Below are 58,435 nucleotides of genomic sequence, written 5' to 3'. Positions count from 1 at the left end.
AGGAGGGTCTGGGGGAGTCTGGGGGTCCTTGGAGGGGTCTGGGGGCTCTCGGTGGCTTTGGGGGGGTCTGGGGGCGTCCGGGGAGGATCGGAGGGGTCCTTTGGGGGTCTGGGGGTCTTTGGGGGTATCCAGGTGGGTCTGGGGGTGTCTGGGGGTCTCTGGGGGAGATCCAGGGTGGGTCTGGGGGTGTGTTTGGGGGTCTGGGGGGGTCTGGGGGTCCTTGGGGGGATCCGGGGGGGTCCTGGGGGTGCTGGGAGGGGTCTGGGGGCTCTCGGTGGCTTTGGGGGGGTCCAGGGGGGTCTGGGGTGCCGGGGGGCTCCGGGGGGTCTTTGGGGAGGACCCAGGAGGGATCTGGGGGGGTCTGGGGGTCTTTGGGGGGATCCGGGGGACTCCGGGGGGATCTGGGGGGGTCTGAGGGGACCCAAGAGGGTCTGGGGGTCCTTGGAGGGGTCTAGGAGGGTCTGGGGGTCTTTGGGGGGATCCGGGGTGGGTCTGGGGGTGTGTCTGGGGGTCTGGGGGTCCTTGGGGGGGTCCGTGGAGATCTGGGGGTGCTGGGAGGGGTCTGGGGGGGTCCAGGAGGGTCTGGAGGGGTCTGGGTAGGACCGGGGGGGGTCTTTGGGGGTCTGAGGGTCTGTGGGGGGATCCGGGGGGGTTCTGGGGGGATCCGGTTGGGTCCAGGAGGGTCTGGGGGTGTCCGGGGGTCTCTGGGAGGGTCCGAGGGTGTCCGGGGGTCTCTGGGGGTCTCTGGGGGTGTCCGGGGGGCTCCGGGGGGATTCAGGAGGGTCTGGGGATGTTTGGGGGTCTCTGGGAGGGTCCGAGGGTGTCTGGGGGTCTCTGGGGGGCTCCGGGGGTCTCCAGGGGGGTTCAGGAGGGTCAGGGGGTGTCCAGGGGTCTCTGGGGGTGTCCGGGGGGGTCTTTGGGGGTCTGGGGGGGTCCGGGTGGAGTCCAGGAGGTTCTGGGGGTCTCTGGGGGTCTCTGGGGGGCTCCGGGGGTCTCTGGGGGTCTCTGGGGGGTCTCTGGGGGGCTCCGGGGGTCTCTGGGGGTGTCCGGGGGTCTCCAGGGGGGTTCAGGAGGGTCTGGGGGTGTCCGGGGGTCTCTGGGAGGCTCCGGGGGTCTCTGGGGGTGTCCGGGGGTCTCTGGGGGTGTCCAGGGGTCTCTGGGGGTGTCCGGGGGTCTCCGGGGGTCTCTGGGGGGCTCCGGGGGTCTCTGGGGGGCTCCGGGGGTCTCTGGGGGGCTCCGGGGGTCTCCGGGGGTGTCCGGGGGGGCGGGGGTCCCTCCCCGTGCGGCGGCCGAACCCCAATCAGAGCCCGAGTTATTTGTGCCCCGTTCCCATGGCAACGGAGCGGGGCTGAGCCGGCGGCAGCGCCGGGGGGCGGGGGGGGACAGGGGGGGGGGACAGGGGGGGGACAGGGGGGGGGGGACAGGGGGGGGGGGGACAGGGGGTGGCACCGGGGGGGGCTGGGAGGGGACACCGCGGGGGGGGGAGGGGTCACACCCCAGGGGTCGCGGGGGGGTCACAAAGTTGGGGGGGGGGGAGGGGAGGGGATGGGGGGGGGAGGGTCCGCGTCCCCCCCCCCTTCCCCCCCGGGGGGTCCTGGAGGAGTTTTTTGGGGGGGTGGGGGAGGGGAAAGGGGGGGTCAAGCCCCGCCCCCTCCCCCATGGAGTTGTTAATTAAGGTTAATGAAGGGGGCGGGGCGGGAACGCCGGGGGTCCCTTCCTGGATTTTGGGGGGGGGGGGGCGGTTCATGGCCCGGGGGGGGGGGGATGGGGGGGGAGGGGTGGGGTTTAGGGTGGGGGAGGGGCTGCCTTAACCCCGCCCCACCCCCCCCCCCGCCCCGCCCCGCCCCCCACCCCGCTTCGCCTCCTCCCTCCGAGCTCCGCGCCCGGATCGGGCCCCCCCGAGCCGCCCCCCCCCACCCCCCCCCGCCCCCGCCGCCCCCCGGCCGGGCCACCCCCCCCTCCCCCCCATCCCCCCCACCCTCACCCTCACCCTCGGGGCTACCGGAGCCCCCCCCCCAACATTTTAAGACCCCCCCCCCAACATTTTAAGACCCCCCCCACATTTTTAAACCCCCCCCAACATTTTTCATTTTTCATTTTTCAAACCCCCCCCCCCACATTTTTTACACCCCCCCCCCAAATTTTTAAACCCCCCCCTCCCCCATGCAGGACCCCCCTCCCTGACCCCCCCCCACCCCTCCCCCACCTCTCCCCTCCCCCACCCCGGGCCATGGAGGGTTCGGGGGGCGGCGGGGCCCCCCCGGGGGGTTCCGAGCCCCCCGACCGCGCTGTGGAGTACCTGCTGGAGCTGAACCGGATTATCGCGACTCAGCGACATCTCCTGGCCTCGCAGCGCCGCCGCATCGCGCAGCTCGAGGGGCAGCTGCAGCGCCTGGCCCGCGAGAACCGGCACCTGCGGCAGCGCGGGGCGGCGGGGGCGGCCCGGCACGCGGTACGGTGTGGGGGGTATAGGGGATATAGGGGGGTATGGGGGGTATGGGGGATATAGGGGTATGGGGGCTATGGGGGTCTGGGGGATATAGGGGATATAGGGGGGTCTGGGGGTATGGGGAGTATAGGGGGTGTAGGGGGGATATAGGGGATATAGGGGTATGGGGGCTATAGGGGTATGGGGGGTATAGGGGTCTCGGGGTTATAGGTGTCTGGGGGGTATGGGGGATATAGGGGATATAGGAGGGGTATGGGGGGTATAGCAGGGTATAGGGGTATGGGGGCCATAGGGGTATGGGGGATATAGGGGATATAGGGAGCTGGGGGGTATAGGGGTTTTAGGGGTGTATGGGGGCTATAGGGGTATGGGGATGTATGGAGGTTATAGGGGTATGGGGCAGGTATGAGGGTATGGGGGCTATAGGGGTTATAGGGGTGTATGGGGGCTATAGGAGTCTCAGGGCTATAGGGGGCTGGGGGCTATAGGGGTCTGTGGGGTGTGTGGGGGCTATAGGGGGCTGGGGGTGTATGGGAGCTATAGAGGTATGGGGGTGTATGGGGGCTATAGGGGTTATAGTGGTATCGGGGGTGTAGGGGGGCTATAAGGATTATAGGGGTGTATGGGGGCTATAGGGGTGTATAGGGACCATAGGGGTCTAGGGGGTGTAGGGAAGGTATGGGGGTATGGGGCACATATGGGGGCTATAGGGGCTATAGGTGTATGGGGGCTATAGAGGTATGGGGGATGTATGGGGGCTATAGGGGCTATAGGGGTCTGCGGGGTGTAGGAGTATGGGGCAGATATGGGGGTGGATGGGGGCTGTAGGGGTATGGGGTTATAGGGGCTATAGGGGTCTGGGGGTTATAGGGGGGTATGGGAGTGGGGGGGTATGGGGGGTGTAAGAGTTATAGGGGTATGGGGGCTATAGGGGTTATATATAGGGGTGTAGGGGTATGGGGCAGGTATAGGGTATAGAGGTGTGGGGTCTATAGGGGTATGAAGATATGGGGCAGGTATGGGGCTATAGGGCTATGGAGGCTGTGAGGGATGTATAGGAGCCATAGGGGTGTGGGGGTGTAGGAGTTATAGGGGTATGGGGGCTATAGGAGTATGGGGGATGTGTGGGGTCTGTAGGGGTATGGGGGGTGTAGGAGTGTGGGGCAGGTATGGGGGTGTGGGGGCTATAGGGGATATAGGGGATATGGAGGGTGTAGGGTACGGGGGGTGTAGGGGTGTGGGGGATGTATGGGGGCTGTAGGGGTATGGGGGTACGGGGGTGTAGGGGTAGGGGAGCTATAGGGGTGTGTGGTAGGTATGGAGGGTGTGGGAGTGTAGGGGTGTGGGGCATATGGGAGTATGGGGGATGTGGGGGGTATGGGGGTACAGGGGATATAGGGGATATGGGGCAGCTATGGGGGTACAGGAGATAGAGGGGATATGGGGCAGCTATGGGGGTACACGGGATATAGGGATATGGGGGCTATGGAGGTATAGGGGATGTGGGCAATATGGGGGATATGGGGTATAGGGGGTACAGAGCATATGGGGCACGGGGGTATGGGGGTCATGGGGGTGTGGGGAGTATGGAAGACATGGGATGGGTATGGGGGGTGTAGGGAGTATGGGGGCTATAGGGGGTATGGGGTGTATGGGGGATGTAGGGGATACAGGGGTATGGGGTTGTAGGGGCATGGGGGTTATGGGGGGTACAGGGGGGTATGGGGATTGTGAGGTGTATAGGGGTGTATAGGGGTGTGGGGGATATGGGGTGTGTGGGGGCTGTAGGGATGGAGAGGGTATGGGGGATATGTAGGGGAACAGGGATATAGGGGTGTGGGGGCCATAGGGTTTGTAGCAGATATGGGGTGTGGGATATGGGGTGTGGGGTGTGGGATGTGTGGGATGTGTGGGTTATGGGATATGAGATACAGGATATGGGGTGTGTGGGATATGGGATGTGGAATATGAGATCTGGGGTGTGGGATATGGGGTGTTATGGGATATTGAGGTGTGTGGGGTGTGGGATATGAGACATAAGATATAGGGGAGGGGGCACTGGGATGGGGGCAGAGCAGTTCTGGGGTGGGGGGCAATGTTTGGGGGCTGCAGAAGCTCGGGGTCACAGAGGGGTCACCGGGACTGGGTCATGGGTGAGGTCACGGGGGGGTCACTGGGGCAGGGACCCTGATTTTGGGGGTGCAGAAGGGGGGTCCGGAGCAGGGCAGACCTGGCTCCTTTGGGATTGGGTCAGCGGGTCCTGAATTCTGTGGGATTGGGTCGGGGGGTCCTGGATCCTTTGGGATTGGGTCGGGGGTCCCAGGACTGTCCAGCCGAGGGCAGGGAGTCCCAGATCCTTTGGGGTTGGGCTGGGGGATCCCATCCCAGACTCTATGGGATTGGATCAGGGGGTTCTGGATCCTTTGGGATTGGGTTGGGGGTCGTGGACTATTTGGGATTGGGTCAGGAGGTCCTGGATCCTTTGGGATTGGATCAGGGGGGTCTTGGAACCTGTGGGATTGGGTCAGGGGGTCCTGGATCCTTTGGGATCAGATCAGGGGGTCCCAGACTTTGTGGGATTGGGTTGGGGGGTCCTGGATCCTTTGGGATCAGATCAGGGGGTCTCAGACTCTGTGGGATTGGGTCGGGGGTCCCGGGACTGTCCAGCCCAAGGCAGGCGGTCCCAGATCCTTTGGGACTGAGTCAGGGGTCCTGAATCTTTTGGGATTGGGTCGGGGGGGTCCCAGACTCTGTGGGACTGGGGGATTGGGTCAGGAGTCCCAGATCCTTTGGGATTGGATCAGGGGGTCTTGGAACCTGTGGGATTGTGTCAGGGGGTCCTGGACTCTGTGGGATTGAGTCGGGGGTCCCAGGACTGTCCAGCCGAGGGCAGGGAGTCCCAGACCCTGTGGGATTGGGTCAGGGGGTCCTGGATCATTTGGGATTGGGTCAGGGGGTCCTGGATCCTTTGGGATCGGATCAGAGGGTCCTGGATCCTTTGGGATTGGGTCGGGGGTCCCAGACTCTTTGGGATCGGATCAGGGGGTCCCAGACCCTGTGGGATTGGATCAGGGGGTCCTGGACCCTTTGGGATTGGGTCAGGGGGTCCTGGACCCTGGATTGGGTCAGGGGGTCCCAGACCCTTTGAGATTGGATCAGGGGGTCCCAGACTCTGTGGGACTGGGTCGAGGGGTCCTGGATTCTGTGGGATTGGGTTGGGGGGTCCCAGGACTGTCCAGCCGAGGGCAGGGAGTCCCAGACCCTGTGGGATTGTGTCAGGGGGTCCTGGACTTTGTGGGATCGGATCAGGGGGTCCTGGATCATTTGGGATTGGATCAGGGGGTCCTGGACCCCTTGGGATTGGATCAGGGGGTCCTGGATCCTTTGGGATTGGGTCGGAGGTCCCAGACTTTGTGGGATTGGGTCGGGGGGTCTCCTGGACCCTGTGGGATTGCGTCAGGGGGTCCCAGACTCTTTGGGATTGAATCAGGGGGTCCTGGATCATTTGGGATTGGGTCAGGGGGTCCTGGATCCTTTGGGATCGGATCAGAGGGTCCTGGATCCTTTGGGATTGGGTCGGGGGTCCCAGACTCTTTGGGATCGGATCAGGGGGTCCCAGACCCTGTGGGATTGGATCAGGGGGTCCTGGACCCTTTGGGATTGGGTCAGGGGGTCCTGGACCCTTTGGGATTGGGTCGGGGGTCCCAGGACTCTCCAGCCCATGGCAGGGGGCTCAGGGATGTCCAGACGGCTCAGGGCCGGCTCAGGAGGGTCCCACACAGCCCCGACCCGCGGTGCCACCCCCGTGTCCCCCTCCCCATTCCCCCAGGGCCACGCGGACCCCGAGGGGCAGTACCAGAACCACCTGGAGGCCGAGGGGCTCTACGGGGACCCCGAGCTGCCCTACCCGCCCCGAACCGAGCGGGACCTGCCCTACCCGAGCCACGGCGACCCCGACGGGGCGTACCCGCCTCACCTGGAGCGCGACGGGACCTACCCCGAACACCTGGAGCACGACGGAGCTTACCCGGAACATCTGGAGCGGGAGCGGCCCTACCCCGCACATCTGGAGCGGGACGCGCCCTTCGAGGCTCTGACCGAGCGGGACGGGCCCTACTCCGGCCGGGCTGACCACGAGCGGCCCTACCCGAGCCGAAAGGACCGGGACAGACCCTACCTGAGCCGAGCCGAGCGGGACGGGCCCTACACGGGACAGGAGGGGCAGTTCCACGGTGTCCTGGAGCGGGACCTCCAGTACCAAGCACACCTGGAGCGGGACGGGCAGTACCCGGGCAGGATGGAGCAGGATGGACAATATTCCAGCAGGATGGAGCAGGATGGACAGTATTCCAGCAGGATGGAGCAGGATGGACAATATTCCAGCAGGATGGACCGAGAGGGGCCGTACCCGGGCCGGCTGGAGCGAGAGGGGCAGTACCCGGAGCGGGACGGGCAGTACCCGGGCAGGGATGGGCAGTACCCGGCCCGGCTGGAGCAGGAGGGGCCGTACCCGGCCCGGCTGGATCGGGAGGGGCCGTTCCGAGGTCGGGATGGGCACTACGGAACGTGCTGGGAGCGGGACTGGACGCGGGGGCCGCTGAGCCGAGGCCCCTCCCGCAGCTCCAGCCCCGGGGGGGGACACAGCACCAGCGCCAGCACCAGCCCGGCCACCACCCTGCAGCGCAAGTACGGGCTGGGAGGGGAAATGGGGCTGGGGTCCTGAAAAACGGGGAGTGGGGAGGGGGAGGGAACAAGAAATGGGGCTGGGGTCCTGAAAAACGGGGACTGGGGAGGGGGAGGGAACAGAAAATGGGGCTGGGGATGAGGGATGGAGCCAGAAATGGGGCTGGGGTCCTGAAAAACGGGGACTGGGGAGGAGGCAGGACCAAAAACAGGGACTGGGGCGGGGCAGGGAACCGAAAATGGGGCTGGGGTCTCTAAAAATAGGGATTGAGAAGGGGGAGGGAACAAGAAATGGGGCTGGGGATGGGGGATGGAGCCAGAAATGGGGCTGGGGTCCTGAAAAACGGGGATTGGGGAGGGGGAGGGAACCGAAAATGGGGCTGGGGTCCCGAAAAACGGGGACTGGGGAGGGGGAGGGAACTGAAAATGGGGCTGGGGTCTCTAAAAATAGGGACTGGCGAGGGGGAGGGAACCGAAAATGGGGCTGGGGATGAGGGATGGAGCCAGAAATGGGGCTGGGGTCCCGAGAAACAGGGACTGGGGAGGGGCAGGGAACCGAAAATGGGGCTGGGGTCTCTAAAAACAGGGACTGGGGAGGGGCAGGGAACCGAAAATGGGGCTGGGGTCTCTAAAAACAGGGACTGGGGAAGAGGAGGGATCCGAAAATGGGATTGGGGATGAGGAATGGAGCCAGAAATGGGGTTGGGGTCCCGTAAAACAGAGACTGGGGAGCGGGAAGGACCTAAAAACAGGGACTGGGGGCGGGGGAGGGACCCGAAAATGGGGCTGGGGTCCCTAAAAACAGGGATTCGGGAAGAGGAGGGAACCGAAAATGGGGCTGGGGATGGGGGATGGAGCCAGAAATGGGGCTGGGGTCCCCAAAAACAGGGATTGAGGAGGGGGAGGGAACAAGAAATGGGGCTGGGGTCCTGAAAAACAGGGACTGAGGAGGGGAAGCGATCCGAAAATGGGGCTGGGGTCCCGAAAAACGGGGACAAGGGAGGGGGAGGGAACCCAAAATGGGGCTGGGGATGGGGGATGGAGCCGGAAATGGGGCTGGGGTCCCTAAATACAGGGATTGGGGAGGGGGAGGGACCTGAAAATGGGGCTGGGGATGAGGGATGGAGCCAGAAATGGGGCTGGGGTCCCGAAAAACGGGGACTGGGGAGGGACCTAAAAACAGGGACTGGGGAGGGGAAGGGAACCGAAAATGGGGCTGGGGTCCCTAAAAACAGGGATTGAGAAGGGGGAGGGACCCGAAAATGGGATTGGGGATGGGGGATGGAGAGAGAAATGGGGCTGGGGTCTCTAAAAACAGGGACTGGGGAGGGGGAAAGGACCCAAAATCAGGGATTGGGGATGGAGAACGGCCCTAAAAACCAGGATTGGGTTGGGGGGATTCAGGAACATCCCCCTAAAATCCAGGATCGGGGTCGGGAATGGCCCCAAAATCCGGGATTGGGGTTTGGGGAGCTCCAAAATCGGGGATTTGGGATTTGGAAATCCGGGATCCCAGACCCCCTCCCCTCAAAATCGGGGTTTTGGGGAGCTGGACACCCCCCAAAATTTGGGATTTGGCCGTCAGGGACATCCCCAAAATGCAGGATCTGGGATTTGGGAATGAAGAATGCGGGATTCCCACCAAAATTTGGGATTTGGGGATTTCTGGGACACATTCCCGGCTCAAAATCTGGGATTTGGGATCGGGGACTCCTCCTTCCCACCCTCCAAAATCGGGGATTGGTGGGATTTGGGATTCCCAAAAATTTGGAATTTGGGGATTTGGAATTCGGGATTCCCCAAAAAGGGGGATTTGGGGAGCTGGGATTTCCCAAAATCGGGGATTTGGGGATCCAGGATTTCCCAAAAATCGGGGATTTGTGGGATTTGGGACTCCCCAAATTCGGGGATTTGGGGATCCAGGATTTCCCAGAATCTGGAATTTGGCGATTTGAAATTCGAGATTCTCAAAAATCTGGGATTTGGGGAACCGGGATTCCCCAAAATCGGGGATTTGGGGATCCTAGATTTCCCAAAATTGGGGATTTGTGGGATTTTGGATTTTCCAAAATCGGGGATTTGTGGGAATTCGGGATTCCCCAAAATCAGGGATTTGGGGATGTGGAATTCAGGATTCCCCAAAATTGGGGATTTGGGGATCCAGGATTTCCCAAAATTGGGGATTTGTGGGATTTGGGACTCCCCAAAATTGGGGATTTGGGGATCCAGGATTTCCCAAATTGGGGATTTGTGGGATTTGGGATTCCCAAAAATCGGGGATTTGGGGATCCAGGATTCCCCATAATCTGGAATTTGGGGATTAGGAATTCGGGACTCCCCAAAATCAGGGATTTGGACATCCAGGATTTTCCAAAATTGGGGATTTGTGGGATTTTGGATTTTCCAAAATCAGGGATTTGTGGGATTTGGGACTCCCCAAAATCGGGGATTTGGGAATATGGAATGTGGGATTTCCCTAAATCGGGGATTTGTGAGATTTGGGATTCCCAAAAATCTGGGATTTGGGGATCTGAAATTCGGGATTCCCCAAAATTGGGGATTTGGGGATCCAGGATTTCCCAAAATCGGGAATTTGTGAAGTTTGGGATTCCCAAAAATCGGGGATTTGGGGATCCAGGATTTCCCAAAACTCGAGATTTGTGGGATCTGGGATTCCCCAAAATCTGGATTTTGGGGATCTGTAATTCGGGGTTCCCCAAAATCAGGAATTTGAGGATCCAAGATTTCCCAAAATTGAGGATTTGTGGGATTTGGGATCCCCAAAATTTGGAATTTGGGGATCTGGAATTTGGGACTCCCCAAAATCGGAGATTTGGGGATCCAAGATTTCCCAGAATCGGGGATTTGTGGGATTTGGGATTCCCCAAAATCGGGGATTTGTGGGATTTGGGATTCCCAAAAATCTGGGATTTGGGGATCCAGGATTTCCCAAAACTCGAGATTTGTGGGATCTGGGATTCCCCAAAATCCAGATTTTGGGGATCTGTAATTCGGGATTCCCCAAAATCAGGAATTTGAGGATCCAAGATTTCCCAAAATTGGGGATTTGTGGGATTTGGGATCCCCAAAATTTGGGGATCTGGAATTTGAGAATTCCCCGAAATCGGGGATTTGGGGATCCAAGATTTCCCAAAATTGGGAATTCGTAGGATTTGGAATTTCCCAAAATCGGGGATTTGTGGGATCTGGGACTCTCCAAAATCGGGGATTTGGGGATCCAGGATTTCCCAAAATCGGGGATTTGTGGGATTTGAGATTCCTCAAAATCTGGAATTTAGGGAGCCGACATTCCAAAAATCGGGGATTTGTGGGATTTGGGATTCCCAAAAATCGGGGATTTGGGGAGCTGGGATTCCCCATAATCTAGAATTTGGGGATTAGGAATTCGGGACTCCCCGAAATCAGGGATTTGGACATCCAGGATTTCCCAAAATCGGGGATTTGTGGAATTTGGGACTCCCCAAATTTGGGGATTTGGGGATCCAGGATTTCTCAAAATCTGGGATTTGAGGATCTGGAATTCAGGATTCCCCAAAATCGGGGATTTGGGAATATGGAATGTGGGATTCCCCAAAATCAGGGATTTGTGGGATTTGGGATTCCCAAAAATCTGGGATTTGGGGATCTGAAATTCGGGATTCCCCAAAATTGGGGATTTGGGGATCCAGGATTTCCCAAAATCGGGGATTTGTGAAGTTTGGGATTCCCAAAACCGAGGATTTGGGGAGCCAAGATTCCCCAAAATTGGGGATTTGTGGGATCTGGGATTCCCCAAAATCTGGAATTTGGGGATCTGTAATTCGAGATTCCCCAAAATCAGGAATTTGAGGATCCAAGATTTCCCAAAATTGAGGATTTGTGGGATTTGAGATCCCCAAAATTTGGAATTTGGGGATCTGGAATTTGGGACTCCCCAAAAAGGGGGATTTGGGGAGCTGGGATTTCCCAAAATCGGGGATTTGTGAAGTTTGGGATTCCCAAAACTGGGGATTCGGGGAGCCAAGATTCCCCAAAATTGAGGATTTGTGGAATTTGGGATCCCCAAAATCTGGATTTTGGGGATCTGGAAATCGGGGATTTGGGACTATGGAATGTGGGATTTCCCTAAATTGGGGAATTGGGATTCCCCAAAATCCAGGATTTGGGGATCCAGGATTTCCCAAAAATCTGAGATTTGGGGATCTGGAATTTTAGATTCCCCAAAATCGGGGATTTGTGGGATTTGGGATTCTCAAAAATCGGGGATTTGGGATTTCCAAAAATCGGGGATTTGTGAAGGTTGGGATTCCCCATAATCTGGAATTTGGGGATGTGGAATTCGGGATTTTTTTTGGACGGGGGGTGGGGGAGGGGAGGGGGGGGAGCAGGTGCGGGGTCTGGGGGGGGTCGTGACGTCACCGCCCCTCCCCCCCCCGGTCACCGTCTGTCGGTCCGGGGGCACCTGGGGACAGCGGGGACATTGGGGGGGGAGGGGCACTGGGAGGATTTTGGGGAGTGGGGGAGGGGCACTGGGGGGGTCTCTGCCCCTCACTGACCCCTCCCCCTCCCCCTCCCCTCCCCCCCCAGGTCGGATCGCGACAGCTCCAGGACAGTGAGGTCAGTGCTGCCCCTCCCCCCCTCCGCCCCTCCCCCACCCTTCCCCTCCCCCCCCCCCACCCCCCCACGGACGCCTGGGTCCCCTCCCCGGGGTGGGGGAGGGTGTCACGAGAGTCGCGACAGGGCGGTTCTGTCACGATAGGGCCGTTGTGTCCCCCCCAACACCCCCCCCCATATCGCGATAGGTCCCACGCGTCGCGATGGAGCCGGCGCCTCGCGGTAGGGCTGATATATCGCGACAGGGGGTGATATATCACGATATAGCAGGGCAGCACCCGGCGTGTCGCGACAGGGCCGGCCCGTTGTGTGACGCGTCAGTCACGGGCTCCGGGCGTGTCGCGACGGCCCCGTCATGTCGCGACAGGCGGGGCCGCGCGGTTGCCGGGGTGGCGTTGCCGGGCGACGGCGCGGGCGGTGACAGCGGTGACAGCGGTGACAGCGCCGGGGAGGCGACAAAGGGGGGGGGCGTTGTCATGGAAACGGGACCCGCCCCCGGCGCCGGCTCCAACCCCCCCAAAAAAACCAAAATGTCCCCAAAATGTCCCCAAAATGTCCCCAAATGGCGCCGGGGTGCGGGAGGGGCCGTGGGGGGGGGGTGACACCGGCAGGGCAGGTGACAGTGACGGGGGTGACACCGCGGGTGACACCGGCGTGAGAGGGCAGGGCCGGGGTGTGCACGAGGGACACGGGGGTGGCACTGGGTGACACTGGGTGTGACACCGGGTGTGACACCGGGTGTGGCACTGGGTGACAGCATGTGACACTGGGTGTGACACTGGGTGACACTGGGTGACACTGGGTGTGACACTGGGTGTGGCACTGGGTGACACCGAGTCTGGCGTTGGGTGACACTGGGTGTGACACTGTGTGACACTGGGTGACAACGGGTGTGACACCGGGTGTGGCACTGGGTGACACTGGGTGTGACACTGGGCGTGGCACTGGGTGACACCGAGTCTGGCGTTGGGTGACACTGGGTGTGACACTGTGTGACACTGGGTGACAACGGGTGTGACACCGGGTGTGGCACTGGGTGACACTGGGTGTGACACTGGGCGTGGCACTGGGTGACACCGAGTCTGGCGTTGGGTGACACCAGGTGTGACACTGAGTGTGACATTGTGCGTGCCATTGTGTGTGACACTGGGTGTGACATTATGTGACAGTGTGTGTGACACTGGGTGACACTGGGTGTGGCACTGGGTGACAGCGTGTGACACTGGGTGACACTGGGTGACACTGGGTGTGACACTGGGTGTGGCACTGGGTGACACCGAGTCTGGCGTTGGGTGACACCAGGTGTGACACTGAGTGTGACATTGTGCGTGCCATTGTGTGTGACACTGGGTGTGACATTATGTGACAGTGTGTGTGACACTGGGTGACACTGGGTGTGGCACTGGGTGACAGCGTGTGACACTGAGTGTGACACTGGGTGACACTGGGTGACACTGGGTGACACTGGGTGATACTGGGTGTGGCACTGGGTGACACCGGGTGTGACGTTGGGTGACACCGGGTGTGGCACTGGGTGACACCGGGTGTGACACTGGGTGTGACATTGTGCGTGCCATTGTGTGTGACACTGGGTGTGACATTATGTGACATCGTGTGACACTGGGTGACACTGGGTGTGGCACTGGGTGACACTGAGTGTGACATCGTGCGTGCCATTGTGTGTGACACCGGGTGTGACACTATGTGACAGTGTGTGTGACATTGAGTGTGACACTGTGTGACATGTATGTGACACCATGGCACTGTGTGTGACATCGTGTGACACTGGGTGTGACACTGTGACACTGTGACAGACACCATGTGGGACACTGGGTGCGACACTGTGTGACATTGTGTGTGACATCGTGTGACACTGTGTGTGACACTGTGACACCGTGTGTGACATCATGTGACACTGGGTGTGACATCATGTGACACTGGGTATGACATTGGGTGTGACGTTGTGTGTGACACTGTGTGACATCGTGAGACACTGTGTGACACCGTGTGTGACATCATGTGACACTGTGTGACACTGTCTGACACTGGGTGAGACACTGGGTGTGACACAGTGTGACAGTGTGACACTGTGTATGATGCCATGACACCATGTGTAACACCATGTGACATCATGTGACACTGTGTGACACTGGCACCATGTGGCACCGTGCATGACACTGTATGTGACACCGTGTGTGACACCGTGTGACACTGACACCTTGTGACACCGTGTGTGACACTGACATTGTGTGTGACACTGTGACGCCATGTGACACTGGGTGTGACACTGTGACAACATGTGACATCATGTGACACTGTGCGTGACACCATGTGTGACATTGTGTGTGACACTGGGTGACACTGTGTGTGACATTGTGTGTGACGCCGAGTGTGACACCCTGTGACACCCTGTGACACCGTATGACACTGTGTGTGACACTGTGACACTGTGTGACATCATGTGACACTGTGTGTGACATTGTGCGTGACACTGTGTGTGACACCTTGTGACACTGTGTGACATTGTTTGTGGCATGTATGTGACACCATGTGGCACCATGACACCATGTGTGACATCATGTGACACTGTGTGACACTGGCACCGTGTGACACCGTGCATGACACTGACATTGTGTGTGACACTCGGTGTGATATCGTGTGTGACATTGTGCGTGACACCCTGTGACACCCTGTGACACCATGTGACACTGTGTGTGACACTGTGTGTGACACTGTGTGACATCATGTGACACTGTGTGACATTGTGTGTGACATTGTGACACTGTGTGTGACATTGTGTGACACTGGGTGTGGCACTGTGTGACAGGTATGTGACACTGTGACACTGTGTGACATTGTGCGTGACACTGTGTGACACTGTGACACTGTGTGACACCGTATGACACTGTGTGTGACACCGTGTGTGACACTGTGTGTGACACTGGCATTGTGTGTGACACTGGGTGTGACACTGGCACCATGTAACACCGTGTGTGACACTAGGTGTGACACTGTGACACTGTGTGACACTGGGTGTGACACTGCGTGACACTGGCACTGTGTGACACCGTGCATGACACTGTATGTGACACCATGTGATGCTGACACCATGGGACACCGTGTGTGACACTGACGTGTGTGACACTGGGTGTGACATCGTGTGTGACATTGTGTGTGACACCGTGTGACACCCTGTGACATTGTGTGTGACACTGTGTGACATCAAGTGACACCATGTGTGACACTGTGTGTGACACCGTGTGACACCGTGTGTGACACCCTGTGACTCCCTGTGCCACCCCATGCAGAGCGTGTGACAGCCGGTGACACCGTGCCGGGGTGACAGCCACGTGTCACCCTGTGCAGGGCATGTGACAGCGCGTGTGACACCAGGGGCTGTGTGACACCGAGTGACACCGAGTGACACCCAGAGTGCCACTGTGCCAGGGTGTCCCACCCTCGTGTGACACTGTGACACCAGGTGTGACACCAAGTGACACTGCAACATGTGACATTGTGTGTGACACTGGGACACCATGTGACAGTGTGTGTGACACCAGGTGTGACACTGTGTGTGACACTGTGACACCGTGTGACACTGTGTGTGACACCAGGTGTGACACTGTGTGTGACACTGTGACACCATGTGACACCGTGTGTGACACCAGGTGTGACACTGCAACATGTGACACTGTGTGTGACACTGTGACACCGTGTGACACTGTGTGTGACACCAGGTGTGACATTGTGTGTGACACTGTGACACCATGTGACACTGTGTGTGACACCAGGTGTGACACTGTGTGTGACACCGAGGTGACCCCTGTGCAAGGGCCGTGTGACACCGTGTGACACCAGGTGTGACACTGTGCAACCTCGTGCAAAGGCGTGTGACAGAGCAGTGACACCGTGTGTGACACTGTGTGACACTGTGTGACACTGACATTGTATGTGACACCGTGTGACACTGTGACACTGAGCCGGGGCTGTGCCGGGGTGATTCAAGGGTGTGTGACAGTGGTGACACTGTGTGTGACACCAGGTGTGACACCATGTGACACCAGGTGTGACACTGTGCAACCTCGTGCAAAGGCGTGTGACAGTGGTGACGCTGCATGTGACACTGTGTGTGACACCATGTGACACCACATGTGACACCAGGTGTGGCATTGTGCCAGGGTGTGACACCGTGTGACACCGTGTGACACCGTGTGACCCTGTGCCACCCCTGTGCCAGGGCCGTGTGTCCTCATGCGCGGGTGTGCCGGGCTGTGTCCCCTCCCTGTCCCTGTCCCTGTCCCCGTGCCGGGCTGTGTCCCCTTCCTGTCCCCTCCCTGTCCCTGTCCCCGTGCCGGGCTGTGTCCCCTCCCTGTCCCCTCCCTGTCCCTGTCCCCGTGCCGGGCTGTGTCCCTGTCCCCTCCCTGTCCCTGTCCCCGTGCCGGGCTGTGTCCCCTTCCTGTCCCCTCCCTGTTCCCGTGCTGGGCTCTGTCCCCTCCTTGTCCCCTTCCTGTCCCTGTCCCCGTGCCGGGCTCTGTCCCCTCCCTGTCCCCTCGCTGTCCCTGTCCCTGTGCAGGGCTGTGTCCCCTCCCTGTCCTTGCCCTTGTCCCGTCCCTGTCCCCTCCTTGTCCCTGTCCCCGTCCCAGGCCGTGTCCCCTTCCTGTCCTTGCCCTTGTCCCGTCCCTGTCCTTGTCCCCATCCCAGGCTGTGTCCCCTCGCTGTCCCTGTCCCCTCCTTGTCCCTCTCCCCGTGCAGGGCTGTGTCCCTGTTCCTGTCCTTGTCCCCGTGCAGGGCCGTGTCCCCTCCTTGTCCCTGTCCCCATCCCAGGCCATGTCCCCTCCCTGTCCCGTCCCTGTCCCCGTGCAGGGCTGTGTCCCTGTTCCTGTTCCTGTGTTGGGCTGTGACCCCCCTGTCCCTGTCCCCTCCCTGTCCCTGTCCCCTCCTGTCCCCATCCCAGCCGTGTCCCCTCCCTGTCCCCTCCGTGTCCCCCCAGGGACCCCAAGGTCCGGCAGGGCCGGAATTCCGCCCGGGGCTTCCGGGCTGGGGGGGGCAGGGAAAGGGGGGGAGGGGCTGCCCTGAGTCCGGCAGGGCTGAGGGACCGGACACCCCAAAATCCCCACGGACATCCCCGGACACCCCAAAACCCCCCGGACACCCCAAAATCCTCCCGGACATCCCCGGACACCCCAAAACCACCCCGGACACCCCCCCGGACACCCCCCCGGATCCCCTAGAATCCCCCGGACACCCCAAAACCCCCCCGGACATCCCCGGACACCCCAAAACCACCCCGGACATCCCCGGACACCCCAAACCCTCCCCGGACACCCCCGGACACCCCAAAATCCTCCCGGACATCCCCGGACACCCGAAAACCCCCACGGACACCCCAAAATCCTCCCGGACACCCCAAAACCCCCCCGGACATCCCCGGACACCCCAAAACCCCCACGGACACCCCAAAATCCTCCCGGACACCCCAAAACTCCCACGGACACCCCAAAACCCCCCCGGACACTCCCGCCGGACACCACAAAACCCTCCCGGACACCCCAAAACCCCCACGGACACCCCCCCCGGACACCCTAAACCCCTTCCGGACACCCCAAAATCCCGGACAACCCCCCCCGGACACCCCAAAATCCTCCCGGACACCCCCCCGGAGACCCCCCCGGCTCCCCCAGAATCCCCCGGACACCCCAAAACCCCTCCGGGCACCCCTGGACACCCCAAAATCCTCCCGGACACTCCCGGACACCCCCCCGGACACTCCCCCGGACACCCCAAAATCCTCCCGGACACTCCCGGACACCCCCCCGGACACCCCAAAATCCCCCCGGACACCCCAAAACCCTCGGACACCCCTGGACACCCCAAAACCCCCGGACATTCCCCCTCAAACCCCCTCCGGACACCTCCGGACACCCCAAACCCCTCCCGGACACCCCCACTGGACACCCCAAAATCCCCGGACATTCCTCCCCAAATCCCCCCCCAAACCCCTCCTGGACACCCCCCCTGGACACCCCAAATTTTCCCCGGACACCCCAAGATCCTCCCGGACACCCCAAACCCCCCTGGACGCCCCAAAATCCCCCAACCTTTCCCCCCCGGACATCCCCGGACGCCCCAAAATCCCCCCGGACACCCCAAAACCCCTCCGGCCACCCCCCCCTGGACACCTCCGGACACCCCCAGGACCCCTCGGGACCCCCCAGCTTGGACCCCCCATGGCGTGAGTGGGGGACACTGGGGACACTGGGGACACTGGGATGGGGGGTGGGGACACCCCCGGGACCCCCCCGAGTGCGATTTTGGGGGGGGGGCTCAGGCCTGGACCCTCTGTGGGGCCCCTCCCCCACCCTGGATCCCTCCCCCTCCCCCTCCCCTCCCCCCCAGCTCGTGTCCCCCCCCCCCCACTCGTGTCCCCCTCCCCCCCCGTGTCCGTGTGTCCGTCCCCCCCTCCGGCTCTTGACTCGTTTCTCTCCTCTCTTTCCTCCCTGTCTGTGTCCGTCTGTCTGTCCTTGTCCCCTCCCTGTGTCCATCTGTCCCTCTGTGTCCTCCCCACGTCTGTCCATCTGTCCTTGTCCCCTCCCTGTGTCCATCTGTCCATGTCCTCCCCATGTCTGTCCGTCTGTCCTTGTCCCCCCCATCTGTCCATCCGTCCATCTATGTCCTCCCTGTGTCCTCTCTGTGTCCATCTGTGTCCTCTCCATGTCTGTCTGTCCTTGTCCCTGTGTCCATTTGTCCCTCCATGTCCTCCTCGTGTCTGTCTGTCCATGTCCCTGTGTCCATCTGTCTGTCCATGTCCTCCTCATGTCTGTCTGTCTGTCCATGTCCCTGTGTCCCCTTGTCCATCTGTCCATCCATGTCCCCCCCGTGTCCGTCTGTCCATCCCCCATCCGTCTGTCCCCCCCGTGTCCATCTGTCTGTGTCCCCCCCGTGTCCGTCTGTCCACCCCCCATCCGTCTGTCCCCTCACTGTCCATCCCCCCACAGTGACCCGTAGCCATCTGTCCCCCCCCGCTGTCCCCACGTCCGTCTGTCCCCACGTCTGTCTGTCCCCACATCTATCTGTCCCCATGTCCCCACTGTCCGTCTGTCCCCACTGTCCGTCTGTCCCCACGTCCGTCTGTCCCCACATCTGTCTGTCCCCACATCTGTCTGTCCTCACGTCCGTCTGTCCCCACGTCCGTCTGTCCCCATGTCCCCCTCACCCACTGACCCCATGTGTCCGTCTGTCCCCCATTGTCCCCCATTCACCTGGCTGTCCCCACTGTCCGTCTGTCCCCATGTCCCCATGTCCGTCTGTCCCCACCGTGTCCCCCCCATCACCCCCAGTCCATTGTCGCCATCACTCATTGTCCATCCCTGTGTCCCCCTGTCCCTTGTCCCTCTGTCCATCTCTGTGTCCCTTGTCCCTGTCCATCTGTGTCCCTCTGTCCATCTCTGTGTCCCCCTGTCCATCTGTGTCCCCCTGTCCATCTGTGTCCCCCGTCCATCTGTGTCCTCCTGTCCATCTGTGTCCTCCTGTCCTTTGTCCCCTGTCTGTCCCCTGTCCATCTCCCTGTCCTTCTCTCCCCTGTCCATCTGTGTCCCCCAGTCCATCTCCATTGTCCCCTGTCCATCTCTCTGTCCACTGTCCATTGTCCCCGTGTCCATTGTCCCCATGTCGATGTCCCCCATGTGTCCCTGTCCATTGTCCCCTGTGTCCCCCATCCATTGTCCCCGTGTCCATTGTCCCCATGTCGATGTCCCCGTGTGTCCATGTCCATTGTCCCCTGTGTCCCCCTGTCCATTGTCCCCATGTCCCTGTGCATTGTCTCCATGTCCATTGCCCCTGTGTCCATTGTCCCCTGTCTGTCCCCTGTGTGTCCATGTCCGTTGTCCCCTGTGTCCCCCATCCATTGTCCCCTGTCCATTGTCCTCATGTCCATGTCCCCCGTGTGTCCCTGTCCATTGTCCCCTGTCCATTGTCCTCATGTCCATGTCCCCCGTGTGTCCCTGTCCATTGTCCCCTGTCCATTGTCTCCTGTCCATGTCCCCCGTGTGTCCCTGTCCATTGTCCCCTGTCTGTCCCCTGTCCATCTCCATTGTCCCCTGTCCATTGTCCTCATGTCCATGTCCTCGTGTGTCCCTGTCCATTGTCCCCTGTCCATTGTCCCCTGTCCATTGTCCCCATGTCCATTGTCTCCACGTCCCCTGTGTGTCCCTGTCCATTGTCCACTGTCCATCTCTGTGTCCCCATGTCCCCGTGTGTCCCTGTCCATTGTCCCCACGTCCCCGTGTGTCCCTGTCCATTGTCCACCTCTGTGTCCTCATGTCCCCGTGTGTCCCTGATCATTGTCCCCTGTCCATGTCCCCATGTCCATGTCCCCCGTCTGTCCCCTGTCCATCTCTGTGTCCCCATGTCCCCGTGTGTTCCTGTCCATTGTCCCCATGTCCATTGTCCCCCTGTCCATGTCCCCATGTCCATGTCCCCGTGTGTCCCTGTCCATTGTCCCCATGTCCATTGTCCCCCTGTCCATGTCCCCTGTCCATGTCCCCTGTCCATCTCTGTGTCCCCATGTCCCCGTGTGTCCCTGTCCATTGTCCCCTGTCCATGTCCCCCTGTCCATGTCCCCGTGTGTCCCTGTCCATTGTCTCCATGTCCCCATGTCCCCTGTCCATTGTCCCCATGTCCACGTCCCCGTGTGTCCCTGTCCATGTCCCCCTGTCTGTCCCCTGTCCATCTCTGTGTCCCCATGTCTCCGTGTGTCCCTGTCCATTGTCCCCATGTCCATGTCCCCGTGTGTCCCTGTCCATTGTCCCCATGTCCATGTCCCCTGTCCATGTCCCCATGTCCATGTCCCCGTGTGTCCCCTGTCCATCTCTGTGTCCCCATGTCCATGTCCCCATGTCCATGTCCCCGTGTGTCCCCTGTCCATCTCTGTGTCCCTGTCCATGTCCCCATGTCCATGTCCCCGTGTGTCCCTGTCCATTGTCCCCCTGTCCATTGTCCCCTGTCCATTTCTGTGTCCCCATGTCCCCGTGTGTCCCTGTCCATTGTCCCCCTGTCCATGTCCCCCATCTGTCCCCTGTCCATCTCTGTGTCCCCATGTCCCCGTGTGTCCCTGTCCATTGTCCCCATGTCCATTGTCCCCGTGTGTCCCTGTCCCCGCTCCAGGTGCCACCCTCAGGTGCTTTGGCTGCTCCAACCTCCCCCCGCCCGCAGGTAAGAGCCGCCCCTCCCCCACACCTCGGACCCGCGGGGCCCTATGGGGGCCATAGGGGACAGAGAAAACACTATAGGGGCCATAGGGGCCACAGGGACCCATAGGGGCCAAATAAACCCCTATAGAGGCCATAGGGGACCGAGAAAACCCTATAGAGGCCCAAATAAACCCCTATAAGGGCCATGGGGGCCAGAGAAAACCCTATAGGGGCCCAAATAAACCCCTATAGGGGCCATAGGGGCCACAGGGCCTTACAGGGACTGTGCACATCCCAGGGCTCTATAGGGACCCATATAGATCCCTATAGGGGCCATACAGACCTCAAGGCCCACAGAGTTCTGTAGAGACCCTGGGGCTCTATAGGGGCCCATATAAACCCCTATAGGGCCCATACAGACCCCGGGGCTCTATAAGGGCCCATATAGGGGCCTATAGATCCCTATAGGGGCCATACAGACCCAGGGGCCTATAGAGGCCCATACAGACCCCTATAGGGGCTGTACACACCCCAGGGGCCTGTATAGGGCCATATAGATCCCTATAGGGGCCATACACACCTCAGGGCTCTATAGGGCCCCATATAGACCCCTATAGGGGCCATACAGACCCCAAGGCTCTATAGGGGCCCATATAGATCCATATAGGGGCTGTACACACCCCAGGGGCCTGTATAGGGCCATATAGATCGCTATAGGGGCCATACACACCTTAGGGCTCTATAGGGGCCCATATAGACCCCTATAGGGGCCATACAGACCCCAGGGGCCTATATAGGACCATATAGATCCCTATAGGGGCTATACACACCCCAGGGGCCTATAGGGGCCCATTTAGATCCCTATAGGGGCCGTTACAGACCCCAGGGCTCTATAAGGACCCATATAGATCCATGTAGGGGCTGTACACACCTCAGGGCTCTATAGGGGGCCATATAGATTCCTATAGGGGCCGTACAAACCCCTGGGCTCTATAAGGGCCCATATGGATCCATATAGGGGCCGTACAAACCCCTGGGCTCTATGAGGGCCCATATAGATTCCTATAGGGGCTGTTACAGACCCCAGGGGCCTATATAGGGCCCATATAGATCCCTATAGGGACCATACAGACCCCTGGGTTCTATAGGGCCCATATAGACCGCTATAGGGGCCATACACACCCCAGGGCTCTATAGGGGCCCATACAGGGGCCTACAGACCGCTACAGGAGCCGTACACACCCCAGCCCCTATAGGGCCCCTATAGGCGCCGCCCGCTCCTCCCCCGGCCGCTGTTTGGGGGCGGTTGCCATGGCAACGCCTCCATCATGGCGCCTCCTCGCTCTATTTTGGGGAGGGGGCGGTGCCGGGGGAGGGGGCGGGGCTTGGGGGGGGACCCTGCGCTCGAGCCCCTCCCCCCGGGGATCCCCCCCCCCTCCCCTCCCCCCCCGCCTCCATCCCCCGCCGCGTCTCCATGGCAACCGCCGCCCCCCGCCCGCCGCGTCGCCATGGCAACCGCCAGCCCTTGGGGGGGGGGGGGGGGGGGGATCCGCGCATGCGCAGCGCGATAGGGACACCCCAACCCCCCCACATTGGGGACCCCTGAACTGGGGGGAGCCCCGGGGGCGCCCCCCTCACGTCAGGGACCCCTCCCCAATATCAGGGACCCCTCCCAACCTCAGGGACCCTCCCCCCAATATCAGGGACCCCCTCCTCAAATCAGGGACCTCCCCAACCTCAGGGACGCCCCCCCCCACATCCGGGACCCTCCCCACACAACATCAGGGACCCCTCCCCAAACTCAGGGATCCCTCCCCACATCCGGGACCCCTCCCACATCAGGGACCGCCCCCACATCAGGGACCCCTCCCCACATCCGGGACCCCCCACCCATATCAGGGACCCCTCCCAACCTCAGAGACTCCTCCCACACATCAGGGACCCCCCCCCCACATCAGGGGACCTCCCCAAACCTCAGGGACCCCTCCCCACATCCGGGACCCCCCACCCATATCAGGGACCCCTCCCAACCTCAGAGACCCCTCCCCAACATCAGGGACCCCACTCAAATCAGGGACCCCCCCCCTAACATCAGGGATCCCCCTCCCACATCCGGGACCCCTCCCACATCAGAGACCCCTCCCAATATCAGGGACCTTCCCCAACCTCAGGGACCACCCCCAACATCAGGGACCCCTCCCTCACATCAGGGAACACCCCCCAAACCTCAGGGACCCCTCCCACATCAGAGACCCCTCCCCAACATCAGGGACTCCGCCCACCATCAGGGACCCCCGCACCTCGGGGACCCCCCTCACACATCAGGGACCCCCCCCAAACTCAGGGACCCCTCCCCACACATCAGGGACCCCTCCCCACATCCGAACCACCCCCCAACCTCAGGGACCCTCCCCAAACTCAGGGACCCCTCCCCACGTCAGGGACCCCCCCCACATCAGGGAACACCCCCCAACATCCGGGACCTCCCAATTGATTTGGGGGGAGTCCCCAATTTTAGGGGCCGCCCCCTCCCCTCCCCCCAGTCTGGGCTCCCCCCCCCACCAGTTTTATTTATTTATTTATTTATTTTGGGGGGGGGGGGACACGCGACCCCCCCCATTCCATATCAGAGGGACCCAGGCGTCCACGACCCTCCCCCAAATCCCCCCCCTCCCCAAATCCAGGGGGGTCTCGACATCCGGGCACGCGCAGATCGGGGTGGGGGGGGGGGGGATGGGGGGATGGGGGGGGGGGGTCGCTCCTCGGCTCCTCCCCCTCCCCCCCCTCACCCCCCCCCCCCACCTTGCACCGCCCGGCCGGGCCCTGCTTCTGCTGCGGAGGCTCCGGGGGCTCCCCCACCCCCACCCGAGACCCCTCCCCACCTCCCGGGGGGTCTCCCCGTGTTCGTGTGTGTGTGTGTGCCCCCTCCCCAAATTTTTTGGGGGTGTTCCCCCCCTCCCCCTCCCCGAAATGTGGTGCCTGCAGTGCACGGCCGAGCGGCGCCGGGGGCCGCTCCGGCAGCGGCTGCTGCACGGGTGAGTGGGGACCCCCCCCGAGACCCCCGGGACCCCCCCCCGGAAACCCCCGAGACCCCCCCGAGACCCCCCGGGACCCCCAAACCTTCCCCTCCCCCCCGCGCGGCGTCTCCTTCCCCTCCCTCCCCCCATTTCCCACCTGCCCGGGACCCCCCCCCCGGAGTTTTTTTTGGGGGGGTCCCCCCCGCTCTGCTCCGCCCCTCCCCCCCCCCATCTGATGCTGCGGGGGTGGGGGGGAGGGGACGCGTCTGTGGCCGTGTGTCCGTGTGTCTGTCTGTCCCGGTGTCCCTGTGTCCCTGTGTGTGTGTGTCTGTGCGTCTGTGCGTCCCTGTGTCCCTGTGTCCGTGTGTCCCTGTGTCCCTGTGTCCCTGTGTGTGTCTGTGTGTCCCTGTGTCTGTGTGTCTGTCTGTGTGTCTGTGTGTCCATGTGTGTGTGTGTCTGTGTGTCCCTGTGTCCCTGTGTGTGTCTGCCTGTGTGTCTGTGTGTCTGTGTGTCCCTGTGCCCATGTGTCTGTCTGTCCCTGTGTCTGTGTGTCCGTCTGTCCCTGTGTCTTGTCCGTCTGTCCCTGTGTTTGTGTGTCCGTTTGTCTGTCTGTCCGTGTGTCCCTCTGTCCCTGTGTCCGTCTGTCCCTGTGTCTGTGTGTCCATGTGTCCCTCTGTCTGTGTGTCTGTGTGTCTGTCTGTGTGTCCGTGTGTCCCTGTGCCCACGTGTCTGTCTGTCCCTGTGTCCCTGTGTCTGTCTGTCCCTGTGCCCCTGTGTCCGTGTGTCCATGTGTCCGTGTGTTCCTGTGTCTGTGTGTCTGTGCGTCCCTGTGTCCGTGTGCCCATGTGTCTGTCTGTCCCTGTGTCTGTGTGTCCGTCTGTTCCTGTGTTTGTGTGTCCGTTTGTCCGTCTGTCCCTGTGTCCGTCTGTCCCTGTGTCTGTGTGTCCCTGTGTCCCTGTGTCCCTGTGTCCCTGTGCCCATGTGTCTGTCTGTCCCTGTGTCCCTCTGTCCCTGTGTCTGTCTGTTCCTGTGTCTGTCTGTCTGTCTGTCCCTGTGTCTGTCTGTCTGTCCCTGTGTCCCTCTGTCCATCTGTTCCTGTGTCTCTCCGTCTGTCCCTGTGTCCCCCGTGGCCATGAGTGCACGTATGGCCCTGTCATGTGTCCCCGTGTCCCCGTGCACGTGTGTCTGTGTGTCCGTGTGTCTGTGTGTCCCCATATCCATGTGTGTGTGTGTCCCCATGTCCCCGTGCATGTATGTCTGTGTGTCCATGTGTCCTTGTGTCCGTGTGCCTCCATGTCTGTGTGTCCCCATGTCCGTGTGTCCCCATGTCTGTGTGTCCCCATGTTCCCGTGTCCTCGTGTCCATAGGGCCAATGTTCCCCATGTCCGTGTGTCCCCATGTCCAGATGTCCGTGTGTGTCCGTGTGTCCCCATGTTCCTGTGTCCTTGTGTCCGTAGGACCAATGTCCCCCTGTCTGTGTGTCCCCCTGTCCATGTGTCCCCCTGTCCGTGTGTCCCCATGTCCAGATGTTCCTGTGTGTCCCCATGTCCGTGTGTCCATGTGTCCTTGTGTCTATAGGACCAATGTCCCCCTGTCCGTGTGTCCCCATGTCCAGATGTCTCTGTGTGTCTATATGTCTGCATGTCCTTGTGTGTCCCCCGTCCATGTGTCCCCATGTCCGTGCGTCCATGTGTCCTCATATCTCTGTGTCCCCATGTCCCAGTGTCCTCGTGTCCATAGGGCCAATGTCCCCCTGTCCATGTGTCCCAATGTCCGTGTGTCCCCATGTCCGTAGGGCCAATGTCCCCCTGTCCGTGTGTCCCCACGTCCAGATGTCCCTGTGTGTCTGTGTGTCTGTGTCCCCATGTCCCAGTGTCTGTGTCCCCATGTGTCCCATGTCTGTCATTTCCATGTGCCCGTGTCCCATGTTCGTGTGTCCCCCACGTCCCTGTGTCTGTGTGTCCATGTGTCCCCATGTCTTTCATGTCCCCATGTCCGTGTGTCCCCTGTCCCTGTGTTCATGTCCCTCCATCTTCCATGTCCCCATGTCCATGTGTCCCCAAGCTGGCCATGTCCGTCTGTCCCCATGTCCAGATGTCCCCGTCTGTGTGTCCATGTCCGTGTGTCCCCATGTTCCTGTGTCTGTCTGTCCCCATGTCCCCATGTCCCTGTGTCTGTCTGTCCCCGTGTCCTCATGTCCCAGGTCCCTGTGTCTGTCTGTCCCCATGTCCCCATGTCCCTGTGTCTGTCTGTCCCCATGTCCGTGTGTCTGTCCCCATGTCCCTGTGTCTGTCTGTCCCCTTGTCTGTCTGTCCCCATGTCTGTCTGTCCCCATGTCCGTGTGTCTGTCCCCATGTCCCTGTGTCTGTCTGTCCCCTTGTCCCCGTGTCCCTGTGTCTGTCTGTCCCATGCCCCTGTGTCCCATGTCCCTGTGTCTGTCTGTCCCTGTGTCCCCATGTCCCAGGTCCCTGTGTCTGTCTGTCCCCGTGTCCCCATGTCCCATGTCTCTGTGTCTGTCTGTCCCCATGTCCCCATGTCTGTCTGTCCCCATGTCCCCATGTCCCTGTGTCTGTCTGTCCCCATGTCCCCGTGTCTGTCTGTCCCCATGTCCCCATGTCCCTGTGTCTGTCTGTCCCCATGTCCCCGTGTCCCATGTCCCTGTGTCTGTCTGTCCCCATGTCCCCGTGTCTGTCTGTCCCCATGTCCCCATGTCCCTGTGTCTGTCTGTCCCCATGTCCCTGTGTCTGTCTGTCCCCATGTCCGTGTGTCTGTCCCCATGTACCTGTGTCTGTCTGTCCCCATGGCCCTGTGTCTGTCTGTCACTATGTCCGTGTGTCCCATGTTCCTGTCTCTGTCTATCTCCATGTCCCTGTGTCTGTCTGTCACTATGTCCCCTTGTCCCCGTGTCCCCATGGTCCCCCCTTGGTGACTCCAGACTCTTTGAAGGGTCTCAGGAGGTTCAGGGGGGTCCCGGGGGGGATCCCGGGATGGGTTGGGATGGTTTTGGGGGGTCCTGGGATGGTTTTGGGGGGTCCTGGGATGGTTTGGGGGGTCCTGGGCTGTTTTTGGGGGATCTCCAGGGAGCTCCCAACCTGGGGGTGACACGATGTCCCCGCAGCGTGGACGGCGAAGCCCCGGGCAGCGAGGGGGGGGGTCCGGTGCCCGACAGCCCCGGGAGACCCCCCCCCGTACCGGGGCCTGCCCCAACCGGCGCCCCAAGGCCCGGGGGGCGGCGGGGGCGGCCCCGGGGGGGGATCCCCGGGCGTGGCCTGGCCCCGGCTGCCCCCCCAGCCCGCCAGCGTGGCCCTGCGCAAGCAGGAGGAGGAGGAGGAGAGCAAGAGGCCGAAGGCTCTGAGCGACAGCTACGAGCTCTCCACCGACCTGCAGGACAAGAAGGTACCTGGGGACACCTGGGGACACCTGGGGACACCTGGGGACGCTCGGGGACATGTGTGATGGTGGCAGTCCCCAGTTTGTGATGGTCCCCAGCGCCGTGTCGTGGTCCCTGTCCCCACCAGGCCACCGTGTCCCCTCTCTCTGCTGCCACCACCCCTCCTTCCCTGGGTGTCACCTCACCTGTGTCCTTGTCCTGCCCTGTCCCCTCCTGTCCCCATGGCCACATGTCGCCATCGCAACGTTTTGATGTCCCCATCCATGTCCCTACTCCTGTGTCCCCATCCATGTCCCCATTGCTATGGCCCCACGTCCTCATCCATGTCCCCATGTCCCCATGTCCCTGTCCCCAACCCTGTGTTCTCATCCACACCTCCATGTCCCCATCCTCATGTCCTGTCCCCATCCATGTCCCCATGTCCCCATCCTCATGTTCTCCTCCTGTCCCCATCCATGTCCCCATGTCGCCATCCTCATGTTCTCCTCCTGTCCCCATCCATGTCCCCATGTCCCCATCCCCTGTCCCCAACCCCGTGTTCTCATCCATGTCCCCATGTCCCCATCCTCATGTCCTCCTGTCCCCATCCATGTCCCCATGTCCCTGTCCCCAACCCTGTGTTCTTATCCATGTCCCCATGTCCCCATCCTCATGTCCTCCTGTCCCCATCCATGTCCCCATGTCCCCATCCTCATGTCCTCCTCCTGTCCCCATCGATGTCCTCATGTCCCCATGTCCCTGTCCCCAACCCTGTGTTCTCATCCATGTCCCCATGTCGCCATCCTCATGTTCTCCTCCTGTCCCCATTCATGTCCCCATGTCCCCATCCTCATGTCCTGTCCCCATCCATGTCCCCATGTCCCCATCCTCATGTCCTCCTGTCCCCATCCATGTCCCCATGTCCCCATCCTCATGTCCTCCTGTCCCCATCCATGTCCCCATGTCCCCATCCTCATGTCCTGTCCCCATCCATGTCCCCATGTCCCCATCCTCATGTCCTCCTCCTGTCCCCATCCATGTCCCCATGTCCCCATGTCCCTGTCCCCAACCCGTGTTCTCATCCATGTCCCCATGTCCCCATCCTCATGTTCTCCTCCTGTCCCCATCCATGTCCCCATGTCCCCATCCTCATGTCCTGTCCCCATCCATGTCCCTATGTCCCCATCCTCATGTCCTCCTGTCCCCATCCATGTCCCCATCCCCGTGTTCTCATCCATGTCCCCATGTCCCCATCCTCATGTCCTCCTGTCCCCATCCATGTCCCCATGTCCCCATCCCCTGTCCCCATCCCCGTGTCCTCATCCACACCTCCATGTCTCCATCCTCATGTCCTGTCCCCATCCATGTCCCCATGTCCCCATCCTCATGTCCTCCTGTCTCCATCCTCATGTCCCCATGTCCCCATGTCCCTGTCCCCATCCCTGTGTTCTCATCCACACCCCCATGTCCCCATCCATGTCCCCATGTCCCTATCCCCAACCCCGTGTTCTCATCCATGTCCCCATGTCCCCATCCTCATGTCCTCCTCCTGTCCCCATCCATGTCCCCATGTCCCCATCCTCATGTCCTCCTGTCCCCATCCATGTCCCCATGTCCGTGTTCACATCCCCATATCTACATGTCCCCATGTCCCCACCCATGTCCCCACCCATGTCCCCACCCATGTCCCCATCCATGTCCCCACATTTCAATGTCCTCATCCATGTCCCCACATTTCAATGTCCTCATCCATGTCATCCATGTCCCCAACCCCACGTTCTCATCCTCATCCCTGTCCCCATGTCCCCACCCATGTCCCCATGTCTCAATGTCCCCACCCATGTCCTCACCCATGACCCCACCTCTGTCCTCATGTCCCCATCCTCACCCATGTCCCCACATCTCCACCCATGTCCCCAATGTCCCCACTCTCATCCCTGTCCCCATCCCTGTCCCCTGTCCCATGTCCTCATGTCCCCATATCCCCACCTTCACCCCTGTCCCCCCGCGTGTCCTGGTGTCCCCATGTCCTCTCCCCTGTCCCCATGTCCCCACTCTCACCCTGTCCCCATGCATGTCCTGGTGTCCCCCTGTCCCCACCCTCACTGCTGTCTCCCCGCGTGTCTCGGTGTCCCCATATCCCCACCCTCACCCCTGTCCCCCACGTGTTGCGCTGTCCTCCCGTGTGTCCCCCTGCATGTCCCCCTGTCCCCACCCGTGTCCCGGTGTCCCCCCGCGTGTCCCCATGTCCCCACCCTCACCCCTGTCCCCCTATGTGTCCCGCTGTCCCCATCTCTGTCCCCCTTTCCCCATCCCTGTCCCCCTGTCCCCACCCCGTCCCCATGCGTGTCCCCTGTCCCCCTGCATGTCTCCCTGTCCCCCCGCGTGTCCCAGTGTCCCCCCGCGTGTCGTCCCGCGTGTCCCCATGTCCCCACCCTCACTACTGTCCCCCCGCGTGTCCCCCTGCATGTCCCCATGTCCCCACCCCTGTCCCCACCCCTGTCCCCATATCCCCACCCTCACCGCTGTCCCCCCGCGTGTCCCCCCGCGTGTCCCCATGTCCCCACCCTCTCCGCTGTCCCCCCGCACGTGTCCCCCTGTCCCCATCCCTGTCCCCCCACGTGTCCCCATATCCCCACCCTCACCCCTGCCCACCCCCGTCCCGCTGCATGTCTCCTTGTCCCCACCTGTGTCCCGGTGTCCCCATGTCCCCACCCTCACCCCTGTCCTCCCGCATGTCTCCCTGTCCCCACGCGCGTCATCGTATCCCCATGTCCCGATATCCCCACCCTCACCCCTGCCCCCCCACGTGTCCCCCCGTCCCCCTGCATGTCCCCCTGCCTGTCTCCCTGTCCCCACCCGTGTCCCGCTGTCCTCCCGCGTGTCCCCATGTCCCCCTGCCTGTCTCCCTATCCCCGCGCTTGTCCCCCTGCATGTCCCCCTGTCCCCACACGTGTCCCCCTGTCTGTCTCCCTATCCCCGCGCGTGTCCCCCTGTCCCCCCACGTCTCGATGTCCCCATGTCCCCACCCTCACCCCTGTCCCCCTGTCCCCCCGCGTGTCCCCACACGTGTCCCCCTGCATGTCTCCCTGTCCCCACACGTGTCCCAGTGTCCCCATGTCCCCATGTCCCAATATCCCCACCCTCCGCGCGTGTCCCCCTGTCCCCATCCCTGTCCTCCTGTCCCCACCCCTGTCTCCCCGCTGTCCCCCCGCTGTCCCCCCACGTGTCCCCCTGTCCCCCCGCGTGTCCCCATGTCCCCACCCTCACTGCTGTCCCCCCGCACGTGTCCCCCTGTCCCCATCCCTGTCCCCCTGTCCCCACCCCTGTCTCCCCGCTGTCCCCCCGCGTGTCCCCCTGTCCCCCCCCTGTCCCCCCGCGTGTCCCCACGCTGTGGCGTGTCCCCGCAGGTGGAGATGCTGGAGCGCAAGTACGGCGGCTATTTCCGCTCCCGCCGCGCCGCCCGCACCATCCAAGCCGCGTTCCGGCGCTACCGCATGGCGCAGAAATTCGAGCGGCTCCGCAGCGAGGGCGGCCGCGCTCGACGCCTGGCGCTGCCGGGGCTGCGCCTCCAGTTCTCCTTCGAGGAGTACGACCGGGGACCCCCGGCCCCCGCGCCCGGCCCGCCCCCGCCGCCCCCTCCCTATTTCCAGGGCAAACCGGCCTCGCTGGACGAGGGGGTCCTGGGGGGTCCGCGGCGCGCCCCCCGGTACGGGGGGTCCTGCCGGGCCGGCCTGGATGGGGGAGGAGGGGGTCCCGGGGAGGGGGCGGCGGTGGGGGGGGGGTCCCGGGGTGGGGGGCGCGGGAAGCCCCCCCCGGCAGCTCTCGGCGTCGGCGGATTTCGGGCCGGGAGGAGCCGACCTGGAGGAGGCGTTTGCGCAGCAGGTGGGGGGATGGGGGGGGGCTGGGGGGTTGTGGGGTCAGCGGGGTTATGGGGGGATGGGGGTTATGGGGTTTATGGGGTCAAGGGGTTTATGGGATCAGGGGGGTTATGGGGGGATGGGGGTTATGAGGGAATGGAGTTTATGGGGTCAAGGGGTTATGGGGTTATGGGGGGTTATGGGGTCAGGGGGGTTATGGGGGGATGGGGGTTATGGGGGGATGGGGGTAATGGGGTTTATGGGGGTTATGGAGTTTATGGGGTCAGGGGGGTGATGGAGGAATGGGGGTTATGGGGGGATGGGGGCTATGGGGTTATGGGGTCAGGGGGCTTATGGGGTAAGGGGGATTATGGGGGGATGGGGGTTATGGGGGGATGGGGTCAGGAGGGTTATGGGGGGATGGGGGTTATGGGATCAGTGGGGTTATGAGGGGATGGGGGCTATGGGGTTTATGGGGTCAGGAGGGTCATGGGGGTTATGGGGGGATGGGGGCTATGGGGGTTATGGGGTCAGGGGGGGTTATGGGGGGATGTGGAAGTGGGGGTTATGGGCTTAGGGGGTTATGGGTTCAGGGGGGTTATGGGGGGATGGGGGTTATGGGGTCAGGGGGGTTATGGGGGGATGGAGGTTATGGGGTCAGGGGGGTTATGGGGTCAGGGGGGTTATGGGGTTTATGGGGTCAGGGGGCTTATGGGGGGATGGGGGTTATGGGGGGATGTGGAAATGGGGGTTATGGTCTTAGGGGTGGTTATGGGGTCAGGGGGGTTATGGTGTCAGGAGGGTTATGAGGGGATGGAGGCTATGGGGTTTATGGGGTCAGGAGGATCATGGGGGTTATGGAGTTTATGGGGTCATGGGGGTAATGGGGTTGTGGGGTTTATGGGGTCAAGGGGTTATGGAGTTTATGGGGTCAGGGGGGTTATGGGGTTATGGGGGGTTATGGGGTCAGGGGGGTTATGGGGGGATGGGGGCTATGGAGACAGGGGGGTTATGGGGTCGGGGGGGATGGGGTTATGGGGTCAGCGGGGTTATGGGGGGATGTGGAAATGGGGGCTATGGGGTTTATGGGGTCAGGGGGGTTATGGAGGTTATGGGGGGATGGGGAGATGGGGGTTATGGGGTTTATGGGGTATGGGGGATTATGGGGGATGGGGGTTATGGGGTCGGGGCGTTATGGAGTCAGGGGGGTTATGGGGGGTTGGGGGGATGGGGTCAGGGGGGTTATGGGGGGATGGGGGCTATGGGGTTTATAGGGTCAGGGGTGTTATGGGGTTATGGGGGGGATGGGGTTATGGGGTCAGGGGGGTTATGGGGTCAGGGGGGTTATGGGGGGATGTGGAAATGGGGGTTATGGGGTTTATGGGGTCAGGGGGGTTTTGGGGGGTTATGGGGGGGATGGGGGTTATGGGGGGATGGGGGTTTTGGGGTCAGGGGGATTATGGGGGGATGGGGGTTATAGGGTCAGGGGCGTTATGGAGTCAGGGGGGTTATGGGGGGTTGAGGGGATGGGGGTTATGGGATCAGAGGGGTTATGAGGGGATGGGGGCTATGGAGTTTATGGGGTCAGGGGAGTTATGGGGGGATGGGGCTTATGGGGATCACAGGGTTCTGGGGGTTATGGGGTCAGGGGGGTTATGGGGGTTATGGGGGGATGGGGGCTATGGGGTTTATGGGGTCAGGAGGTCATGGGGGTCATGGGGGAATGGGGGTTATGGAGTTTATGGGGTCAGGGGAGTTATGGGGGGATGGGGTCAGAAGGGTTATGGGGGTTATGGGGATCACAGGGTTCTGGGGGTTATGGGGTCAAGGGGGTTATGGGGTTATGGGGGGATGAGGGTTGTGTGGTTTATGGGGTCAGGGGGGTTATGGAGTCAGGGGGTTATGGGGGGTTGGGGGGATGGGGTCAGGGGTGTTATGGGGTCAAGGGGGTTTTGGGGTTTACGGGGTCAGGGGGGTTATGAGGGGATGAGGGTTATGGGGGTTATGGGGGGATGGAGGCTATGGGGGTTATGGGGTTATGGGGTCAGGGGGGTTATGGAGTTTATGGGGTCAGGGGGTTTATGGGGTCAGGGGGGTGATGAAAGTATGGGGGTTATGGGGGGATGGGGGCTATGGAGACAGGGGGGTTATAGGGTTTATGGGGTCAGGGGGGTTATGGGGGGGATGAGGGTTATGGGGGGATGGGGGTTATGGGGTCAGGGGGAATTATAGGGGGATGGGGGTTATGGGGTCAGGGGCATTATGGGGTCAGGGGGGTTATGGGGGGTTGGGGGGATGGGGTCAGGGGGGTTATGGGGGGATCAGAGTTATGGAGTTTATGGGGTTAAGGGGGGTTATGGGGGGATGGGGGTTATGGGGTCAGGGGGGTCATGGGGTTATGGGGGGTTATGGGGTCAGGGGGGTTATGGGGGGATGGGGAGATGGGGGTTATGGGGTTTATGGGGTCAGGGGGATTATGGGGGGTTGGGGGGATGGGGTCAGGGGGGTTATGGGGGATGGGGGTAATGGGGTTTATGGGGTCAGGGGGGGTTATAGGGGGATGGGGGTTATGGGGTTTATGGGGTCAGGGGGTTTATGGGGGGATGGGGGTTATGGGGTCACAGGGGTTATGGGGGGATGAGGGTTATGGGGTCGGGGGTTATGGGGTTAGGGGGGTTATGGGGAGATGGAGGTTATGGGGTTTATGGGATCAGCAGGGTTATGGGGGTTATGGGGGAAGGGGGTTATGGAGTTTATGGGGTCAGGGGGGTGATGGGGTGATGGGATCAGGGGGGGTTATGGGGGGGATGGGGGTTATGGGGGGGATGGGGGTTATGGGGGGTGGGGGTTATGTGGATCACAGGGTTCTGGGGGTTATGGGATCAGGGGGGTTATGAGGGGATGGGGTTATGGGCGTTATGGGGTCGGGGGTTTATGGGGTTCTGGGGTCCGGGAGGTTATGGGTGATGGGGTCAAGGGGGTCAGGAGGATCACAGGGTTCTGGGGGTTGTGGGGTCAGGGTGTTCTGGGGGTTTTGGGGTCAGGAGGGTCGGGGGGGGTCACAGGCTCCTGGGGTTGATGGGGATCATGGGAGTTATGGGGTCAGGGAGATCAGGGGGTCCTGGGGGTTATAGGGTCAGGGGGATTATGAGGTCACAGTGTCCTAGGGGTTATGGGATCTGGAGGGTCAGGGGGGTCATGGGGTCACGGGGGTCCTTGGGGTCAGGGGGTCACAGCGGCCATTGGGGGTCACAGGTGACAAAGGGAATCATGGGGGTCATGGGTGGGGAGTCACAGTGATTTGGGGTCTTGGAGAGGTCATGGAGGGGTCACAGTAATTTGGGGGTCGTGGGGAGGTCTTGGGGGGGGTCACAGTGATTTGGGGTCTTGGGGAGGTCATGGGGGGGTCACAGGGGTCATGGGGGGGTCACAGTGATTTGGGGGTCTTGGGGAGGTCATGGGGGGGGTCACAGGGGTCATGGGGGGGTCACAGCGATTTGGGGTCTTGGGGAGGTCATGGGGGGGTCACAGTGATTTGGGGTCTTGGGGAGGTCATGGGGGGGTCACAGGGGGGATGGGGGGGTCACAGTGATTTGGGGTCTTGGGGAGGTCATGGGGGTCACAGGGGTCATGGGGGGGTCACAGGGGGGATGGGGGGGTCACAGAGGGGCTCACGGGGGTCCCGTCCCTGCAGGTCAAGTCCTTGGCCGCCTCCATTGACGAGGCGCTGGGCGGGGGTCGCGGGGTCCCCCCCGGCGCTCCGGACCCCCCCGCGGGGGACAGCGCGGCCACCTCGGCCAGTGACGTCACCCTGTACCTGGACGAGGGACTCCCCGGCTCCCCCCGCTCCCCCGAGAGACCCCCCAGCCCCGAACCCCCCCCGGACACCGGGGGTCCTCCCCCCCCCACCCGCCCCTCCACCCCCCCCGCCTCCCCCCACCAACCCCCCGGGCCCTGCCGAGCGCGGGGGGGGTCCCGAGGAGCCCCCCCGGAGGGGCCCCCCGTGCCTGGAGTGCCGGGGGCGGGGGGCCGGGGGGGGACACCCCCCTCTGCTGACCGTGGAACCCCCGAGCGACAGCTCGGCCGACCTGAGTGACCGCTCGGACCGCGGCTCCATCAACCGGGGGGGTCCCTACGAGCCCGAGCCCACCGGGGGAGGAGGGGGCGGCACTTTACCCCGCTCCGGACCCCCTCCCCATCGCTGCTTCCACCCCGAGGGACCCCCCCCGCCTCCCCCCGGCCCCCCACCCCCACCCGCGACCGAGGAGGGCTCGGAGGGCGACAACGAGAGCTTGGGCAGCAGCTCCAACTCCAACGAGACCCTGAACTGCTCCTCGGGTTCCTCGTCCCGGGACAGCCTGCGGAGACCCCCGCCGCCCCCGCCGCCGCCCCCAGCGCGGCCCCGCAGCCCCCCGGGGCCGGGGGAGCCCCCGGGAAGGGCGGCTCGTACCAGCGGGAGCCGCGGCAGAGCTGGGACTCGCCCGCGCTCAACAACGACGTGGTGCAGAGGAGGCAGTACCGGATCGGGCTGAACCTGTTCAACAAGTGAGGGGGGGTCGGGGTTTGGGGGGTTTGGGGGGTTTGGGGTATTGGGGGGGTTGGAGGGTTTGGGGGGCGTTTGAGGGGTTTGAGTGGGCTGGAGGGCTGGGGGGTTGGGGGGAGTTTGGGGATTGGAGAAGGGTTTGGGGTGCTGAGGGGGTTTGGGGTTTTTGGGGAGTTAGGAGGTTTGAGGGGGGGTTGGGGAGTTTGGGGATTTGGGGAGCTGAGGGGGTTTGGCGGAGTTTGGGGATTGGGGAGGGGGTTTGGGGGTCTGAGGGGGTTTGGAGTTTTGGGCCATTAGGGGGTTTGGGGGGCTTGGGGGGGTTGGGAGGGCTGGGGGGGTTGGGGGGATTTGGGGTTTGGGAGAGTTGGAGGGTTTAGGGGGGTTTGAGGGGTTTGAGTGGGCTGGAGAGCTGAGGGGATTTGGGGGGGCTGAGAGGTTTGGGGGGCTGAGGGGGTTTGGGGGAACGAGTTGGGATTGAGGGGGGCGTTTGGAGGGCTGAGGGGGTTTGGGGTTTTGGGCCATTAGGGGTTTTTGGGGGACTGGGGGGGTTTCAGGGGGATGGGGGCTGCGGGGGTTGGAGGACTTGGGGGGGGGTTTGGGGGGGGCTGAGGGCGTTTGGGGTTTGGGGAGTTAGGGGGTTTGAGGGGGGATTGGGGGGTTTGGGCTGGGGGGTTGAGGGGGGTTGGGGTTTTGAGGGGTTAGGGGATTTGGGGGGATTGGGGGGGTTAGGGGGCTGGAGGATTGGGGGGGTTTGGGGAGTTTGGGAGGGTTTCGGGGCTGAGGGGTTTTTTGGGAGTTTGAGGCGTTTGAGAAGTCTGGGGGAGTTTGAGGGGATTGGGGGAGGTTGGGGGGTATTTGGGGGGTCTGTGCCAGATGGGGGGTGGGGTTTGTGGGTCAGGCTGTGGGGCCGTGCGGCGCTGCCTCGGTCCCCAGGGAAAGGCTGGGGGGGGGTTGTTGGGGAGACCGTGATGAGGGAAGGGTGATGTTCTAGGTGACCCTATGGAGATGTTCTAGGTGACCCTACGGGGATGTTCTAGGTGACCCTACAGGGATGTTCTAGGTGACCCTATAATGAGGATGCAGGGATGTTTGAGGTGATCCTGTAGAACCCCACAATTATGTTCTAGGCACCCATGTGGTGATGTTCTAGGTGACCCTATGGCAATGCTCTAGGTGACCATGCAGGGATGTTCTAGGTGACCCTACAGGATGTTCTAGGTGATGCTACTGGGATGTTCTAGGTGACCCTATAATGAGGTTTGGGGGGATGTTTGAGGTGATCCTGTAGAACCCCACAATGATGTTCTAGGCACCCCTGTGGTGATGTTCTAGGTGACCCTATGGGGATATTCTAGGTGACGCTACGGGGATGTTCTAGGTGACCCTATAGAGAGGATGCAGGGATGTTTGAGGTGATCCTGTAGAAGACCACAATGATGTTCTAGACACCCCTATAGTGATGTTATAGGTATCCCTATGGTGGTGTTCTAGGTAACCCTACAGTGCCATTCTAGGTAACCCTACGGTGGCGTTCTGGGTTACCCTGTGATGATGTTCTAGGCAGCCCTACAGCACAACTCTAGGTAACCCTGTGGCAAAGTTCTAGGTGACCCTACCGTGAAGTTCTAGGTAACTCTACAGTGCAGTTCTAGGCAACCCTGTGGTAAAGTTATTGGTAGTCCTATGGTGAAGTTCTAGGTAACCCCTACAGTGCAGTTCTAGGTAACCCTACAGTGCAGTTCTAGGTAGCCCTACAGTGCAGTTCTAGGTAACCCTACCGTGACATTCCAGCTCACCCAGTGCTCAAATCACGGCGATGTCCCGGGTGATTTAGGGCTGCAGACGTCACCTGAGGTGGCCCCAAACCAGGGTGGCCCTGAGGTGACCCCGTGGCTGAGCAGGCCCTGGAGGGGGGGGACAGGTGACGTTCTAGGTCACTCTAGAACCGCAGTGAGCACGCCCACCCCCGCAGGAAGCCGGAGAAGGGGATCCAGTACCTGATCGAGAGGGGGTTCCTGTCCGACACCCCCGTGGGCGTCGCCCACTTCATCCTGGAGCGCAAGGGGCTGAGCCGGCAAATGATCGGGGAGTTCCTGGGCAACCGGCAGAAAACAGTTTCAACCGCGACGTGCTCGAGTACGGGGGACAGCGGGGACACGGGGGGGACACGGGGCAGGGGGACACGGGGGAGGGGGGACACGGGGGGGACACAGGGGAGGGGGGACACTGGGGGACAACGGGGACATGGCGGGGACACGGGGGAGGGGACACGGGGCAGGGGGACACGGGGGAGGGGGGATACGGGGGACAACGGGGACACGGGGAGGGACACGGGGCAGGGGGACACGGGGGACAACGGGGACACGGGGGGGGGGACATGGGGGAGGGGGGACACGGGGGAGGGGGGGACACGGGGGAGGGGAGATACGAGGGAGGGGGGACACACCGTGGTCTGGGGACATCCTGGGGTTTGGGGACACTCCCACACTCAGGGGACACTCCAGGCTCAGGGGACACCCTGGGATTTGAGGACACTCCAGGCTCAGGGGACACACCGGGGTTCAGGGGACACTCCGGGGTTTGGGGACACTCCAGGGCTCAGGGGACACACCGGGGTTCAGGGGACACTGTGGGGTTCAGGGGACACCCCAGGCTCAGGGGACACTCCAGGGCTCGAGGGGCACTCCAGGGCTCAGGGGACACCCCAGGGTTCAGGGGAGGGGGGGACACACCGGGGTTCAGGGGATACCCTGGGGTTTGGGGACACTGCAGGCTCAGGGGACACTCCAAGGCTCAGGGAACACCGGGATTCAGGGGACACTCCAAGGCTCAAGGGACACTCCAGCCTCAGAGGAAGGGGACACAACAGGTTCAGGGGAGGTGACACCCCAGGATCAGGGGACACCCTGGGATTTTGGGGACACCCCAGGCTCAGGGGACACTCCAGGGCTCAGGGGACACTCCAGGCTCAGGGTTCAGGGGACACCCCAGGCTCAGGGGACGCACCGGGGTTCAGGGGACACTTCAGGGTTCAGGAGACACTCCAGGGTTTGGGGGAGACACACCAGGGTTCAGGGTTCAGGGGACACCCCGGGGTTTGGGGACACTCCAGGGCTCAGGGGACACTCCAAGCTCAGGGGAAGTGATACCCTGGGCTCAGGGGAGGGGACAGTCCAGGCTCAGGGGAGGTGACACCACAGGCCCAGGGGACACCCCAGGCTCAGGTGACACCCCAGGCTCAGAGGAGGTGACAACCCCAGGGTTTAGGGACACCCCAGGCTCAAGGGAGGGGACACCCCAGGCTCTCAGGGGACACCCAGGCTCAAGGGAGGGGACACCCCAGGCTCAGGGGACACCCAGGCTCAGGGGAGGTGACACCCCAGGCTCAGGGGACACCCGGGGTTTGGGGACACTCCAGGCTCAAGGGACACCCCAGGGTTTGGGACACCCCAGGCTCAGGGGAGGGGACACTCCAAGCTCAGGGGACACTCCAGGCTCAGGGTTCAGGGGACACTGTGGGGTTCAGGGCACACTCCAGGTTCAGGGGAGGTGACACTCCAGGCTCAGGGCAGGTTGACACCCCGGAGTTTGGGGACACTCCAGGCTCAGGGCAGGTGGACACCCCAGGCTCAGGGGGGGACACTCCAGGCTCAGGTGACACCCAGGCTCAGGGGACACCCGAGGCTCAAGGGAGGTGACACCCCAGGCTCAGGGGACACCCCAGGCTCAAGGGAGGTGACACCCCAGGCTCAGGGGACACTCCAGGCTCAGGGGAAGTGACACCCTGGGGCTCAGGGGAGGGGACAGTCCAGGCTCAGGGGAGGTGACACCCCAGCTGACCCGTCCCTCCCCCAGCTGCGTGGTGGACGAGATGGATTTCTCGGGCATGGAGCTGGACGAGGCCCTGCGCAAGTTCCAGTCGCACATCCGGGTGCAGGGCGAGGCGCAGAAGGTCGAGCGCCTGATCGAGGCCTTCAGGTCAGCCTGGCTCCTGTCCCCGCGTCACCATGTCCCTGTCCCTGTGTCACCATGGCCCCGTGTCCCTGTGTCCCTGAATCGCCATGTGTCTGTGTCTCTGTGTGTCCCTGTGTCCCCATGTCCCCGTGTCCCTGTGTCACCATGTGTCTGTGTCACCATATGTCTGTGTCACCATGTGTCTGTGTCCCTGTGCCCCCATGTCCCTGTGTCCCTGTGTCCCCATGTCCCTGTGTGTCCTGTGTCCCCATGTCCCCATGTCCCCGTGTCCTCTTGTGTCCCCTGTCCCCATGTCCCTGTGTGTCCCCATGTCCCCATGTCCCCATGTCCCCATGTCCTCATGTGTCCCTGTGTCCCTGTGTCCCTGTGTCCCCATGTCCCCATGTCCTCGTGTGTCCCTGTGTCCCCCTGTCCCAATGTCCCCATGTCCTTGTGTCCCTGTTGTCCCCCATATCCCTGTGTGTCCCCATGTCTCCATGTCCCCATGTCTGTGTGTCCCTGTGTCCCCATGTCCCCGTGTCCCCGTGGTCCCTGTGTGTCCCTCTGTCCCTGTGTCTCCATGTCCCCGTGTCCCTGTGTCACCATGTGTCTGTGTCCCTGTGTGTCCCCATGTCCCCATGTCCCTGTGTCCTCCTGTCCCCCATCCCTTTGCCCCCGTGTCCCCATGTCCCCGTGTCCCCATGTCCCTGTGTGTCCCTCTGTCCCCGTGTCCCTGTGTGTCCCTCTGTCCCTGTGTCTCCATGTCCCCGTGTCCCTGTGTCACCATGTGTCTGTATCCCTGTGTGTCCTCATGTCTCCGTGTCCCTATATCCCCATGGTCCCTTTCCCCCATGGCCCTGTGTCCCCGTGTTCCCATGTGTCTGTGTGTCCCTCTGTCCCCACGTCCGTGTCCCCATGTCCCTGTATCCCTGTGTGTCCCTCTGTCCCCGTGTCCTGCTGTCCCTGTGTCCCCATGTCTGTGTGTCCTCGTGTCCCTGTGTCCTCCTGTGTGTCTCTCTGTCCCCATGTCCCCATGTCCCCGTGTCCTCCTGTCCCCCGTACCTTTGCCCCTGTGTCCCCATGTCCCCATGTCTCTGTGTCCCCGTGTCCTTGTGTCCCTCTGTCCTCATGTCCCCATGTCTGTGTGTCCCCCTGTCCCCATGTCCCTGTGTCCCCACGTCCCTGTGTCCCCATGTCCCTGTGTCCCTGTGTCCCCATGTCCCTGTGTCCCCATGTCCCTGTGTGTCCCCATGTCCCTGTGTGTCCCTGTGTCCCTGTGTCCTCTTGTGTCCCTGTGTCCCCATGGCCCATGTCACCATGTCCTGTGTCACCATGTCCCTCTGTCCCCGTGTCCCTGTGTCCCTGTGCCCTCATGTCCAGTGCGTCCTCATGTCCCCATGTCCCTGTGTCCCCATGTCCCTGTGTCCCCATGTCCCCATGTCCCTGTGTCCCCATGTCCCCATGTCTGTGTGTCCCTCTGTCCCCATGTCCCCGTGTCCCCATGTCCCTCTGTCCCCATGTCCCCATGTCCCTGTGTCCCCCTGTCCCCGTGTCCCCATGTCCCCACTGCATTGTCCCTACCACCAGCACCACACAGGGGGTGACGTTCTAGATGACCCTGCAGACTGAGGGGGGACACGAGGGGGTGGTGGCACCTGTGGTGACCATGGGATGACGTTCTAGATGACCCTGCAGACTGGCAGGACACTGGGGGACAGCCAGTCCTAGAACATGGTGATGTTCTAGGTGACCCTGTGGATCAAGAACCCTCATGGGGGTGGTGACCCATGTTCTAGATGACCCATGTTCTAGGTGACCCTGTGGATCAAGGAGATGCCATGTTCTAGGTGTCCCATGTTCTAGGTGACCCTATGGATCAAGGAGGTGCCGTGTTCTAGGTGATCCTGTGGCTCAAGGAGGGACCGTGTTCTAGATGATCCATGTTCTAGGTGCCCCATGTTCTAGATGCCCCTATGGATCAAGGAGGTGCCATGTTCTAGGTGCCCCATGTTCTAGATGATCAACGTTCTAGGTGCCCCATGTTCTAGGTGACCCTATGGATCAAGAAGGGCCATGTTCTAGGTGCCCCATGTTCTAGATGATCAACGTTCTATGTGACCATGTTCTAGATGATCCATGTTCTAGGTGCCCCACGTTCTAGATGATCCATGTTCTAGATGATCCATGTTCTAGATGCCCCTACAGCCCTCAGGGACCCCTGGGGGTGGCTGTGGGGGGGGGTGCAGAGGCCCCCGCTCGAGGCCCGGCCGTGTTCCGCCCCGCAGCCAGCGCTACTGCGTGTGTAACGCGGCCCTGCTGCGCCAGTTCCGCAACCCGGACACCATCTTCATCCTGGCCTTCGCCATCATCCTCCTCAACACCGACATGTACAGCCCCAGCGTCAAGGCCGAGCGCAAGATGAAGCTCGAGGACTTCATCAAGAACCTGCGAGGTGAGGTCGCGGGGTTCTGCTGCTGGGGGTGCGGGTTCTAGAGCGGGGGTTGGCGGGTTCTAACATAGGGTTGGGTGTTGTGGGTTCTAGAGCGGGATGGGAGCGTTCTAGAGTGAACTGGGTAAGTGGGTTCTAGAGTGGGATTGGACACGATGTGTTCTAGAGTGGGACTGGGTGGTGTGGGTTCTAGAGCAGGGATGAGTGCTGAGTGCAAGATGACGCTCGAGGACTTCATCAAGAACCTGCCTCGATGTTCTGCTGCTGGGGGTGCGGGTTCTAGAGCGGGGGTTGGCGGGTTCTAACATAGGGTTGGGTGTTGTGGGTTTCAGAGTGGGATGGGAGAGTTCTAGAGCTAGCTGGGTGAGTGGGTTCTAGAGTGGGATTGGACACAGCGGGTTCTAGAGTGGGACTGGGTGGTGTGGGTTCTAGAGCAGAGATGAGCGCTGAGTGCAAGATGAAGCTCAAGGACTTCATCAAGAACCTGCGAGGTGAGGCAGGCCCTGGGGTTCTCCTGCTGGAGGCGCAGGTTCTAGAGTGGGGATGGACAAAGCAGGTTCCAGAGCAGGGATATGCAGGTTCTAGAGCAGGGTGTGTGGCAGGTTCTGGAGTGGGGGTGGTGTATGGTGTGTTCTAGATCATGGCATGGGTGTGGTGTGCTCTAGATTAGGATTTGGTGTGGGTTCTCACAGCTCTGGTGGGGGGTGCAGGCTCTAGAGCAGATCTGTGTGTGGGGGGGTAGATTCTAGAGCAGGACCAGGAGAGTCGGGTTCTAGAGCGAGGCTGGGTGTGGTAGATTCTAGAGTAGGGGTGGGTGTTGTGATTTCTAGGGTGGTGTGGGTTCTAGAGCAGGGCTGGGTGTTGTGGGTTCTAGAGCTGGTCTGGGTGCGGCTCCCAGCATCAAGGCCGAGTGCAAGATGAAGCTCAAGGATTTAATCCCGTGCTGTGGGTTCTAGAGTGGCTCTGGGTGCTGTGGGTTCTAGAGTTGTCCACTAGTAGCAAGTTCTGACGTGGGATCTGGAACTGCTGGTTCTTGAGCAAGGTCGGATGTTGAGTGCTGTAGATTGCCCAGCTTATGTGGGTTTCTAGAGCAGACACAGATGTGGTTCCAGATGATGTGGGTTCTAGAGCAGGTACAGATGAGGATTCAGGAGTGGCCACCACTGCCATGGGTTCTAGATCAGTTACAGCTGTGGGTTCTGGAGCCATTTCCAGGTGTGGTGGGTTCTAGAGCAGGCACAGCTGTGGGTTCTGGAGCAGATTCCAGGCACAGTGGGTTCTAGAGCATGTGTTGACATGGGTGCCTTGGGGTTCTAGATCAGGTAAAGCTGTGAGTTCTGTGGGTTCTGGAGCAATTTCCAGGTACAGTGGGTTCTAGAGCATGCACTGACGTGGGGTTCCGGAGCAGGGCCCCAGGTCCCCCGGGTTCTAGAGCGGGCCGGGTGTCGCGCAGGGGTGGACAATGGCGAGGACATCCCCCGGGAGATGCTGGTGGGGATCTACCAGCGCATCCAGAGCCGCGAGCTGCGCACCAACGACGACCACGTGTCGCAGGTGCAGGCCGTGGAGCGCATGATCGTCGGCAAGAAACCGGTGAGTGCGCGCGTTCTAGGTCACCCCCGGGGGCGGGGTTCTGGGTGAGCCATGGGGCAGGTTCTAGGTCACCCTCGGGGGCGGGGTTCTAGGTGACCCATGGGGCAGGTTCTAGGTGAACCACGGGGGGTGATCTAGGCCACCCATTGGGCGGGTTCTAGGTGACCCATTGGGCAGGTTCTGGGTGACCCATGGGGCAGGTTCTAGGTGACCCATGGGGCTGATTCTATGCAACTCACAGGGGGTGTTCTAGGTGACCCATGGGGTGTTCTAGACCACCCATTAGGGAGAGGTTCTAGGTGACGTGTGGGGTGTTCTAGGTTCTCAATGGGGCAGGTTCTGTGTGACACATTGGGGGGTGTTCTAGGTCACCCATGGGGAAGGTTCTAGGTGACACATTGGGGGGTGTTCTAGGTCACCCATGGGGAAGGTTCTAGGTGATCCACGGGGGGTGTTCTAGGCCACCCATTAGGGATATTCCAGGTTACACGTGGGAGTGTCCCAGGTGACCCAAGGGACAGGTTCTAGGTGACCCAAGGGACAGGTTCTAGGCCACCCAAAGGAGACATTCCAGGTTATCATGTGGTGGGGATGATGTTCTAGATTACCCAAGGGACAAGTTCTAGGTGACACATGAGGGGTGATCTAGGCCACCCATTAGGGATATTCTAGGTTACACATGGGAGTGTCCCAGGTGACCCAAGGGACAGGTTCTAGGTGACCCATGGGGTGTTCTAGGTTATCAATGGGGCAGGTTCTAGGTGACACATGGGGGGTGTTCTAGGTTATCAATGGGGCAGGTTCTGTGTGACACATTGGGGGTGTTCTAGGCCACCCATGGGGCAGGTTCTAGGTGACCCATGGGAGTGTCCCAGGTGTTTTATGGCACCCATGGGACAGGTTCTAGGTGACACATTGGGGGGTGTTCTAGACCACCCATGGGGCAGGTTCCAGGTGACTCATGGAGGGTGTTCTAGGTGACCCGTGGTGGGTGTTCTAGGCACACATTGGGTGGGTTCTAGGTGACCCATGGGACAGGTTCTAGGTGAACCACGGGGGGTGTTCTAGGTCACCCATGGGACAGGTTCTAGGTGACACATGGGGGGGTTCTAGGCCACCCATGAGGGATGTTCTAGGTTACACGTGGGAGTGTCCCAGGTGACCCATGGGACAGGTTCTAGGTGACCCATGGGGGAGGTTCCAGGTGACCCAAGGGACAGGTTCTAGGTGACCCATGGGACAGGTTCTAGGCCACCCAAAGGAGACACTCTAGGTTATCATGTGGTGGGGATGATGTTCTAGATTACCCAAGGGACAGGTTCTAGGTGATCCATGGGGGATGTTCCAGGTGACCCATGGGCTGTGTCCCAGTTGACCCATGAGTGAGAGGTGTTCTAGGTGACCCATGGGACAGGTTCTAGGCGACTCATGGGGGTGTTCTAGGTTATCAATGGGGAAGGTTCTATGTGACACATTGGGGAGTGTTCTAGGCCACCCATGGGGCAGGTTCTAGATGACACACAGGGAATGTTCTAGGCCACCCATGGGACAGGTTCTAGGTGACACATGAGGGGTGTTCTAGCCAACCCATGAGGGATGTTCCAGGTTACACGTGGGAGTGTCCCAGGTGACCCAAGGGACAGGTTCCAGGTGACCCATGGGGTGTTCTAGGCCACACATGAGACAGGTTCTAGGTGACCCATGGGGCAGGTTCTAGGTGAACCATGGAGGGTGTTCTGGGCCACCCATGGGGCAGGTTCTAGGTGACACATGGAGGGTGTTCTAGGCCACACATGGGACATGTTCTAGGTGACCCATGGGGCAGGTTCTATGCAACCCACAGGGGGTGTTCTAGGTGACCCATGGGGTGTTCTAGGTGACCCATGGGACAGGTTCTAGGCCACCCAAAGGAGACATTCCAGGTGATCCTGTGGGGGGATGATGTTCTAGATGACCCATGGGGGGGTGTCCCAGGTGACCCATGAGTGGGAGGTGTTCTAGGTGACCCATGGGACAGGTTCTAGGTGCTCCATGGGGAATGTCCCAGGTCACCCATGTGGGAGGTTCTAGGTGACCCAAGTGACACATTCCAGGTGCCCTATGGGGGATGTTCTAGGTATCCCATGGGACAGGTTCTAGGTGACCCATGGGACAGGTTCTAGGTGGCCCATGGTAACTGTTCCAGGTGACCCATGGGGCACCTCAGGGTGTCCCCACTGCTGTCCCCAGGGGGTCTGGGGGCCGTGTCCCACCCCAGGGTGTTCCCAGGATGTCCCCATTGTGTCCCCAAGTGCTGTCCCTGCCCCAGGGGGTTTGTGGCCGTGTCCCCAGGGTGTCCCCACGATGTCCCCACCATGTCCCCATTGTCCCCCCCGTGTCCCCAGTGCTGTCCCTGCCCCAGGGGTGTTTGTGGCTGTGTCCCCAGGGTGTCCCCACGATGTCCCCATTGTGTCCCCATGGTGTCCCCGTGTCCCCAGGTGCTGTCCCTGCCCCAGGGGGGTTTGTGGCTGTGTCCCCACGATGTCCCCACGATGTCCCCATTGTCCCCCCATGTCCCCAGGTGCTGTCCCTGCCCCAGGGGTGTTTGTGGCCCTGTCCCCATTGTGTCCCCACCATGTCCCCATGGTGTCCCCATGTCCCCAGTGCTGTCCCTGCCCAGGGGAGGTTGTGGCCATGTCCCCACGGTGTCCCCATTGTGTCCCCATTGTCCCCCCGTGTCCCCAGGTGCTGTCCCTGCCCAGGGGGGTTTGTGGCCGTGTCCCCAGGGTGTCCCCAGGGTGTCCCCATTGTGTCCCCATCGTGTCCCCGTGTCCCCAGGATGTCCCCAGGATGTTCCCACTGTGTCCCCATTGTGTCCTCAGGTGCTGTCCCTGCCCCAGGGGTGTTTGTGGCCGTGTCCCCGATGTCCCCACGATGTCCCCATTGTCCCCCCGTGTCCCCAGGTGCTGTCCCTGCCCCAGGGGGGTTTGTGGCTGTGTCCCCACGATGTCCCCATTGTCCCCCCGTGTCCCCAGGTGCTGTCCCTGCCCCAGGGGAGGTTTGTGGCCGTGTCCCCACGGTGTCCCCACGATGTCCCCACGATGTCCCCATTGTCCCCCCGTGTCCCCAGGTGCTGTCCCTGCCCCACCGCCGCCTCGTGTGCTGCTGCCAGCTCTACGAGGTCCCCGACCCGAACCGGCCCCAGCGGCCTGGCTGCACCAGCGCGAGGTGTTCCTGTTCACGACCTGCTGGTGGTGAGGGGGGCCGGGGGGGTCCTGGGGGTCCTGGGGGGGTCCTGGGGAGGGGCCTGAGGGGTCCTGCGGGGTCTTGGGGAGGGTCCTGGGGAGTTGTGATGGTGAGTGGGGGTCCTGGGAGGGTCCTGGGGGGGTCCTGGGGAGGTCTTTGAGGGGGGTCCTGGTGGTGAGTAGGGGGTCCTGGGGGTCCTGGTGGTGAGTGGGGGTCCTGGGTGGTCCTTGGGGGTCTTGGGGGAGGTCCTGGGAGGTCCTGAGGGGGTCCTGGGGGGTCCTGGGGAGGTCTTTGGGGGGGTCCTGGTGGTGAGTAGGGGGGTCCTGGGGAGGTTCTGGGGGTCTGTGTGGTGAGTGGGGGGGTCCTGGGGGGTCCTGGTGGTGAGTGGGGGTCCTGGGAGGGTCCAGGGGGGTTCTGGGGGGTCCTAGGGGGTCCTGGGGGGGCCTGGGGGGGTCTTGGGTGGATCCTGGGGAATCCTGGTGGTGAGTGGGGGATCCTGGGGAGGTTCTGGGGATCCTGGGGGGGTCCTGGGGTGTCCTGGGGGAGTTCTGGGGGGTCCTGGGGAGGTCTTTGGGGGGGTCCTAGAGGGTTCTGGTGAGTCTTGGGTGGGTTCCTGGGGTCCTGAGGGGGTCCTGGGGGGTCCTGAGGCGTCCTGGGAGGGGTCCTGAGGGATCCTAGTGGTGAGTGGGGGGTCCTGGAGGGTCCTGAGGGGTCTTGGGGAGGGTCCTGGAGGTCCTGGTGGTGAGTGGGGGTCCTGGGAGGGTCCGGGGGGGGGTTCTGGGGGATTCTAGGGGGTCCTGGGGGGTCCTGGGGAGGTCTTTGGGGGGGGTCCTGGTGGTGAGTAGGGGGGTCCTGGGGGGTCTTGGGGGTCCTGGTGGTGAGTGGGAGTCCTGGGTGGTCCTTGGGGGTCTTGGGGGGCTCCTGGGGGTCCTGGGGGGTCTTGGGGAGGGTCCTAGAGGGTTCTGGTGAGTCTTGGGCGGGTTCCTGGGGGTCCTGAGGGGGTCCTGGGGGGTCCTGAGGCATCCTGGGAGGGGTCCTGAGGGATCCTAGTGGTGAGTGGGGGTCCTGGAGGGTCCTGGGGGTCTTGGGGGGGTCCTGGGGGATCCTGGGGGGTCTTGGGTGGATCCTGGGGAATCCTGGTGGTGAGTGGGGGATCCTGGGGGGGGTCATGGTGGTGAGTAGGGGGATCCTGGGGCATCCTGGGAGGATCCTGGGGGGTCCTTGGGGGTCCTGGGGGGTCTTGGGGGGCTCCTGGGAGGTGTCCCGGGCTGGGGTCCCAGCACAGCCCCGCAGTGACCCCGAGGTGCCGGCAGGTGACGAAGATTTTCCAGAAGAAGAAGATCCTGGTGACGTACAGCTTCCGGCAGAGCTTCCCGCTGGTGGAGATGCACATGCAGCTCTTCCAGAACGCCTGTGAGCCCCCGGGGGGCGGGGGGGACCCTACAGCACCCCAAAAAAACCCACAGCACCCCAAAGAACCCCACAGCATCCAACAGCACCCCAAAAAACCCTACAGCACCCCACTGCACCCCAAAAAACCCCACAGCACCCCAAAGAACCCCACAGCACCCCAAAAAACCCTACAGCACCCCACTGCACCCCAAAAAACCCCACAGCACCTCAAAGAACCCTACAGCACCCCACAGCACCCCAAAAAAACCCTACAGCACCCCAAAAAACCCTACAGCACCCCACTGCACCCCAAAAAAACCCTACAGCACCCCAAAGAACCCACAGCACCCCAAAAAAACCCACTGCACCCCAAAAAACCCTACAGCACCCCAAAAAAACCCACAGCACCCCACAGCACCCCAAAAAAACCCTACTGCACCCCACAGCACCCCGTGGGACCCCAAAAATCCCCATAGCACCCCAAAGGACCCCACAGAACCCTGTGGGACCCTGTGGGGTGTCCCTGTCCCTGACCCCATTGTCCCCCCGATTACCAGTTTGGGATCAAGCTGGGTGACCCCAGAGGGGTGTCCCTGTCCCTGTGGGGTGTCCCTGTCCCTGTGGGTGTGTCCCTGTCCCTGTCCCTGTCCCTGTGGGGTGTCCCTGACCCCAGTGTCCCCCCGTGTCCCCCCAGATTACCAGTTCGGGATCAAGCTGGGTGACCCTATGGGGTGTCCCTGTCCCTGTCCCTGTCCCCAGGGGGTGTCCCTGTCCCTGTCCCTGTCCCCAGAGGGTGTCCCTGTCCCTGTCCCTGTCCCCAGGGGTGTGTCCCTGTCCCCAGAGGGTGTCCCTGTCCCTGTCCCCAGGAGGGTGTCCCTGTCCCTGTCCCTGTGGGGTGTCCCTGACCCCAGTGTCCCCCCCTGTCCCCCCAGATTACCAGTTTGGGATCAAGCTGGGTGACCCCAGGGGAGTGTCCCTGTCCCCAGAGGGTGTCCCTGTCCCTGTCCCCAGGGGTGTCCCTGTCCCTGACCCCCATTTCCCCCCAGATTACCAGTTTGGGATCAAGCTGCTGTCCCTGTCCCCAGGGGGTGTCCCTGTCCCTGTCCCTGTCCCCAGGGTAGTGTCCCTGACCCTGTGGGGTGTCCCTGTCCCCAGGGGGTGTCCCTGTCCCCAGAGCGTTGTCCCTGTCCCTGACCCCATTTCCCCCCAGATTACCAGATTGGGATCAAGCTGGGTGACCCCAGAGGGGTGTCCCTGTCCCTGTGGGGTGTCCCTGTCCCTGTCCCTGACCCCAGTGTCCCCCCATGTCCCCCCAGATTACCAGTTTGGGATCAGGCTGGGTGACCCTATGGGGAGTGTCCCTGACCCCAGGGGGGTGTCCCTGACCCCAGTGTCCCCCCGTGTCCCCCCAGATTACCAGTTTGGGATCAAGTTGCTGTCCCTGACCCTATGGGGTGTCCCTGTCCCTGTGGGGTGTCTCTGTCCTGTCCCTGTCCCTGTCCTGTCCCCATTCCCCCCCAGATTACCAGTTTGGGATCAGGCTGGGTGACCCTATGGGGTTGTCCCTGTCCCTGTCCCTGTCCCCAGGGAGTGTCCCTGTCCCCAGGGGGTGTCCCTGACCCCAGTGTCCCCCGTGTCCCCCCAGATTACCAGTTCGGGATCAAGCTGCTGTCGGCAGCCCCCGGGGGGGTGTCCCTGTCCCCAGGGGGTGTCCCTGTCCCTGTCCCTGTCCCCAGGGGGGTGTCCCTGTCCCTGTGGGGTGTCCCTGACCCCAGTGTCCCCCCATGTCCCCCCAGATTACCAGTTTGGGATCAAGCTGGGTGATCCCAGGGGGTGTCCCTGTCCCCAGAGGGGTGTCCCTGACCCTGTGGGGTGTCCCTGTCCCTATCCCTGTCCCCCCTGACCCCATTGTCCCCCAGATTACCAGTTTGGGATCAAGCTGCTATCCCTGTCCCCAGGGGGGTGTCCCTGTCCCTGTCCCTGTCCCTGTCCCTGTCCCTGACCCAGTGTCCCCCCACGTCCCCTAGATTACCAGTTTGGGATCAAGCTGCTGTCCCTGTCCCCAGGGGGGTGTCCCTGTCCCTGTCCCTGTCCCTGACCCCAGTGTCCCCCCGTTTCCCCCCAGATTACCAGTTTGGGATCAAGCTGCTGTCCCTGTCCCTGTCCCTGTCCCCAGGGGGGTGTCCCTGTCCCCAGGGGGTGTCCCTGACCCCAGTGTCCCCCCATTCCCCCCCCAGATTACCAGTTTGGGATCAAGCTGCTGTCCCTGTCCCCAGGGGGTGTCCCTGTCCCTGTCCCTGTCCCTGACCCCATGTCCCCCCCGTCCCCCCAGATTACCAGTTCGGGATCAAGCTGCTGTCCCTGTCCCTGTGGGGTGTCCCTGTCCCTGTCCCCAGGGGGTGTCCCTGACCCCAGTGTCCCCCCCTGTCCCCCCCTGTCCCCCCAGATTACCAGTTCGGGATCAAGCTGCTGTCCCTGTCCCTGTCCCTGTGGGGTGTCCCTGTCCCCCCCTGACCCCATGTCCCCCCAGATTACCAGTTCGGGATCAAGCTGCTGTCGGCAGCCCCCGGGGGGGTGTCCTGACCCCAGTGTCCCCCCGTGTCCCCCCAGATTACCAGTTCGGGATCAAGCTGGGTGACCCCAGGGGGTGTCCCTGTCCCTGTCCCTGTCCCTGTCCCTGACCCCCTGTCCCCCAGATTACCAGTTCGGGATCAAGCTGCTGTCGGCAGCCCCGGCGGCGAGCGCAAGGTGCTGATCGTGTTCAACGCCCCGAGCCCCAGGACCGGCTGCGCTTCGCCAGCGACCTCCGCGAGTCCGTGGCCGAGGTGCAGGAGATGGAGAAATACCGAGTGGAGGGTGAGACTGGGAGCACTGGGAGCACTGGGAGCACTGGGAGGGACTGGGAGGCACTGGGAGGGACTGGGAGGGACACTGGGAGGGACTGGGAGGGACACTGGGAGCACCAACATGGCACTGGGAGGGACTGGGAGCAGCAACATGGGCACTGGGAGCACTGGGAGGGACTGGGAGAACCAAAATGGGCACTGGGAGCACTGGGAGCACTGGGAGCACTGGGAGCACTGGGAGGGACTGGGAGGGACTGGGAGCAGCAACATGGGCACTGGGAGGGACTGGGAGGGACTGGGAGGGACTGGGAGGGACTGGGAGGGACTGGGAGCACTGGGAGCACCAACATGGGCGCTGGGAGCACTGGGAGGGACTGGGAGGGACTGGGAGGGACTGGGAGCACTGGGAGCACTGGGAAGGACTGGGGGGGACTGGGAGGGACTGGGAGGGACTGGGAGCACCAAAATGGGCACTGGGAGCACTGGAGCACGGGGACGGACTGGGGGGGCTGGGAGCGCCAACATGGGGACTGGGAGCACCAGAATGGGGACTGGGAGCACTGGGAGGGACACTGGGAGCACTAAAATGGGCACTGGGAGCACTGGGAGCACCAAAATGGGCACTGGGAGCACTGGGAGCACTGGGAGCACTGGGAGGGACACTGGGAACACCAGCATGGGCACTGGGAGCACTGGGAGCACTGGGAGGGCCCTGGGGATGCACTGGTGGGTACTGGGCTGACTGGGGGTGCACTGAGGTGGTCACTGGTGTGTCACTGGTGTGTTACCTGTGTGTCATTGGTGTTACTGGTGTGTCACTGCTGTCACTGGTGTCACTGGTGTCCCTGGTGTGTTACCAGTGTGTCACTGGTGTTACTGGGGGGGTCACTGGTGTCACTGGTGTCACTGGTGTGTCGCCTGTGTGTCACTGGTGTCACTGGTGTGTCACTGGTGTGTCACTGGTGTGTCACTGGTGTGTTACCGGTGTGTCACTGGTGTCACTGGTGTCACTGGTGTGTTACTGGTGTCACTACTGGTGTTACTGGTGTGTCACTGGTGTGTCACTGGTGTGTCACCTGTGTGTCACTGGTGTTACTGGTGTATCACTGGTGTCACCGGTGTGTTACAGTGTGTCACTGGTGTTACGGGGGGGGTCACTGGTGTCACTGGTGTCACTGGTGTGTTACCAGTGTGTCACTGGTGTTACTGGGGGGGTCGCTGGTGTCACTGGTGTGTCACCGCTGTCCCCGTGTCCCAGCCGAGCTGGAGAAGCAGAAGGGCGTGGCAGGGCCGCGGGGCGCGGGGGTCACTGGTGTCACTGGTGTGTCACTGGTGTGTTACCTGTGTGTCACTGGTGTTACTGGGGGGGTCACTGGTGTTACTGGGGATGTCACTGGTGTCACTGGTGTGTCATTGGTGTGTCACTGGTGTCACTGGTGTGTCATTGGTGTGTCACTGGTGTCACTGGTGTGTCCCCGTGTCCCCAGCCGAGCTGGAGAAGCAGAAGGGCGTGGCGGGGCCGCGGGGTGCGGGGGTCACTGGTGTCACTGGTGTGTCACTGGTGTCACTGGTGTCACTGGTGTGTTACCTGTGTGTCACTGGTGTCACTGGTGTCACTGGTGTGTTACCTGTGTGTCACTGGTGTCACTGGTGTGTCACTGGTGTCACTGGTGTCACTGGTGTCACTGGTGTCACTGGTGTGTTACCTGTGTGTCACTGGTGTCACTGGGGTGTCATTGGTGTCACTGGTGTGTCACTGGTGTGTTACCGGTGTGTCACTGGTGTGTCACTGGTGTCACTGGTGTGTCACCTGTGTGTCACTGGTGTCACTGGTGTGTCACTGGTGTCACTGGTGTCACTGGTGTCACTGGTGTCACTGGTGTGTACCTGTGTGTCACTGGTGTCACTGGGGTGTCATTGGTGTCACTGTGTGTCACTGGTGTGTTACCGGTGTGTCACTGGTGTGTCACTGGTGTCACTGGTGTGTCACCTGTGTGTCACCTGTGTGTCACTGGTGTTACTGGGGGGGTCACTGGTGTCACTGGTGTGTCACTGTGTGTCACTGGTGTGTCACCTGTGTGTCACCTGTGTGTCACTGGTGTCACTGGTGTGTACTGGTGTGTCACTGGTGTCACTGGTGTGTCACCTGTGTGTCACTGGTGTTATTGGGGGGGTCACTGGTGTCACTGGTGTGTTACTGGTGTGTTACTGGGGGTGTCACTGGTGTTACTGGGGGTGTCACTGGTGTGTCATTGGTGCGTCACTGGTGTTACTGGGGGTGTCACTGTGTATCACTGGTGTCACCGATGTGTCACCGCTGTCCCCTGTCCCCAGCCGAGCTGGAGAAGCAGAAGGGCGTGGCGGGGCCGCGGGGGCGGGCGGGCAGTGATGTCACTGGTGTGTTATCGGTGTTACTGGGGTGTCACTGGTGTCACTGGTGTCACTGGTGTGTCCCCGTGTCCCCAGCCGAGCTGGAGAAGCAGAAGGGCGTGGCGGGGCCGCGGGGTGCGGGGGTCACTGGTGTCACTGGTATCACTGGTGTTACTGGGGGTGTCACTGGTGTGTCACTGGTGTGTCACTGGTGTTACTGGGGGTGTCACTGGTGTGTCACTGGTGTCACCGATGTGTCACTGGTGTCACTGGTGTGTCACTGGTGTGTCACTGGTGTGTCACTGGTGTTACTGGTGTGTCAATGGTGTTACTGGTGTGTTACCGGTGTGTCACTGGTGTTACTGGGTGTCACTGGTGTGTCACTGGTGTTACTGGTGTGTCACCGGTGTGTCCCCGTGTCCCCAGCCGAGCTGGAGAAGCAGAAGGGCGTGGCGGGGCCGCGGGGCGCGGGGCCCCCCCGGGAGGCGCTGAACGGGCTCAGCCGCAGCTCCCTGGAGGAGGCGTTCGGGGCCGAGGGGCTCAAACGGAGCGCGCTGAGCAGCTCCCTGCGGGACCTGTCCGACAGCGGTGAGACCGGGGGCGCTAGGGGCACTGGGGGCACTGGGGGCACTGGGGGCACTGGGGGCACTGGGGGGCACTGGGGAGGGCTGGGAGCCACTGGGGGGCACTGGGGGGAACTGGGGAGGGACTGGGGGAGGGGACTGGGGGGGCCTGGGAGGGACTTGGTGGGACTGGGAGGGACTGGGAGGGGGATTGAGAGGGGCTGGAGAGGGACTGGGAGGGACTGAGGGAGCTGGAAGACACTGGGGGGCACTGGGAGCCACTGGGGGGCACTGGGCGGGGGCTGGGGGGGACTGGGAGGGACTGGGAAGGACTGGGAGGGCTGGGAGGGGTTGGGAATGGCATTGGGAGTGGGATTGGGAGGGGCAGGGAGGGACTGGGGGCACTGGGGGGCACTGGGCGGGGGACTGGGGGAGCCTGGGAGGGACTGGGAGGGACTGGGAAGGACTGGGAGGGTTGGGGTGGGATTGGGAGGGGCTGGGAGTGATTGGGAGGGACTGGGTGGGGGATTGAGAGGGACTGGGAGGGGTTGGGAGTGGGATTGGGAGGGGCAGGGAGGGACTGGGGGAGCTGGAAGCCACTGGGGGGCACTGGGCAGGGGCTAGGGGGGCTGTAAGGGACTGGGAGGGCACTGGGTGGGGGATTGAGAGGGACTGGGAGGGACTGGGAAGGACTGGGAGGGGTTGGGAAGGGGATTGAGAGGGACTGGGAGGGACTGGGAAGGACTGGGAGGGGTTGGGAGTGGGATTGGGAGGGACTGGGAGGGGTTGGGAGTGGCATTGGGAGTGGGATTGGGAGGGGCAGGGAGGGTCTGGGGGAGCTGGGAGCCACTGGGGGGCACTGGGGAGGGGCTGGGGGGCACTGAGGGGCACTGGGGGGCACTGGGGAGGGGCTGGGGGGCACTGAGGGGCACTGGGAGCCACTGGGGGGCACTGGAGAGGGGGTGGGGGGGGCCTGGGAGGGACTGGGAGGGACTGGAGGGATTGGGAGTGGCATTGGGAGTGGATTGGGAGGGGCAGGAGGGACTAGGGGAGCTGGGAGCCACTGGGGGGGACTGGGCGGGGGCTGGGGGGGGACTGAGTGGGGGATGAGAGGGGCTGGAGGGGACTGGGAGGGATTGGGGGGGACTGGGTGGGGCTGGGAGCGACTGGAGGGACTGGGAGTGGTTGGGAGGGACTGGGTGGGAAATAGAGAGGGACTGGGAAGGACTGGGAGGGACTGGGAAGGACTGGGGGGCACTGGGAGGGACCGGGAGGGATTGGGTGGAGGATTGAGAGGGACTGGGAGGGACTGGGTGGGGGTGGGAGGCACTTGGAGAAGGATTGGGAGGGACTGGGAGTGGGATTGGGAGGGACTGGGTGGGACTGGGAGAGATTGGGAGTGGGATTGGGAGGGCAGGAAGGGACTGGGGGCACTGGGAGCCACTGGGGGGCACTGGGCGGGGGCTGGGGGGGACTGAGTGGGGGATTGAGAGGGTCTGGGGGGGACTGGGAGGGATTGGGGGGGACTGGGTGGGGCTGGAGAGACTGGGAGGGACTGGGTGGGAGATTGAGAGGGACTGGAGAGGGATTGGGAGGGACTGGGAAGGACTGGGAGGGGTTGGGAGGGGGATTGAGAGGGACTGGGAGGGACTGGGAAGGACTGGGGGGCACTGGGAGGGACTGGGAGGGACTGGGTGGAGGATTGAGAGGGACTAGGGGGGATTGGGAGGGGCTGGGAGGGACTGGGAAAGACTGGGAGGGACTGGATGGGGGATTGAGATGGGGTGGGAGAGACTGGGAGGGACTGGGTGGAGGATTGAGAAGAGCTGGAGGGAGATTAAGAGGGGTTGGGAGGGGGATTGGGAGGGGCAGGGAGGGACTGGGGGGGCTGGGAGCGACTGGGAGGTACTGGGGGGGGACTGGGAGGGACTGGGTGGGAGATTGAGAGGGACTGGGAAGGACTGGGAGGGGTTGGGAGGGGGGATTGAGAGGGACTGGGAGGGCCTGGGAAGGACTGGGGGGCACTGGGAGGACTGGGGTGGAGATTGAGAAGGGCTGGAGGAGGATTTAGAAGGGTTGGAGGGGGATTGGGAGGTACTGGGGGGTGCTGGGAGAGGGACTGGGAGCGACTGGGAGGGACTAGGAGGGGGATTGAGAGGGGGTGGGAGGGTCTGGGAGGGACTGGGTGGGACTGGGAGGGGTTGGGAGTGGGATTGGGAGTGGGATTGGGAGGGGCAGGGAGGGACTGGGGAGCTGGGAGCCACTGGGGGGCACTGGGCGGGGGCTGGGAGCGACTGGGAGGGACTGGGAGTGGTTGGGAGGGACTGGTGGGAAATTGAGAGGGACTGGGAAGGACTGGGGGGCACTGGGAGGGACCGGAGGGATTGGGTGGAGGATTGAGAGGGACTGGGAGGGACTGGGTGGGGGTGGGAGGCACTTGGAGAAGGATTGGGAGGGACTGGGAGTGGGATTGGGAGGGACTGGGTGGGACTGGGAGAGATTGGGAGTGGGATTGGGAGGGGCAGGAAGGGACTGGGGGCACTGGGAGCCACTGGGGGGCACTGGGCGGGGGCTGGGGGGGACTGAGTGGGGGATTGGGGGGGACTGGGTGGGGCTGGGAGAGACTGGGAGGGACTGGGTGGGAGATTGAGAGGGGCTGGAGAGGGACTGGGAGGGACTGGAGAGGGACTGGGAGGCACTGGGAGGCACTGGGAGGGAGTTTGGGGTCTCCAAGGGGAGTTTTTGGGTCCCATGGGGTCTTTGGGGGTGTCCACGGGTGAGTTTTGGGATGCTCCAGGCGGGTTTTGGGGTGTCCGGGGGGGATTTGGGGTTTCTGGGACAATTTCGGGTTCCTGGGGGAATCTCCTGAGGGATTTGGGGTGTCCTGGGGGGTCCCCTCACTGTCCCCTCCCCTGTCCCCCCCAGGCAAGCGGGGCCGGCGGAAACAGCGTGGGGTCTCTGGACAGCACCATCGAGGTGAGGGGACAGTGCCACCCCTGAGTGTCACATCCCTGAATGTCACACCCCTGAGTGTCACCACACTGTCACTCCTGAGTGTCACCACCCTGTCACTTCCTGAATGTCACACCCTGAGTGTCACCCCTGAGTGCCACCACACTGTCACCCTCTGAATGTCACACCCTGAGTGTCACCCCTGAGTGTCACCCCTGAGTGTCATCCCCCGAATGTCACCCCCTGAGTGTCACCACACCGTCACCCCTGAGTGCCACCACCCTGTCACCCCTGAGTGCCACCCCTGAGTGTCACCCCTGAGTGTCACCACCCTGTAACACCCTGAATGTCACACCCCTGAGTTCCACCCCTGAGTGTCACATCCCTGAATGTCACACCCCTGAGTGTCACCATACTGTCACTCCTGAGTGTCACCACCCTGTCACTCCTGAGTGCCACCACCCTGAGTTCCACCCCTGAGGTCACCCCTGAGTGTCATCCCCTGAGTGCCACCCCTGAGTGCCACCCCTGAGTGTCACCCCCTGAGTGCCACCCCCTGAGTGCCACCCTGAGTGTCATCCCCCGAATGTCACCCCCTGAGTGCCGCATCCCTGTAACACCCTGAATGTCACCCCTGAGTGCCACATTCCTGAGTGTCACCCCTGAATGTCACCCCTTGAGTGTCACCACCCTGTCACTCCTGAGTGCCACCACCCTGAGTTCCACCCCTGAGTGTCACCATACTGTCACTCCTGAGTGTCACCACCCTGTCACCCCTGAATGTCACCCCCTGAGTGCCACATCCCTGTGACACCCTGAATGTCAACCCTGAGTGTCCACCACCCTGTCACCCCGAATGTCACCCTGAGTGTCACCACCCCTGTCACTTCCTGAATGTCACACCCTGAGTGCCACCCCTGAAGTGCCACCCCTGAGTGTCACCCGAGTGCCACCACACTGTCACCCTCTGAATGTCACACCCTGAGTGTCACCCCCTGAGTGCCACCCCTGAGTGTCACCACCCTGTCACCCCTGAGTGTCACTCCCTGAGTGTCACACCCCTGAGTGCCACATCCCTGTGACACCCTGAATGTCAACCCTGAGTGTCACCACCCTGTCACCCCGAATTGTCCCCCGAGTGTCACCACCCTGTTCCACTTCCTGAATGTCACACCCTGAGTGCCACCCCTGAGTGCCACCCCTGAGTGTCACCCAAGTGCCACCACACTGGTCACCCTCTGAATGTCACACCCTGAGTGTCACCCCCTGAGTGCCACCCCTGAGGTGTCACCACCCTGTCACCCCTGAGTGTCACCCCCTGATGTCCACCCCCTGAGTGTCACCCCCTGAGTGTCACCCCTGAGTGT

The 58,435-nt window shown here is 62.1% G+C and overlaps 1 protein-coding gene across 1 annotated transcript; it reads left to right on the top strand.

The window, feature by feature from the left end:
* The first annotated feature begins 2,207 nt into the window (after positions 1-2,207).
* LOC117009232 (IQ motif and SEC7 domain-containing protein 2-like) lies at positions 2,208-57,175 on the top strand. The gene is given in 28 exon segments (XM_033083470.2): positions 2,208-2,452; positions 6,279-7,135; positions 11,720-11,749; positions 20,909-20,956; positions 27,070-27,115; positions 27,117-27,347; positions 30,732-31,064; positions 31,096-31,206; positions 34,876-35,084; positions 35,086-35,561; positions 35,621-35,726; positions 37,697-37,835; positions 37,838-37,860; positions 39,580-39,702; positions 41,964-42,130; positions 43,581-43,720; positions 46,830-46,911; positions 46,914-46,937; positions 46,940-46,953; positions 48,259-48,358; positions 49,983-50,065; positions 50,784-50,790; positions 50,868-50,892; positions 51,034-51,107; positions 51,110-51,193; positions 53,980-54,141; positions 57,042-57,058; positions 57,060-57,175. Coding segments are annotated over 28 exon segments (3,990 nt in total). The 5' UTR covers positions 2,208-2,230; the 3' UTR covers positions 57,117-57,175.
* The last annotated feature ends 1,260 nt before the right edge of the window (positions 57,176-58,435 follow it).

This window comes from Catharus ustulatus, chromosome 32 (genome assembly GCF_009819885.2).
Source record: "Catharus ustulatus isolate bCatUst1 chromosome 32, bCatUst1.pri.v2, whole genome shotgun sequence".
Taxonomy (NCBI): domain Eukaryota; kingdom Metazoa; phylum Chordata; class Aves; order Passeriformes; family Turdidae; genus Catharus; species Catharus ustulatus.
Note: the sequence above shows the minus strand (reverse complement) of the source record. Positions and strands in the feature narration are given on the sequence as shown.